The following is a 72,089-nucleotide window of genomic DNA, read 5'->3' as shown; positions in this document are numbered from 1 at the left end:
CTATGCATAATTAGGCAGAGTCAATTTGACTTTATGAAAGAGAAATGGATCAATAGATGTATTGGCTATTTTCACGATGTAACCCTCAAGGTCATTAAATGCGTGTCAGTTGATACAATGTTCTAGGGTTCCCTAATAGAGTAGCGTATTGAATAGACTTGCGTGGCATCAGTGTTGTGAATAAACGTGGTGGAACTGTTGCTGACTCTCAGGCATTATTCTTTCTTGGTTTTGGACTGCTGATCCTCAGCCCGTCGTTATTGCTTGATATTTTCCAAATGGGTGTCTTCCATGAATGTATCTAGGTGCCTGAATATAGTGAGTAACGCAAATGCTGGCATCTGTATTGGTTGTTGCCTGGATCCCGTTGCCTTTTGGGAGTGAAGAGACTGAAAGAAACTGATTTTAAGTTGAATGTACAAAAGAAGAAAATGGTGCAAATGAAAATGCTACTGAGAACATGTGAGTTGAAAAAAGGAGTTACAAGTGGATCTATAGGACGTGGAATCAGTTCAGATGCATGAAGTTGGCGACATCAGCGGAGCAGTCTTATGTTTGCAGGGTAACACATGTACCTGATGCCGAAGGTATGGGGCTTAATATTTCTATAGCTTCTGTCCGGTGCTATTAGTGAAAATCGTTTGGATTTGGATTTGGGTGAAGGGTCTCTTTGATGACAGATGCCGCTTTCTTGTGGCAGTACTCCATGTAAATGTACTCAGTGGTGGAGAGGGTTTTTGCTGTGATTGACTGTGGTGTATCCAGAGTTTCATGATGTCTTTTGCATTTCTATGCATTGACGTCTCCAGCTGCAGATGTTTTTAACTTATAATTAATTCCATTTATTCATGATGGGATAATTTGTCCAATGTCTAAATTACTTCCCAGGTGCCAATTATAAGAAGCATAAAATCTTTATACACTCGAGGTTCCTTCTTAATTCATTAGAAAGGTTTTACACCCTGTTGGGAGTGCAGATTTCCCTGCATCTAATAAATGTAATTTCGTATTTCTCTAAAATTACCCAAGCGTTAGTCAGATGTGCATAGAATAATACAAGTGTCCCTAATGTACCACATCAGCGTGCGGAACATAATACATAACGACAGTGGCTGTATTTTAAACCGCACTGGGACTTCCGTTCTTAGTAGAGGCAATATAAATACATAATGTTCTGACCGTGACAGGTCGCTGTAACAGGACAATGTCTCAGTTTCTGCTTTTCGTTTTCCTCGCCGCTGCGCCAGAAACGCATGGATTCCTCTGCAAGCGTCGATCAAACGACAGTTGGCCGGACTTAGCCAAGGATGGTGATATCATTCTTGGCGGGATATTCACAATACATTTGGATCCGGTTCATGATTTCCATTCATTTACATTTAAACCGAAGAGTCCTGGGTGCAAAAGGTGAGCTTACCTCTTGTAAATCGACTTTTCGTTACCGTACCATGTAAGAGAAATCGTGTTCACCTGTTGAGCCAATCTTTCAAATTGAGAGCTAATTATAAGCTGATAATTTCGTGTAGCCTTGATATTGTCCTTTATTGCTATTTGGAAGCGAGGTGGAATATTATTTTTACCATGGTGTCTCAACGGGAAATGGTTGAATTAAAGTCTTCTTGTGTTTTACAAACAGAAGTGTTATTAATCAGTATTTCCACTGCCACTGTAAGATTAAAGCAACATTATGGTACAGAAAATACAGCTTTGAAGGGAACAGTGTGCCCTATTTTTCTTCGTCGTGCGTTTGTATTGAACAGTGCAATTGCGTCTGGCTTCCAGCTCAGAGATCCTAGTAAAACACGGCTGACGGTGCATCTTCTCTGAGGAGGGTGCTTGATGAGGTATCGCTACGCCTCTCTTAGGAATTGAGTATTCCCCTAAAAGTGTCTGCCCATTAAAACCGAACTACCATGGTCCGCTCTGCACCAGTTAATGGATTTCCACTGTGATGCTGCACACTGGTGTTGTGAAATCTATGATAGATGCTCGGTAATCCATAAGGGCGACATAATTCATTGAGACGAAAGAGCCGGCAGATGCTGAAATCAGCAGTTAATGCCAATAGACAGCTGAAGGAACTCCAAACAACACACACGAAATGCTGGTAGAACACAGCAGGCCAGGCAGCATCTGTAAGGAGAAGCTGAAGGAACTCAGCGAGTCGGGCAGAATCTGTAGATAGAAATAGACAGGTAATGCTTCGACTCCACACGTTCACCAAATCCACAAACGATCTGACCCATTGAGTTTCTCCAGTAGCATGTATATATTTTTTCTTCTGTACCATTAGCACTGTCAGTATTCAAAGCATTAGACAATAGTTTCAGGGCCTGACTTCAATTTTCACGACCACAATTGTACCGATTTTACTCCGGAATGCAAAATTTTAATGTAAATGGAAGACCGATTTTACATGCGATGCTGAGACGTTAAATCAGGTTGTCATAAGTCAATACGACCATACGACATTGAGGCAGAATTAGGCCTTTTGGCCCATCGAGTCTGTCCCGCCAAGCAATCATGGCTGATCCGGTTTTCCTCTTCTCGACACCATTCCCGGCCTTCACCTAATATCCTTTGATACCCTGTCTAATCAAGAAACTATCCAGAGACCTGGTAAGAAATTCCATAAACTCACCACGCTCTGCCAAAAGGAATTTCTTTCCACATACTCGTTTGAAATGGAGGCCACTCTATCCTGGGCTGAGACTACCTTACTATGGGAAACATCCTTTCCACATCTACTCTGTCTCGGCGTTTCAAAATTACAAATGTTTTAAAAAGATCCCCCGTAATCCTTCTAAATTCAGCGTACGATAAATCTTTCGTTCCGGAAATCACCCTTGTAAACCACCTCTGGACCTCCTCCAATACCATCACATCATTACTCAGATGAGAAGCTCAAAATTATTAAAAATGCTCCAGGTGAAACCTCACCGGTGCCTTATAAAGCCGCAGAAGCACGTTGATTCTTTTTTGTACTCTGGACCTCTTGGAAATAATGCTAACTTGCCTCACTCACCACCGACTCAGTTTGCAAATTAACCTTTATGTTGTTCTGCACAAGGACTCCCAAGTCCCATTACTTCTCAGTCTTTTGGGTTTCTCTCATTTTTTAAAATAGTTTGCACATTTATTTCTACTACAAAAGTGCATGACGCTGCATTTTCAACATTGTATTTCATTTTCCACTTTCTTGCACATTCCCCTAATTTATCTGCCCTTCTACAGCCTACCTGTTTCCTCAACCCTGTCTGCTCCTCCATCAAACTTCGTATGATCTGCAGCCATAGAAAGAAAGCCGTCTATTTCATCAGCTAAATCACAATACACAAGGGGTGAATGATAGGTTCGTGGCCTAGGTAGAAGGAGATGAGTTATACAGCTCTCGCTATATGCACCTGCAGGTCAACTCTTTGAGTGAAAATGCAGAAAGTTTGAAGTTAATAACTCATCTCCTACTTTGGGCCACGAACTTATCAATCGCCCCTGCTGTGGATAACTTCTGGAAGTCCAAAACGCCGACCTCTACAAAGAAGGGATTCCTATACTCCACGACCGCTGGACTAAGTGTATAAATGTAGGAAAAATAAATGTGCTAGGTCTTCTAAAATTGACTCCTACCTTAGGCCACGAACTTACTAATCACCCCTCACAAACAGCAGAATAATGAGCAGCCCGACACCGACCCCTACGGAAAACAACTAGTCACTGCAGACAACCAAACAGGATCCTTTTATTCCCAATTTCTGCCTCCTACCAATCCGCCAATGTTCTGATCATCTTAGTAACTTTCCTATAATACTTGGTAAGCTGTCTCATGTTTGGCACCTAGTCAAAGACTTTCCGAAATTCTATTTATACAGCATCCACTACATCCCCTTTATCTATCCTATTTGTAATCTCCTCAAAGAATTCGAACAGGCTCAACAGGCAAAATATTCCCTGAAGGAAATTCTACTAACATTGCCCTATCTTGTCCTGTGTCCGCAAGCACTCCATGAACTCACCCTCAGCAATCGAAACCAGCATTTCCCCAACCACCGAGGACGGGCTTACTGGTTTACAATTTCCTTGTGCTGCCTTCCTCCCTTCATAAAGATTGGAGTAATATTTGCAACTTTCTACTCCTCTGGCACCATGACAGAGTTCAATAATTTTGAAAGGTCTTTGCTAATGCCTCCACAATTTCTTTCAGAACTCTCAACTGCAGTTCATCTGGTCCAAGTGACAGATGTACCCATAGGTCTTGCAGCTTTTTTTGAGACTTCTCGTAATATTAACTGCACACACTTCTCTTCCTTCACACATTACAAGATCTGGCGCACTTGTCGAGTCTTATACTGTAGAGAGTAATGCAAAATACCAGTTTATTTCTCCTGCCGTATCCTTGTCTTCCGTTATTATTACTTTATTTCTACGGCTACATTTTCTGGCTGTCCTATATCCACTCTTATTTCTTTTTTTTTTCACAAACTTATAAAAGCTTTTATAATGCATTTTATACTGTTTGCTAGCTTGCCTTCATATTTCATTTCTCTTTCTAATGATTCTTTTAATTGATCTTTCTAGATCATTAATTTTTGAAGCTTCCCAAATCCAATCCCCTGTCTTCCCGCTGTTTTTTGATTTGTTGTGTGCCCTCTCTTCTGTTTTTGCATTAACTTTGAATTCCTTGCCTGCCACAGTTATACTATATTACCATTTGAGTGGATTTGGAATACAACGTTCCTGCAACTGCCTCATTTTCCCAGAATCTCGCGCCATTGCTTTTCTACTGTCATCTCTGCCAGGAGCTCCTTGCAATTTATTTTGTACAACTACTCTCTCATACCACTGCAAGTTCTTTTACTCCATACTACTATGTCAGACTCTGCTTTTCCTTATGAAATTTCAAGTTGATTTCATTCATACTGTGATTTCTGTCTCCTAAGTACTCTTTAACCTTCAGCTCCCTAATTGTCTCCAGTCCATTAACTGACAGTCGATGCAGTATATTTGATCCCCTAGTGAGTTCAAAGACAAACTGCACTGAAAAGCCATGTTATAGACAGTCAGCAAACTCACTCTCCTGACATCCATTACCAACTTGATTTTCCCAATCGACTTCATGTTAACATCTCCCATGATTAAAATAACATTCTTCTTTTGAAACACGTTTTCTATTTCCTGTTGTAATCTGAGGTCCACATCCAAGCTTCTGTTGGGAGCACTGAATATAACTGCCATCACAGTCATTTTATCCTTGCAGTTTCTTAACTCAAACAGACTGCCAGACAGACAGACAGACAGACAGACAGACAGACAGACAGACATTCTTTATTGATCCCGAAGGGAATTGGGTTTCGTTACAGTCGCACCAACTAAGAATAGTGTAGAAATATAGCAACATAAAACCATAAATAATTAAATAATAGTAAATAAATAATGCAAAGTGTAAATTAGTCCAGGACCAGCCTATTGGCTCAGGGTGTCTGACACTCCGAGGGAGGAGTTGTAAAGTTTGATGGCCACAGGCAGGAATGACTTCCTATGCCGCTCAGTGTTGCATCTCGGTGGAATGAGTCTCTGGCTGAATGTACTCCTGTGCCTAACCAGTACATGTACTCTTGTGTCTAACTAGTGTGGAGCGAATGGGAGACATAGTCCAAGATGGCATGCAATTTGGACAGCATACTTTTTTCAGACACCACAGTCAGAGAGTCCAGTTCCACCTCCACAACACCACTGGCCTTACAAATGAGCTTGTTGATTCTGTTGGAGTCTGCTATCCTCAGCCGGCTGCCCCAGCACACAACAGCAAACATGATAGCACCATCACAGACTCGTAGAACATCCTCAGCATCATCCGGCAGATGTTAAAGGACCTTAGTCTCGTCAGGAAATAGAGACGTCTCTGCCCCTTCTTGTAGACAGCCTCAGTGTTCTTTGACCAGATTCAACCACTAGGATTCAACATATTTCCACGGATTTGATCCATTCTTTACACGCAGAGAAAGATCACTTGCTTGGAGTGACACCAAGTATATGCCACAATCAGGTGAAACTCATAAGAATTTATCCCCGTTTGTTGTTGTCGAAGTATCTGATATTTTCATCTCGTTTCTCTGATACTTGCAATTCTTTAAACATAAGAACGCACATATCATTTCCTTCAAACAGTGTGTTGAGGGAGCATCATGGAAAGCAGTACCAGAATGCAGCATATATCGTGACAGTTTAAAGATAAAATGCAGTGCAAATTGTCAATAAAGTGCCATACTGGGGTCAATCTTATTGCAATTCGGGAGCATTCCATATTATTATTACAGCGGGATAGAAACAATTCTTGTGCATAATTATATGTGCCCTCTTGCTCATTATCTTTTGCGTGTGTATCTTTTGCATTTTAGTTATGTTGGTTAATTTCTGAGGAAATGCAAATATGAGAGGGGGTGTGGTGAGACTTTTCTCCCTAATGTGCCCTCAACTCTCTGAAATTTACTGTGGTATCGAACAACGCAGTTGTCATTCCAAGCTGTAGTGCATCTGAATAGGTAACAAAAAATGGTAATTTCAATAGGAACATCCAAATAGTGCCTCGTTCTAACTAAATTTTATAATATTGTTGTACGTTATACTCTAATTGGCAAACAACCAGTCACAATATTATAAATCAGAGCTCGCAGCTGGTCTCTTCAACCCACCTTGCCTATGCCGACCGTCCTGCCTGTCTACGTTAATCACATAAGCCTCATTAGCACCGTATACACTAACTAACTATCTTCCCGAAAGCATTTCAATCTTTGTAATTTCGTGTGTATAATGTAATTGCAACTTTGTTAATGAAAGGAAGCTTCAGCAGCAAAAAACATTCAGAGTCATTGAAATGGGTTATTCTACGATGTTATTAAGGTGAACAGTTAGCTACTTTCAGGGAGTGACGCTATTTCAGGACTAGAAAAGCGTTCATCTGATTTTTATGTTGTTATTAACACCCTAATTCGGCCCAATCTGTAGTATTTCGTTCATGTCAGGTCGTCCGGTTATTGGAAAGATATGGAGGCTTTGGATATGGTGCAGAAAAGGTTTACCAGGACAATGCCTAGATTAGAGGGCAGTGCTATAAGAATAGGTGGCCCAAACTTGGCTTGTTTCTACAGACAAGCGGATTTTGAGGGAAGGCCTGAAAGACTTTAATAAAATTATGAGAGATATGGTTAGAATAGAAAACCAGTATAATTGTCCCAGATTCAAATGTCTGATACTCGAGGACATAAGTGAGAAGAGCTAAGTTGAAAGGAATGACCGAATAATTTTTTAAGCTGAGATTTGTGTGTCCCAGGAACGCACTGCTAGGGGTGATGGAGGCAAACAATGTATAAAACCTATAAAATTTAATAGGCATTTGAATGTGTAGATAATGGCAGTGGTGTGCATAGGGACATAGAAAGAATTAATTTAATTCCGCTTGTAAACACCAGTATAATTATGACATTTCCAGATGCTGGAAATCCAAGGAACGCAAACTAAATGCTGGAGGAACCCGGCAGGCCAGGTAGCAACAATGGAAAAGAGCAAGCAGTCGACGTTTCAGGCCGAGACCCTTCATCAGGACCTGCCTGAACTACTGAGTTCCTCCAGCATTCTGTATGTGTTACCAGTATCAATGCTTCGGCATAATATTGTTGGCCGATGGTTTTCTTCCTCGACTGAACTGCTCAATGGTCTAACGGCATTTTCATTAAAGTAAAATCACGTTGATATAATTTCAGAAATATCAACGGAAATTACGGAAGATGGCAATGTAAATTGATATTATGAATTATTTTGTGACCACTCCACCGACACTTTAAGTGACTATATGCTGGATCCATATGAGTTCAAGTTAACGCCACCGGAATTTGAAACCTCTGATGGACGCTTCCAGTCATTCTCTGTCAATAAACCGACAGAGTGACCATAGAAACCACATTGGCTATGCTTAATCAGTCCTCGTGAGGTAGAATTAGAACAATCTGCAGAAGCTGAAAATCTTGAGCAGCACAAACTGAATTCTGGAGGAACTCAGCGGGTGAACAGCCTCTATGGAGGGGAATGAAGGTTCGATATTTCAGGTGGAAACAATTCATCATGATTGGAGAGCTGCTCGGCTCCGGCCACACTCCGCTTCTTCAACTATGAGAAATATTCCACGTGTCCTTTCCAGTCCTGATGAAAGGGCTCGGCACAAAGCATGACTATCCATTTCCCTCTCTAGATACTTCCCGACCTATTATGTTCCTCCAGCATTATTTGTGTGTTGCTTTGTCCCAGTTATCCGATAGCTGTGTATTACTAGGATTACGGTCCCTCTCGTGCGCTCTCATGTGGCATGCATTGACTCCTGTTTATTGCGACATGGGGCGTGTTTGGTATCTTGAGTTGGTGAAATAAACAAGAACCAGTGTGCTTCCCGAGCCGAGGTCAGTACTGCGAACATCCTTTATCGACAACAAGAAAACATTTACATTCTAAGTCATTGACGTGATACCTGATTGAATTCGGAATCTAAGCACTTTTATCATCTTATCTTACATTTATTCCACAGTTTTGATTTTGAAAGCTTCCGGCTGGTGCAGACAATGATTTTTGCCATTGAAGAAATAAACCAGAATAAGAATCTCCTCCCGGGAATAACACTCGGGTATCAGATCCACGATGACTGCTCGTCCTCCGCGATCGCCTCGAAAGCAGCGCTCGCACTGATCAATGGAGAAGGGGAATCAATTGAATTTCCTCAGTGTAGAGGTTCTTCCAACGTCGCTGCCATTGTTTGCTGCGATATATCTACAAATTCCATCGTAACCGCAAGAACAATGGGATCCTTTGGGATTCCGCTGGTAATGTGTAGAATATTTTACTTCATTTTTACTCTGGCGGTACTTTATCCTTATTAGTAGGGGCAAAAGCATTTGAACCTCACGTGCCTTAATTTAGGATAGTAACACAATAAAATAGTACTTAGATATATTGAGATTTTATAGTAGTTGATATCATTCATATATAATATTCTAAAGGCCTGATATCCAGCAGAGGTGGACACTTAAGGTGTTATAGACCAGAGATGCAGTGCGGATAAGCTCATATTAACTATTAAATGCTCCCAATAGCTTGTGTCTCAAATAGCCCTTAATAACCAAGTGCAGCTCCTTGCCTTCTAATAGGCCCAGAGGAACCGTTTCTACTAGCAGGAGAGGCGGGAAAGAGCAATTTTCTGTAGCGTTAAAACCAGTTGCTTCCAGTAGGCCAGGCAGCATCTATAGGAGAAGCACTGTCGACGTTCCTGACCGAGATCCTTCGTCGACAGTGCTTCTCCTATAGATGCTGCCTGGCCTGCTGTTTTCCATTAGCATTTTGCGTGTGTTGTTGTTTGAATTTCCAGCATCTGCAGATTTCCTCGTGTTTGCTTCCAGTAGTTCGGGTTCTATAGCTTATCTAGAAAAAGGGAAACCCTGACCTCAGACTTGCCCTGTCTTGCGGATATACCCATTCATGGGGAAAGTTTCAGGATGAATCCCCGAGGCAAATTCCGGAATTGAGCTTCCTGAGACTGTTCAATGCGGATGAGCAACTCCTGTAAAGCTGCTACTGTCAAACACGGTCGTTCTTCGCTGTTCCTTTGAAATTGTCAGCTGCGTTGAGAGGAGGAGCCTGCTGCATGCTTAACAGTTAATTCTCCACATCTTCCTGCCCGGTCTTACGTATCATATGGAGAGCTGGGACGCAATATTCATGGTCGACCTCGACGAACGGAGGGCCAGTTATATGTGCTGTAACAGGTTATGAACCATTCCCAGTAATTAACTGTAAAAAAAAACTAATTTAGCTCTTGTTAAACATCTCGTAATAGAACATAGAACAAACCGCTCAAGATCGGAGCCTGCGGCCCAGTTGTGTTCTCCCATACTAGTTCCTTTTGTATCTGCAATGCACTCATTACTCTGTTCTACATACATTCGTGCGCCTAAGGGTTTCTTAAACGTCCCTCCTATTTGCATACACAATCAACCCTGCCAGCGTAATACAGACACCTCCTCCCTCTGAGTAAAAGTTCTGCTTCGCAGATCTATATTGATCATAACCACGATCACTTTAAATACATACCCACTGTTTTAGACTTTTTAAACATGGAAGAAAGATTCCGGTAATTCACTCAGTCAATGCCTCTCATAAACCTCTGTCAGATCTCTCCATGGACTCAGCCATTCCAGGAAAAAAATATATCAGTAAACTTCTTCTGCACTTCCTTCAAAGTCTCCACACCGTTCCTATAATGCAGCGACCAGAAACGAATGCAAATACTGTGATTTGTCTTATCAGAGTTTTACTACCAGAAAAATAAGTAAATAGTTTATGGTACAATATAAAATTATTTCAGTTATTCTGGTTTTGTATTTTTCACATTCTTCGTGTGGTATATAAAATGTCATTGTTATTGCCGAGGATCTTAAAAAATCACCATGAACCGCAAAAAGTACATCAGTCAGTTTTATTTAAAAACAAAAGCCAGGTATTTATCAATTTATCTCCTTCTCTACAGATTAGTCACTACTCCACCTGCTCCTGTCTCAGCGATAAAAGAGAATACCCCACCTTTTTTAGAACTATCCCCGGCGACCAGTACCAGTCTAAGCTCCTCGCTGAACTGGTGAAAACCTTTGGCTGGACTTGGATTGGAACTATTAGAAGTAACACCGATTACGGTAACTTCGGAATGCAAGGATTTGTGGAACATGTGGAAAAGTTTGGCGTCTGCATTGCCTACTCTGAGTCATTTTACAGGACCGACTCGGCAGAGGAAATCAGTAGAGTTGTCCAGGTGATTAAGCAGGCCTCTACTAAGGTGGTAGTGGCCTTTGTTCACCCTGGTGAAATGCGAATTTTATTGAATGAGATTTGGAGGCAAAATGTAACCGGAATACAATGGATTGGAAGTGAATCCTGGGTGACAAGAAATTTTCTCCCACCTGAAGAAAGAGCAATTTACCTCACCGGGACAATTGGTCCAGCCACGCAAAGGACAGAGATAGATGACCTCAGAGATTATCTTCATAACGTCCATCCTTCCAACTTTCCTGACAATATTTTGGTGATGGAATTTTGGGAAAACTTATTCACCTGCTCCTTTAGGATAGACAGCAGGGCAATTCCGGATAACTCTCGACATCGAGTTCGGCAATGCACTGGAACGGAACAGATGGAAGGGATAGAAAATAGCTATCTTCCTGCGGTAATGGACGGAAGTTCGTACCACGTATATAAAGCGGTCTACTCCATCGCTCACGCACTGCACGACATGTTCACCTGTGTCGAAGGAGGCGGACCCTTTGTGAATAATTCATGCGCGCATGTTACAAATTTCGAGCCTTGGCAGGTAGGCATATACATCATTACCAAAGAAAGCACCAAATAGACATCACCAACAGGCATGATTGCAATTTGCAGCTTATATTGTTCAATTTCCATAAACTGGTAATCAACCACTGACCACTATACTTTAGCAAGTAATTCTATTTGTGGCGATCAAACAGAAGTTCTCAGAAAATGGTTTAGACAACAGGAGATGATTTACGACATTCGGCCCTTCAGGTCTTTTTCGTTATTTCAGCATGGCTGATCGATTTTCCCCTCAACACCGTTTTCCTGTCTTATTCCCACACTTTTCACGCCGTGACTAATCAAGAACCTATCAGCTTCGGCATGAAATGCACCAGATAACTTGCCTCCACAGCCTCCTATAGCAACGAATTCCACAGATTCGCCTCCTTTGCGCTAAAGAAATTCTTTCTGAACTCTATACCAAATGGACGTCGCTCTATATTGAGGCTGTAGCCCTTGATACCAGAATCCGCCACCAAATGAAATATCCTCTTCACATCTACTCTACTAGTCCTTTCTACTTTCAATAGGTTTCAGTAATATTTCCCATTTATTCTACTTAATTCCAGCCAGTACACGCCTAGAACCTTCAACTACTGCAAATATGATAACTCTCACTGCCGGAATCATACTCGTTGAGCTCGTCTGAAAGCTCTGCAGCGAGAGCCCATCCTTTCTTAAACTCCTTATAATACTCCAGGTGTCACCTAACTAGTGCCTTATACCGCCTCAGCATTACATCCTTGCTTCTATATCCTCGTCCTCTGGAAAGGAAATGAATGGTTTAATTCGTTTACCTCACCACCGATTCAAACTGCAAGATAACCTTTCAACAGTCCTGCAAAGGGACTTGCAAATCTCTTTGCACGTACAATTTTTGAATTTTCTCTCCGATTAAAAAAATAATCTGTGGTTTCATTCCTTCTACCAAAGTGCATGTTCACGCACTTAACGACACTATAGTCCGTCTGCCACCTATTTGTCCATTCTCTTAACCTATCTAAGTCCGTCTGCAGCCACTTTTTTTTCCTCAACGCTACCCAGTGCTCCAACTGTCTTCTTATCAACAGCAAACTTGGCCACAATGCCATCAATTTCATAGACCAGATGGTTAACAAACAAGGTAAAAAGAATGGGTTCAAATACGACCCCTATGGACTATCACTAGTCACCGGCAGAGAGTCCCAAAAGGTTCACTTTATTCCTACTCTTTGCCTCGTGCCAATCAGTCAGTGCTCGATCCAATCCTGGAAAACCATAGACTCCTGCTTTGTTTAGCAGCCTCAGGTGAGTTGACATCTCAAAGGTCTTCTGAAAATTGAAGTACAAGTCATCCATCGGTTCCCCTTTGTCTATTATTCTTGTTATTTCTTCATAGAATTCCAACTGATATGTCAAGCATTATTTTTCCTTAAGAAAACTGTGATTACTTTGGCTTAGTTTGTCATGTGACTCCAAATACTCGGAAACAACATCCTTAACAATCGACTTCAAAATTCTCCCAACTTTTGTGCTCAGGGTAACTGACCACATAATTTCCCTGCTTCTGCCCTCCCTCCCTTCTGAAAGACTTGAGTGACATTTACAATTTCCAGTCCTCCCAAACCATGCGGAATCTACTGATTCTTGAAAGATCATTATTCACTATCTGAGATGTACCTGACTCTGGCGCCTATGAGACAACGTGCCATCAGGACTTCCCTACCGCGTCCACCGATTCTCCTAGCTGCTCCTCCAACTATGGAATCATATATCACGAACGCATTCGTCCACTGCCACTTTCCTTTCTGCAACACAGCTCCGGATTCAGTACCAAATAACAGGTCTCAGTGGCTTCCCCGAACAGTACTGAAAACTGTACAGTTGCTATTTAGGGGAACGACCTCGTGGGGTACTCTGTTCTGGCTTCGTATTCCCTTTCCCTTGCCTGACAGTCAACCATTCACCTACCTCCTTCATCCTTGGGTTCAACCTCCCAGTAGCTGATGTCTATCAGTTTCCTAGACTGTCTTATGTATAGACGGCCATCCAGTTTGACCATAAGACCGTAATACATAGGGGGTGAATTAGGCCATTCAGCCCATCATTTCCGCTCCGCCATTGTATCGTGGCTGATCCCAGATCACATTCAACACCATACACGATCCGAGACGTGGCTGACCTGGCTCCTAGATGCAGCATACCATCTAGGTCTCTAACCCACCTCCACAGCCTCTCCTATCTACTCCTCTATCTCTGCAGACACATATCACCGCTACAATCCTTTTCTGCCACCTTTCCTTGTGAGCCACAGCACCAGACTGTGCCAGCAATCCAGTCGCTGTGGCTCCCCCGAACAATATCCAAAATAGTATACATTATTGAGGGGAAATGGCACAGGAGCTCTTTGCAGTGACTGCCTAGTTTCCTTCCCTTTACTGTCAGTCACCCATTCCAGCTGCCTCCTGCAACTTTGGAGTGACCACCTCTCTGTGGTAGATGACGATCATTTCCTCAGTTTCCCTGATGAGCCGAAAGTCATGTGGTTGCAGTTTTAGTTCTTTAACATGATCTCTGAGGGGCTGCAGCTCGGAGAACGTGGTACTAATGTGGTTATCCTGGAGTTTGGAGGTCTTTCGGAATTCCCACACCGCTATCACAGAACAAACGCAGCCCCTGGAGCCATTTTCACTGTCCTGACTATATACGGACAGATGACGAATGAGCAGGAAAAAGCTTACCAGATACATCTGTAGCTCGCGGCGATTATAGGACAAGTCTGTTGAGCCAAATCCAAAAGATTGCCTTCTCTAGTACTGCAACAATCGTCCTTGCACTTGTCCCTGTAATGTTTTATTCGACATTGCTAAGGAGTCCCGCACTCCAATTTGCCGCTGTTACGGCAACGAAGAGCTGATGTGTAAAGCTCTCCTCTTCACCTGGGTGAAGATACCTTTACCTTTCGCATCTGAGGCCTAATTTTCCATGCACATAGCACACTAATCTGCTAATGTATAGAGCTGTAAACTCTGCTAACAACTGTAATTCATGATTCGATCATTAGCAGAGGACATTAGATGAAGGATGAAGGTACTGGTACTGGTACAAATTTCCTGCTTTCCGGAGATTCGAGCCGTTTGGAATTTACTCCTCTGTATTAACTGGTGGTGAGGAGGCATCTCCTAACAGACTAGTTCGAAAAGGGTTGCACTCATTCGGCTTAGTAGTGGCGAGCAATCCCAAAGAACGATTTTAAATAAATACCTTAGATCTACAACCCACACCTTCTTATTCAGTGACTACACCTGGGGATCCACGGCAAATGTATTACTCCTTGAACACCTTCTACCCTTCCAAAATATCTACGTTATACTTCTGACCCACCTCCAATATCAATGCTGAAAATCAAAATGTTGCGGGGAATTACCGGGTCAGGTAAATTGACAGTCGATCCAATTCAAGCCACAACTGAAGTCTGGTCAGCTGAGTTTCACTAGCAGTACTATTTTGCGTCAGCTATTTTATGCCAGATTCGATCTTCGGCAGTCTCAAAAATGCGGCTCTTTTTTTAATGCAAGGCAGCACATTTCAGTCATTTACGTTTACGGCAAGATTGAATGTTAGCATTTAGGTGGACCAAATCCATTCACCGGTTCAACAATAGCCTCCATTGCTTCCTTTCTCCCTAGTTGCTACACTACCTCCGCGCCGTGAATTTCACAGCGAAAGCGGGAGAAACCGTATATTTTGATGAAAATGGTGACCCGGTGCCAAGGTACGAATTCGTGAACTTACAAACGAATTTCAAGGGCAGCGTCGACATTGTAAATGTCGGATATTATGACGGCTCGGCGCCGGCAGGGCACGAACTAACGCTGAATGTCGAGAAAATCAGGTGGAGCACGGCCGGAAATATGGTATGGCTTCTTTTACCATGCCTTTACGCTGGTGAAATGAAACATAGTTGCATGCTTGTGATTTGGGTGATATTATAGAAATAGATATTGTCCATTCAGCTCCGGCTTAATGTAGTGTAAGGTGCAGTTTCGACACTTTAGCCTGTTTTGTTAAGAGCTTAGAAGAATGAGGGATGACCTTATTGAAAGGTTATAGGTCGTAAGGGTATATGTTGAGATCGGTTAAGCGGCTGGAGAGTTTGAAATAATGGGAAACAATCACGAGTTAAAGCTTTCATCAGTTCATGCTGAGGTACGTAGACATCTGCTTCCAAGATGCTCGTGCATCTCCGGGGTTCTCTGCCGGATGTGCGGAGAGGACCAGATCATGAGCAATTTTTAAGATGGAGACAGATAGGTATTCAAGTAGAACAGAAGGAGAAGCTGAACTTGCACGATATTGGAGTTGTAGCCAGACTAGTTCGGCCATAATCAGACTGAATGGTACATCGAAAAATCGAATGGGCTACTCTTCTATCACTGTGCCTTTGTGAGAATCTAAGTTTGATTTCTCTTCCTACAGCAACATTTATTCATCTTAAACTGAAGCTGCTTAACTACAGTATCGCTTTGTAGTGTCATAAAGGTATAGTGTCACAGAACATGACAGCGCAGAAACAAGCTCTTTGGCCCATCTAGTGTGTCCTGAACTCTTATATGTCCTATTCCCATCGACCTGCACAAGGACAAGACCGACAAACCCATGTACTTATCCAAACTTCTTTAATTGTTACAACCAAGCCTGCATCCAACACCTCCACTGGCAGTTGGATCTGCATTCTCACTAATTCCTGACTGAAGAAGTTCCCACTCATGCTTTCCTTGACCATTTCGACTTTTAACCTTAACCTATAACCTCGGGTTCTAGCGTCACCACTCACTGAAAAAAATCCTGCTTCCATTACCCCTGTCTATGCCCTTTATAACCTTGCTATCAAAACTACCCTCACTCTTCTGCGTTTTACGAACTACATTCCTAACCTATTCAAGCTGTCCCAATAACTCAGGTCCTCAGGTCCTGAGGTGCAAATTTTCTCTAATCTCTTTAAAACTTATTTACAATTTCTCTGTATTTAAATTACCAATACTGCACACCATAATCCAAATTAAAACTCAGCAGTGTTTTGTACCAATTCAACATAACATCCCACCTCCTATATTCATACTTTGATTAATGAACGCCAGTGTACCAAACGCTTAATAAACACACCTATTCACTGGTGACTTCACATTCAATGAACTATAGATCTCCAGTTTCATCAACTATTCATAGATCCCTTTGTTCACAAGAACTGCTCAGTGCCCTGCTGCTCACCGTGCAAGTCCTACCCCGGATTGTCCTCCCAATGTGCAGCACCTCACATTTAAGTTCAATCTGCCATTATTCAGCCCATTTGTTCAGCTGTTACATTGCCTACTGTAAGCATTGACAGTGACCCTTGCTGTCCACTACAGACCCTATCTTGCTGTCATAGCTAACCTGTTGATCTATTTTCCCACTTTATCATTCAGACGGTTGATATAAGTGAAAGCTACAACGCACCCTCCGGTCCATGCGGCACAGCAGTCCCTGACATGTCGTCAGTCCTGCAATCATCTACTGCAACTCTACGGCTTCTGCAGTGAAGACAATTTAGTACCTCATCTAGAATGCCAAGCGACAGTAACTTCTTAACCAATCACCCTTGCGGTATCTTAGCAAAGCCCCCACCCGGCAGAGAACATCCATAGCCTTCACCTACTTTCCTGGTAACTCCCTCGAAAATACTCAGTGTTGTTGGTTAGATTGAAACTCCCACGTATAAAGCCAAGTTGATGATACCTATCAATCAAATACTTTAAAATACATTACCCATTATTAACCGTCAATACTTTACCCATTATTAATGACAGTAGCACCTTCCATTATTTTACATTAGTTGTTTTATTCCAGGCCAGATCTTCAGCCGACTCAAACATACAATTTTTCTTTATGTGGTACATATTTTGCAGCGCATCTCAACCATTTTAGTTTATGGCAAATGTGAACGTCTGTATTTACGTGCTCCGATTTGCGTCCCTGTTACAGAATACCATGACACGAAATGCGGTGTGGTCCTTTTCCACATTGACGAAATGTATAATAGTTGCATAAATGTGAGTTTGCTTTGAATATTGGTAACATTAAAAGAAGCGAGCAGGGATAGTCGGCACATTTTGTGCGCTGATGTTCCGAGGAGACGTTGGATTTTGTATAATGATGCACTTGGCAAGATCGAATAAAAATAGCGGCCATTATCTGAGTGGGTGACTGTCAGAGTGGGTAGTTCACCGTGGGTTCTTCGAAGCTTGCCTGAAGAGCGTATTGGAATTCTTTGAATAGATTACAAGTAGGAGAAAGGGAACGCAGTGGATGTTGTAGATTTGGACTCTCAGAAGGCCTTTTATTTCGTAATACAGGGAAGTTACTGGCAATGGTTAGAGCATTGGCTGATTGGTAGGGGCAGTGAATGGGAATAAAAGGATCATTTTCTGGTTGGCTGACAGTGACTAATGGCGTTCAATAGGGGTGCTGTGGAGACCAGTTCCTTTCATGCTACATATCAATGATTTATTTGATGCAATAGATGACTTTGTTGCCAAGTTTGCAGATGATACGAGGATTGGTGATGAGGCGAGTAGGTTTGAGCAAACTGGTAGGCTACTGAGGACTTTGACAAATTCGGAGAATAGGCAAGACGGTAGAAAATGAAATACAGTGTCGGCAAATGCCTTGTCATGCACTTTGTTAGTTGCAATAAATGTGCAGACTACTTTCTAAACGGGGAGAATATCCGAAAGTCTGAGATCTACAGCGACTTGAAACTCCCTGGGAAGAACATCCTAAAGGCTAACCTACAAGATGAGTGGGTGGTGAGAAAGGGAAATGCAATTTTAGCATTCATTTCAAGAGGTAGAGAATACAAGAGCAGGGCATAATGTTGAGGCTTTGTAAAGCACTGGTGAGGCTTCGCCTTGAGTATTCTAAAGTGTTGAGTTCTCAACGAAGAAAATATGTGCTAGTATTGGAGACGGTTTAGAGGAGGTTCACAAAGATGATTCTGGAAGTGAAATGGTTTAATATACGAGCTGCGTCTGATGGCTCAGGGTCTGTACTCACTGGAAGTTAGAAGGATGGGGATGGTGGGTCTCATTGAAACCTTCCAAATGTTTCAAGGCCGAGACAGAATAGATGTGGATGGAGTTTTCCCATCCTTCTTGAGTCTATGACAAGGCGACTCAGTCTCATGATAGAAGAGTGGCCATTTAAAACAGCGTTACAGAGAAATTTCTTTAACTAGTGAGTGGTGAATTTATGGATGGGTTAGCACTGGAAACTGCGCAGGCGATGTTGTTGGGTGTATTTAAGGCGGGAATTGAGACATTCTTGACTGGACACAGCATAAGAGGATACGGGAGAAAGGCGGGGTGAAAACGGATTAGCTTAGATTGAATCGTGGAGCAGAATCGATGAGCCAATGGCCTCATTCTGCTCCTGTGTCTTATGGTCTTAGTTCTATGTTGTTACGATCTTATGGAGATTTTCTATGAATGTTTTGCATCTGTATTTAATCAGAAGATTGATACTGAGTCTATAGAATTGAGGCATAGCGGCAGCAAATTCCTGGACACTATTCAGACAACAGGTCATTATGGTATTTGCTGAGGAAGTTGAGCGTGGATAAACACCAGGATTTGGCAAAGTGTTTTCTGTTCGAGGATAATGCAGAAATTGCAGGGGCCCTCGCAGTGATATACAAAACATGCTTTGCCTCGAGTGATATTCTGGATGATTGGAGGAGAGCTAATGTTGCCTGTTATTTTAAAGCTGCTGAAGCATATCTCATAAAATTCTTGACAGCAGTGGGGAAGTTATTGGATAATATTCTAAGGGACCGGATATATAAGTATTTGGTTAGACGGGGATAGATGAGGGGTAATCATCATGGGATTGTGGGTGAAATGTCGTGTCTCATCAATCTTTTAGGCTTTCCTGCAATTTACCAGGAAAGTTCATGAAGGCAAGGCAGCCCATGCTTTATGCGTGGACTTCAGCAACGCATTGGACAACGTCCCGCAAAGGAATTTCATCAAGAATTTTCAGTCGCTTGGCATTCGAGATGTCATAGGAATTTGATTAGACATTAGTTCAGATACAGAAACAAGAGGGTAATTGTGCATGGATTCCTCTCTGACTGGAGACCTGCAAGTAGTGGTATGCCGCAGAGAATGGTACTGGATCCATATCCAGCGATCTGGATAATGATGTGGTAAACTAGATCTGTAGATCACCGGATGACACCAAGATCAGTGATGCAGTGTACAGCAAGGAAGGCTAACAACCGGATCTGGATCAGCTTGAAAGTGGGCTGAAAATGCAGATGGAATTTAATGCAGACCAGCGTGCTGTATTGCGCTTTGGGAAGAACAAACGAGATATGTCTTACACCATGAGCAATAGAGCACAGAAGAGTATGGTACAACAAAGTAATCTGGAATCTGTTGGGAATATGTTCATATGCAATCATATACCACCCTTCCACGCTTATTTCAGAAGAACCGCGATTTTGTAATCCGGATTTTATCTGTTCTGAATGAGACAAAACACCTTCATTTTAGCATCTACCTTGCGTGTCTTCACATTTTTTATATATAATATTGCCCATAATTAACTTATTTCAAAGTTCATTGGTTATTCAGTTTCTTCTTCCTTCTTAAGCTTAATTCTAAGGCTTTCTGTCAGCTGTTCAGCATGTTTAGCTGCATTATTTACACATCCAATTAATACCATCAGGACATTTTCCGCTTCTGCAGATCCCACGTGCTGTTTGCTCAGATCCCTGTCGTCCTGGAACAAGAAAAGTCACACTGAAAGGGCAGCCGATATGTTGTTTTAACTGTGCAGAGTGCGCCGATGGTGAGATCAGCAACGTCACTGGTAAGTACTGAAATGTGCAGCAAAGTCTCACATTTCCACTGTTCCGAGATCCCGCACATTTTCATATTAAATGCCCATTTTCGCAGATGCCACGGATTGCAACAAGTGTCCATCTGAATACTGGTCCAATCAATCAAAAACGCAATGTGTTCTCAAGAAGGTTGAGTTTCTGTCTTTTGGAGAAGTCCTGGGTTTTGTATTAGTGACCCTTGCTCTCGTTGGAGTGTGTTTTACATTGGCCACTGCTGCAGTTTTCTACCGGTATCGACACACTCCTATGGTCAAAGCGAACAACTCCGAGCTCAGCTTCGTGCTCCTCTTCGGCCTCCTGCTTTGCTTCATTTGCTCGCTCGCCTTCATTGGAGAACCGTCCAGCTGGTCTTGCATGTTGCGCCGCACAGCTTTCGGAGTTGTGTTCGTCCTCTGCATTTCCTGCATCTTAGGCAAAACGATCCTTGTAGTGGTTGCCTTTAAAGCAACTCTACCCAACAGCAGCGTGATGAATTGGTTCGGACCGGCGCAGCAACGCTTGGGCGTATTCGTCCTCACCTTTTTGCAAGGTATAGTTTGCGTTGTCTGGTTAAGTGTGTCACCTCCGTACCCTCTGAAAAACATGAGACATTACAGAGACATCATTATTCTGGAATGTAACGTGGGCTCATTGATCGCCTTTTACTTTGTGTCGGCCTATATAGCTCTGTTGTCCATTGTGTGTTTAGTGCTTGCTTTCCTTGCCAGAAAACTCCCGGACAGTTTTAATGATGCCAAATTCATCACTTTCAGCATGCTGATCTTTTGCGCTGTTTGGATAACTTTTATTCCAGCTTATGTGAGCTCTCCAGGAAAGTACACCGTGGCTGTAGAAATGTTCGCTATCTGGGCATCAAGCTTCGGTCTGCTCGTCTGTATTTTTGCACCGAAATGTTACATTATCTTACTGAAACCGGAGAGTAATACAAAGAAAAATATAATGACGAAAGAGACTTCATTATAACTACAAAAGTCCCTCTGCATCAGTATCCCAACTGTGTGTTTAATCCTCCTCCATTAAACGTAGTTTTGAATCTTATTTATGTGTCATCCGGTTAATTTTGTGAAGATTGAAAACGGGTGTTTAAAATGTATTTGCATCTGCTATGAACAGATTAGATTGGATTTTGAGAATGCTTAACAGAGAGCATGACCAAGTAATGTGATGTCTGATGTCTATTTATAGTTACTTCATGATTAATTTTGACTGGTTGAAACTTCTCCTCTGCCAGTACTAATCCAAACTTTACACAAAAACCGTACTTGCACTCAGTCAGATTGGAAATTGGATAAGTTTAGTCATTGCAACGATTCAGACTAACTTAATTCTTCAAGTAAATTAAGAGGTTCGTCATCGGGTATTTGTTAATAGGGTGCTGTTGTTTGAACAATCGTAATAAGATCACCGTCAGGTCCTCCTGAAATATTTCATGTGCTGCAGTGGTGATATTAGCCTGATAACTGACAGGTAATAAGACCCTGGTGGTCTTAGAAACTAAGTGTTTTGAACCAGGAGTCAGTGTACACTCTTTTTACACCTTCCAAAATGATATAGATTCACATACGTTTCTGCGGAGAGTAAATATGATGCAAATATTTAGTCGTCAATGGAACGAAAACACAGAAAACTACCAACCTGCTTGTTTGACTTGAATAGTTGGGAAAATAATCGGAAAATATCAAAAGGTTTGTGGTATCAAAATAAAATAATGACATCTTTGGGTTGAGTCAACGTGCATTTATGAATAGGAATCATTTTTGACTAACATATGCTTGTAGATACTTGTTGTATGGCGCGGAAAATGGCGGGAAATTTGCCATAAGTTTAGAATAGTGACAATTTGTGCCTCTGTTTAGTAATTGATTGGTTGTGTTATGACCAAAGAATCTTGTTGCAATCAAGTGATATGATTTTGTTCCCTGCATTAAAAATATTAATTGAAACACGTTAGCTACATTCATTTGTCATGTAACATTCGCGCAGTTGCCTGTAAGTTATTTGTACTCCCTCCCCATGACCGCGTTGCTTTCCTGCAGGTGCTCCGGTTTCATCCCACAGTCCAAAGACGAACCGGTTGGCAGAATAATTCGTCATTATAAATTGTCCCGTAATTACACTCAAACTAAATCGGGGGATTGCTGGTCGCGGTGTTTCGAAGGGCCGGAAGGACCTATTCAAAGCTGTATCTCAATAAATAATATATAACTAGTTACCTGTCACGTCACGGATACTTGTTGTATTTTGCATCTTGCACTTGTTAGATTTTACATAAAGAGAAGATTTTCCACTGATAAAGAGAACTCCTTCTTTGCAGCAATATTGTGAGCAATGATTGGGGTCATTAAAAGCGGAGATGTACGCTCAGTAGACATTTTGTCGGGTTCAGCTTTAGGAAGACCTGCGGTCTTCTGCTGCTGTAACCCATCCATTTCTTCGTTCGACGAGGTTTTGTGCACCACCGATACACTTATGCTCACTACTGCTGGTAGGTGGCTATTTGAATTACTGTTGCTTTCCTGTCATCTTGAACTAGTCTAGCCATTCTTCGCTGACATCTTTCATATGTGAAATCCCTTAATATAGTGGCCACTGGCTGTCCTTACATTATTTGCTGCCAGGAGTTTAAAAAAAAGTTTTGCTTGAGAAATGTTAATTGGATCGATTAAGTGGATGTTCCTCTTGACCTGAGGTCTGGAATTGGGCAAGTTATATCAGTTCCATTCGCGGCTGCCAGGTTGTGGTGCGGTTCTGAAAATTGTTCAATGCCATTTAGCTCGTATTAACAGACGCTTACATCAGCTTTCTCAAGCACTGTAGTTGTTTTAACATAAAATGCCACTGCGCACTATTGTACAAAAGCTTGGTGGACATGATTAGAATTGTTGGTAATGTTGGCTTTGATTATGAATTCGGAATTAATGTGTCCTACTTAGGTTGGCATGCTGTGACAAATGTTTACAACAGGAATCAGTGATTACAAATAGTTGGGGCTCAATCTGCACCAATGGTTCAACTAAGGGAATGGAATGCTTCCAAATACGTTGGAGTCATCCAACATGAAATTGGATTATCTGACTCATCGTGACCAAGACAATTGCTCCCATGTGAACTAGTCCCACTTTTCTGTGCTTGGTGCACAGAACTACTAACCGTTTTTCCTTTTCACGTACCGGCTATGTACCTTGATAGCACCAAACTGAAGAATGTGAATAATAAATATGAAGGCTCATTTAAAGCATCTGTGTACGGGTAAAGAACTGTTGATATGAAAACGCTGTGTCAAGACTGCTCCACCAAATGTCAGCCCAGTGTGTCAATAGATCCGGTTATTCACTTCCCCTCCTTAAATATTAGGTCCCCTCCGATTTACAAAGAATGTTCTTTTTCATCTATAACGTTGGTTGATAACACCCAATATCTCATTGTCACTAAAGGGCGGAACGCTAGGGATTTTCAGTATTATCGGTTGTCAGGTTTAACGAAGTATTTTCTTTATTATCTTTCTCAGGGGCGCGATTTTCAGGAATAAGGCCATAGACCATAAGACGTATGAGCAGAATTAGACCATTCAGCTCACAGAATCTGATTGGCCATTCCATCACAGCTGATCCAAAATCGCACTCAAACCCATACACCTGCCTTTTCGCCATAAACTTTGATGCCGTGACCGATGAGGAAACCATCTATTTCCGCCTTAAATATACGCACAGTCTTGACCTCACTGCAGTTTGTGGCAGGGTATTCCATAGGTCCACTATTCCCTGCTTTAAAAAAAAACCCTTTATCTCTATTCTAAAAATCGCCCCTCAATCTTGAAGCTGTGCCCTTTTGTTCCGTATACCCTTACCATACGAAACATGCTCGCCACATCCACCCAATCTAGTCCGTTCAACATTCGATAGCTTTCAGTGGAATCCCCAGACATTCTTCTATATCCCAGTGAGTAAAATCACAAAGCTGTAAAACGTTCCTCATATGTTAGCCTTTTCATTCCTGGAATCATCTTTGTGAACCTTTCCGGGATATGGGACCCAAAACTATTGACAATGCTCCAAGTGCTGCCCGACTAGTGGCTTATAAGGGCTCAGCATTATCTCCATGCTTTAATATTCTACATTTTGAAATAAATGCCAACATTACATTTGTTTTCTTTACATAGACCCAATATGTAAATTAATCTTCTGGGTGCCTTGCACAAGGATTCACAAGTCAATCCTGCACCCCTGATATTTGAACCTTATCCCCAATTCGATAATAGTTCGCATTGTTGTTGTTTTAACCAAAATGCATTATCATACATTTCGCAGCACCGTATTCGACCTGCCAAATTTTGCCCATTTTTCCAATTTCTCTCAGTTCTGCTGCAGTCATTTTACTTCCTCAGTGCTACCTACCCATTCATCTGTCCTTGAATCATCCACAAATGTTGCCAGAAAGCCATCAAATGCATTATCGAAATCATTGCCAAACATTGTTCGAAATAGCGGTCCTTGGCAGCCAATCGTAAAAAGCCCCCTTTAATCCAACTCGCTGCCTCCTGCCTGACGGCCATTCTTCTCTCCATGCCAGTATCTTTCCTATAACACCAACGGATTATCTCTTGTTAACCAGCCTCCTGCATGGCATCTTAGCAAATGCCTTCTGAAAATCCAAGTAAATTACATCCAAATCCTCTGCTTTATCTTCCCTGCTTGTTACTTCCTCAAACAATTCTCACAGATTTGTCAGACAAGATTTCCCTTCACAGAAACCATGCGGATGTTGGCTTATTTTATCATTAGTCTTCAAGTGCCCCAGAATCTCGGCCTTAATAATAGAATATAGAAATATAGAAAGCCAAAAATGTTGTGCCGAGCATGTACTTACTTTAGAAATTACCTAGAGTTGCCCATAGTCTTCTGTGTTTCTAAACTCCAAGTACCTATCCAGGAGTCTGTTAAAAGACCCTATCGTATCCGCCTCCATCACCGTCGCCAGCAGTCCATCCCATGCACACAGCACTCTCTGCATAAATAGCTTACCCCTGACATCTCCTATGTACCTATTTCCAAGCACCTTAAAACTGTAACCTCTCGCGTTTGCCATTAAAAATAGGCTCGTATTAACAGTCGCTTAAATCGGCTTTCGAAAGCACAGTAATTGTACCAATAGGCACCATCTCCTTCCCCACAACTGAGGTTGCGCTAACTGACTTATAATTTCCTTACTTTTGGCTTTCTCCCTTCTTAAAGAGTGGCTGACATTTTCAATACCCCAGTCATCCTGGATATTGGCGGCGCGACACACGGCAGCAGTGGTCTGTCGGATCTAGAGCTGCTTTAATTTAGTTTTATTAATCTAAAATTAAAATTTAATTTTAAGGCACAATTAGGGTTTAGGGCAATGGATAACAGAGCGACTGTCTACCATCGCCAGTTACTGCTACAATGCAGAGATCGCACAGAAACAAACCTTCATGAAAATCTGCTGGGTACATTGCGCGACCTCGGCTTGCTGAGGGAATTGGGCCTGCAGTCCTCGGAGTCGCTTGATGCCAGTGGCCGGAGTTTGGGACGTCGTGAGCGGGCAGGAGTCCGTGGCAGGAAAAAAGTAAGCCCTAGCCGGCCGGCCTTCCTGTCGATTCTACTCTCCAATGTCCGCTTGCTGAGGAACTCAAGCTTGCAGTCCTCGGAGTCGCCACATGCCGGTGGCCGGAGGTGGGGACAGCGTGAGAGGAAGCGGAAACGAGACGAGTGGGCAGGAGTCCGTGCAATGAAAAAAGCAAGCCCCAGCCGGTCGGCCCTCCCGTCAATTGACTACATCTGTAGCAACGAAATACTCGGCGAGAGTACAGAAACGGACGGAATCCCGAGCGCCGCCATTCAACTGTAGTTTTTGCATTGTTCATGTAGCATCATTGTCCTGAAAAAACGTTGTCTCCTTTTTACTGTGTACTGTACCAGCAGTTATGGTCGAAACGACAATAAAAAGCAACTTGAACTTGAACTTGTTCATGCTACAATCAAGTAATTCTTGAAAGACCGTGAGCAATGCATCCGTCATCTCTTCAGCAGTCCTCCTCAGGACTCTGGGATATAGTCCATTTGATCCAGTTGACTTATCCACCTTAAGTCCTTTAGGTTTGCCTGGCAATTTTTCTTTTTTAATAGTAATGGAATTCACACCTGCTCGCAGACACTTACGGACCCCTAGAACATGGCTAGTGTCTTCAGTGAAAAGAGATGCAACATGCCTATTAGGTTCTTCTGCCATTTCTTTGACCCCCATTACTACCTCACCAACATATTTTTCCAGTGCTCCAATGTCAACTCTGAACTCCATTTTACCCTTTATATAACTGTAACTGAAAAAAAACCTTCTGTTATCTTGCCCTATATTATTAGTTAATTTGCCCTCACATTTCATCTGTTTCCTTCTTATCTGATTTTAGTTTCAATAATCATCCAACTTCCACCCAACTTTGTTACCTTCTATGTTCCTTCCTTGGCTTTTACGCAGACCTTAACTTCCCTTCATGGTTGCCTACATCTGTCATTTGACAACGTCTTCTTCTATGGGATATATCTATCCTGCGTCTTGTGAACCATACCCGGAAATCTCAGCGATCTCTTCTCTGATATCATATCCGCCCGTGTCCACCGCTAATCCATCTGGTCAAGCTCTTCTCTCATGCCTCTATAATTCCCTTTATTCCATTCCTATACCGATACATGTGACGTATGCTTCTCCCTCCCACGATGCAGTATGAATTCATTCATACTGCTTCCTAGGGGTTTCTTTACATTAAGCTCCTTAATAAGATAGAAACATAGAAAACTTAGAGCACAATACAGGCACTTTGGCCCACAAACTTGTGCCGATCATGTCCCGACCTTAGGGGATCTGGGTTAATATACAGCACCCAATCTAAGACAGCCTTCCCGTGAGTAGGTTCACGTAGAAGTTGCTCTAAAAACCCTAATGCGATGCTAACCTGATATTCCCAATCTCATTGCATATTAAAATGCCCATAAAAATCGTGTTATTGCCCTTGTTACCTGTCTTTCCCAGGTCCCTTTGCAATCTCAACCCCACATCTCGGCTAATATTTGGAGGCCTGTATATGATTTTCATAATGGATCATTTATCCTTGCACAATCTCTGGCATTATTCCAGAATATATTCCACATTCAGGATAGCTCACCAACACAGTATGCTGAGGAGAACTGGACTATGCACATCTGTACTGACGTCATTTACAGATGCACAGCGAATTGCATTCTTAGAAGCTTCATCACTGCATGGCATGGAAACTGCACTGCGCTGGACAGAAAGCCACTACAAAGGGTAGTTAAAGCTGCCATTGCATTACCAGCATCAGCCGAGCAGTCACGAAGAACATCCCATAGTGTGCGCAAGTGTTCAGAACCTATATATAGTTGGGGTGCCTGAGACATTTGTACGATACTATACTTGTTAAGGTAGTGTGGGAAGTGAGTTTATAAGTCTGGCAGGAGCAAGGGATGTATGTCGACGGCAGAAAACCATGAGAGGGATGAAGAACTCGTGGTAGTGAAAGATTGCTCAGTGCAGGGGGTGGCGGGGGTGCAGACGGACCCATCCCAAAATCCATGGTAAGGTCATTTGTTTCCAGACAATTGGTTTTTCTCATCATTACCGTATGTCGTTCTGGTACCTCCCGCTCCCTCCCTTGTTCCTTCGCTTTTTCCAGCCATGATTCACTTCACTCTGCACCTGTACTGTGGATGGAAACCGGAGCACGCGGGGAAACCCATGCATTCCAAGAGGAGGACGGAAAAAGATTCCTTACTGACGGCGCTGGAATTGAGCTCCAATCTCCAACGTCCCAATTGGTAATAACTTCGTGCTATCTGCTACACTACCCTGGCGTCTACTCCAAAGCTTTTCGATTCGTAAGTTTGCATAAAACATTATGTGCAATTTTTAACTAAGCTATCTTTGCCGAACTGTTTATTCTTATTTGTAAGTTCAAAGCTCACAGTCACAATCACTGTATCTTTCTGACAATTGCTATGTACGTCAGGCACGACCTGCTCTTGACAAAGCCATGCTGACTATTCCTAATCATATTATACCTCTCCAAATATTCATAATTCCTGCCTCTCAGGATCTTCTCCAACAACTTACCAACCCCTGAATTAAGACTCACAGGTCTATAATTTCCTGGTCTATCTCTACTCGTTTTCTTCAATAAATGAACAACATTGGCAACCATCCTATCCTCTGGAACCTCTCCCGTCCCTATGGATGATGCAAAGATCATCGCCAGAGGCTCAGCAAACTCCTCCCTCGCCTCCCACAGTATCCTGACGTGCATCTCATCCGGGCCCGGCTACTTATCCAACTTGATTCTTTCCTAAACCTCCATTACATCCTCTTTCTTAATATCTACATGCTCAAGATTTTTTTAATCTGCTGCAAGTCGTCACTATTATCACCAAGAGCCTTTTCCATAGTATCATTAAATACCTCTGCTATTTCCTCCGGCCCCATACACACTTTCCCATGGTCACATTTGATAGGTCCTATTCTTTCACGTCTTATCCTGCTGTTCTTCACATACTTGTAGAATGCCTTAGGGTTTTCCTTAATCCTATCCACCAAGGCCTTCTCAGGGCCCCTTCTGGCTCTTCTAATTTCCTTCTTAAGCTACATCCTGTTCGCCTTAAAATATTCTAGATCTCTAACATTACCTATCTCCCTTAAACTTTTGTAAGCTTTTCTTTTCTTCTTGATCAGATTTATTACAGCCTTTGTACACCACGGTTCCTGCACCCAGCCATAACTTCCCAGTCTCATTGGAACGTACCTACGCAGAACTTCACACAAATATTCCCTGAACATTTGCCACATTTCTTCCGTACTTTTGCTTGAGAACGTCTGTTTCCAATTTAAGCTTCCAATTTCCTGCCTGATACCATCATAATTCCACGTACTCCAATTAAACGTTTTTTTAACCTCTCTGATCCTAACTCTCTCCAATACTATGATAAAAGAGATAGAAGAATTATCACTATCTCCAAAATGCTCTCCCAGTGGGAGATCTGACACTTGACCAGGTTCATTTCTCAATGCCATATCGAGTACAGCCTCTCCTCTTGTAGGCTTATCTACATATTGTGTCAACAAACCTTCCTGAACACACCTGACAAACTCCACCCCATCTAAACCCCTTGCTCCAGGGAGATGTCAATCTATATTTGGGAAATTAAAATCTCCCATCATGACAACTCTGTTATTATTGCACCTTTCCAGGATCTGGTTCCCTATATGCTCCTCGATATCCCTGTTACTATTGGGCGGCCTATAAAAAACACCCAGTAAAGTTATTGACTCCTTTCTGTTCCTAATCAACACCCACAGAGACTCGTAGACAATCCCTCCATGGTGTCCACCTTTTCTGCAGCCGTGACACTATCTCTAACGAACAGTGCCACGCCCCCACCTTTGCTGCCTCCCTCCCTGTCCTTTCTGAAACATCTAAAACCCGGCACTTGAAGTAATCACTCCTGCCCTTGAGCCCTCCAAGTCTCTGTAATGGCCATCACGTCATATCCACCCTCTAAGCACATCTGCATTGTTCACAACACTCCTTGCGTTAAAACCGATGCATTTAAATTGCAGCAAGAGGCGGAGAGGGAAGAGGTAAAAGAAGCTCGGAAAGAAGCTTTTTTTTAGCTGATCGCGGCAAAGAGGCTAGATTGCGCAGGCAAGTGACGTAGCGCGACGAAGGTTTAAAAAGAAAGACCGCCATATACAGAGGCCATCGTCGGAGTGGACTGAGGCAGAGTGGGTCGGCTCTGGCTCATTCAGGCTTCAGCGAGAATAGGCAGAGGTGAGGTTTGAACGGGGCACAATTGCGCAAGCGCGTGAAAGTCGGACTGTGAGGCAGCGGGAGAATTTAAATAGCGAGCAGAGGCTGAGTATGAGCTTCACTCCAGGTGAGGTAAGGCCGGGTAATCTCCTTTAATTAATCGAATTAGATTAGGAGTAGGTAATGGAGGCAGCAGTAAGTTTAGTTGAGTCCTCCGTTTGCAGAATGTGGGAAGAAAGGGCGAGCACAGCTGTCCCTGATGACTACACCTGCGAAAGGTGCATCCAGCTGCAGCTCCTGACAAACCGTGTTAGGGAACTGGAGCTGGAGCTGGATGAACTTCGGATCATTCGGGAGGCAGAAATAGACAGGAGTTTCAAGGAGATAGTCACCCCTAGGAGTCAGGAGACGGGTAGTTGGGTGACTGTCAGGAGAGGGAAGGGGAATAGACAGGAAGAGCAGAGAACCCCTGTGGCCGTTCCCATCAACAATAAGTATACCGTTATGGATACTGTTGGTGGGGATGACCTACCAGGGACAAGTTGCAGTGGTTGCGTCTCTGGCACCAAGACTGGACACTCAGCTCAGAAGGGAAGGAGGGAAAAGAGGAGAGCAGTAGTGATAGGGGTTTCGATAGTTAGCCGGACAGATAGGAGGTTCTGTGGAAGAGATCGAGAATCCCGGATGTTCAGTTGTCTCCCTGGTGCCAGAGTCCACAATATCTCGGATTGAATTCTCAGTATTCCCAAGAGGGAGAGTGAGCAGCCGGATGTCGTGGTCCATGTGGGGACCAGTGACATGGGTAGGAAGAGTGAAGAGGTCCTGAAAGGTGAGTTTAGGGAGCTTGGTGCCAAGTTAAAGGACAGGAACTCCATGACAGCAATCTCAGGATTGCTACCAGTGCCACGTGCAGGTGAGTTTAGGGAGTTTGGTGCCAAGTTAAAGGACAGGAACTCCATGATAGCAATCTCAAGATTGCTACCAGTGCCACGTGCAGGCGAGTTTAGAAATAGTAAGATAGTGCAGATCAACACGTGGCTGAAGACATGGTACAGGACGGAAGGCTTCAGATTTATAGATAATTGGGCAGTTTTCCAGGGATGGTGGGACCTGCTCCGGCGAGACGGTTTATATCTGAACTGGAGGGGACAAGTATTCTTGCAGGTAAGTTTGCTAGAGAAGCTGCAGTGGATTTAAACTATATATGAGGTGGGAGGGCAACCAGAGTGTATGAACAGATGTATGGAAGAAGGAAGAAAAAGAAGAGTTAAGTTGTTTGCACTGTTAGTGATAAATAGACAGTAAGAGGTGGAGAATTTCTTAACTGCATTTATTTTAATGCTAGGAGTATTGTAAGAAAGGTGGATGAGCTTAGAGCATGGATTGATACCTGGAAATATGATGTTGTAGCTATTAGTGAAACATGTCTGCAGGAGGGGTGTGAATGGCAACTATATATTCCTGGATTTCTTTGCTTCAGGTGTGATAGAATAGGAGGATCAAGAGGGGGAGGTGTTGCGTTGCTTGTCAGAGAAAATATTACAGCGGTGCTCTGGCAGGATAGATTAGAGGGCTCGTCTAGGATGGCTATTTGGGTGCAATTAAGGAATGGGAAAGGTGTAGTAAAACATATAGGGGTGTATTATAGACCACCTAATGGTGAGCGAGAATTGGAAGAGCAAATTTGCAAAGATATAGAAGATCTTTGTAGTAAGCACAGGGTTGTGATTGTAGGAGATTTTAATTTTCCACACATAGACTGGGAAGCCCATACTGTAAAAGGGATGAATGGTTTGGAGTTTGTAAAATGTGTGCAGAATACTTTTTTGCAACAATACATAGAGGTACGAACTAGAGAAGGGGCAGTGTTAGATCTTCTGTTAGGGAATGAATTAGGTCAGGTGATGGAGGTATGTGTTGGGGAGCACTTCGGGTCCAATGATCACAATGCCATTAATTCCGATATAATTATGGAGAAGGGTAGGACTGGACCCAGGGTTGAGATTTTTGATTGGAGAAAGGCTAACTTTGAGGCGATGGGAAAAGATTTAGAAGGAGTGGATTGGGACAGCTTGGTTTATGGGAAGGATGTGATAGAAAAATGGCAGTCATTTAAAGGTGAAATTTTGAGGGTACAGAATTTTTATGTTCCTGTTAGGTTGAAAGGAAAGGTTAAAAGTTTGAGAGAGCCATGTTTTTCAAAGGATATTGGAAACTTGCTTAGGAAAAAGCGAGATATCTACAATAAATATAGGCAGAATGGAGTAAATGGGGTGCTCGAGGAATATAAAGAATGTAAGAAGAATCTTAAGAAAGAAATTAGAAAAGCTAAAAGAAGATACGAGGTTGCTTTGGCAAGTAAGATGAAAATAAATCCAAAGGGATTCTACAGTTATATTAATAGCAAAGGGATAGTGAGAGATAAAATTGGTCCCTTAAGGAATCAGAGTGGACATCTATGTGTGGAGCCGAAAGAGATGGGAGAGATTTTGAACAATTTCTTTTCTTTGGTATTCACTGAAGAGAAGGATATTGAATTGTAAAAGGTAAGGCAAACAAGTAGGGAAGTTATGGAAACAATGACGATTAAAGAGGAAGAAGTACCGGCGCTGTTGACGAATATAAAAGTGGATAAATCTCCGAATCCTGACAGGATATTTCCTAGGACCTTGAGGGAGGTTAGTGTAGAAATAGCAGGGGTTCTGACAGAAATATTTCAAATGTCATTAGAAACGGGCATGGTGCCGGAGGATTGGCGTATTGCTCACGTGGTTCCATTGTTTAAAAAGTGTTCCAAGAGTAAACCTAGTAATTATAGGCCTGTCAGTTTGAAGTCAGTGGTGGATAAATTAATGGAAAGTATTCTTAGAGATGGTATATATAATTATCTGGATAGACAGGGTCTGGTTAGGAACAGTCAACACGGATTTGTGTGTGGAAGGTCATGTTTGACAAATCTTATTGAATTTTTGAAGAGATTACGAGGAAAATTGACATTGGTAAAGCAATGGATGTTGTCTATATGGACTTCAGTAAGGCCTTTGACAAGGTTCCGCATGGAAGGTTAGTTAGGTAGTTAGTTAGTTCAATCACTAGGTATTAATATTGAAGTAGTAAAATGGATTCAAAAGTGGATGGATCGAAGATGCCAGAGAGTAGTGGTTTATAACTGTTTGTCAGGTTGGAGGCTGGTGACTAGTGGTGTGCCTCGGGGATGTGTACTGGGTCCAATGTTGTTTGTCATGTACATTAATGAACTGGATAATGGGGTGGTAAGTTGGATTAGTAAGTATGCAGATGATTCTAAGGTAGGTGGTGTTGTGGATAATGGTGTTGTGGATAAAGTTGGCGGGTGATTTAGACCAATTAGTAGAGTCGGCTGAGCGATGGCAGATGGCGTTTAAAGCTGATAAGTGTGAGGCGCTACATTTTGGTAGGAATAATCCAAATAGGACATACATGGTATGTGGTAGGGCATTGAAGAATGCAGTAGAACAGAGTGATCTAGGAATAAAGGTGCATAGTTCCCTGAAGGTGGAATCTTATGTGGATAGGGTGGTGAAGAAAGCTTTTGGTATGTTAGCCTTTCTAAATCAGAACATTGAGTATAGGAGTTGGGATGTAATATTAAAAATGTACAAGGCATTGGTAAGGCCAAAGTTGGAGTATTGTGTACAGTTCTGGTCACAGAATTATAGGAAAGATGTCAACAAAATAGAGAGAGTACAGAGGAGATTTACTAGAATGTTTCCTGGGTTTCAGCACCTAAGTTACAGGGAAAGATTGAACAAGTTAGGTTTTATTCTTTGGAGCGTAGAATGTTGAGGAAGGCTTGAGAGAGGTATTTAAAATTATGAGGGGGATAGATAGAGTTGACGTGGATAGGCTTTTTCCATTGAGAGTAGAGGAACTTCAAACAAGAGGACATGAGTTGAGATTTAGGGGGCAAAGGTTTAAGGGTAAGATGAGAGGGAATAACTTTACTCAGAGAGTGGTAGTTGTGTGGAATGAGCTTCCAGTAGAAGAAGTAGAGGCAGGTTCGGTATTGTCATTTAAAGCAAAATTGGATAGGTATATGAACAGGAAAGGAATGGAGGGTTATGGGCTGAGTGCGGGTCAGTGGGATTTGGTGAGAGTACGTGTTCGGTACGGACTAGAAGGGCTGAGATGGCCTGTTTCCGTGCTGTAATTGGTATATCATTATATGCTTATATCTCAAAGTTTCGGTCTGAGCGCGTCCCTTCTCTATCACCTACCTATCTACCTTCACACGCTGATTTATTCGCTTGCACTTAAACACAAGAAAATATAGACCTACTCCAATCAGTCTCATCTGAGATTGCGTGAACTTGTCATTCCAGAATAATTCTATTGAATTCTTCCTGCGCTTTCTCTGTAATAAATATAACTTATTTTTTGGGGAAAGTCGCTATTACAGAGCACAATACTCGTTTGAGCTCCCAGTAATTGCAGTCAGATATCATTATTCTTGTAAAGATATCTTCCTTATGAATTGAAATGCAGCACATGACTTATCTTACATTAGATTCCACCTGGCACCTTCTTACCTCCTCTGGGACACTATTAATGTGCTTCTCCGTACAAACAAGCCAACCTACATTCTTGTCTCCATTAGATTTGGAAGTATAGAATTCGCTTCCTCGCAGCCACCTCACTGATATAGAGCAAGAACAACTGCAGTCGAAACTCTGACCCCAGCCGCAAACGGAATGTTGCAATTGAATGATTTTTGTTGAGCATCTGACTAAACATATTGATGAAGGGAGAGCAGTAGATGTAGTATATATGGATTTCAGCAAGGCATTTGATAAGGTACCCCATGCAAAGTTTATTCAGAAAGTAAGATTACATGGGATCCATGGGGACATTGTTTTGTGGATCGAGAACTGGCTTGCCCACCGAAGGCAAAGCGTGGTTGTAGACGTGTCATATTCTGCATGGAGGTCGAACACCAGTAAAGTGCCTCAGGGATCTTTCTGGAATCCTTACTTCTCGTGATTTTTATAAATGACCTGGCTGAGGAAGTGGAAGTATGGGTTAGTAGGTTTGCTCATGACACTAAGGTTGGAGGTGTTGTGGATAGTGTGGAGGGTTGTCAGAGGTTACAGCGGGACATTGATAGGATGCAAAACTGAGCTGAAACGTGACAGATGGAGTTCAAATCAGATAAGTATGAAGTGGTTCATTTTGGTAGGTTAAATATGATGGCAGAATATAGTATTCATGGGAAGACTCTTGGCAGTGTGGAGGATCAGAGGGGTCTTGGGGTCCGAGTCCATAGGACGCTCAAAGCTACGCAGGTTCTCTCTGTGGTTAAGAAGGCGTACGGTGTATTGGCCTTCATCAATCGTGGAATTGAATTTAGGCGCCGAGAGGTAATGTTGCAGCAATATAGGGCCCTGGTCAGACTCCACTTGGAATACTGTGCTCAGTTTTGTTCGCCTCAGTACAGGAAGGATGTGGAAGCCATAGAAAGGGTGCAGAAGAGAGTTACAAGGATGTTACCTGGATTGTGGAGCATGTCTTACGAGCATAGGTTGTGTGAACTCGCCTTTTCTTCTTGGAGCGACTGAGGATGAGAGGTGACCTGATAGAAGTGTGTAGGCTGTTGAGAGGCGTTGATCCTGTGGATAGTCAGAGGCTTTCTCCCGGGGCGTGAAATGGTTGCCACAAGAGGACTCGGATTTAAGTTGCTGGGGAAGAAGGTACAGAGAAGATGTCAGAGGTAATTTTTTTACACCGAGAGTGGTGAGTGCAAGGAATGGGCTGCCGGCAACGGTGGTGGTGCCGGATACGATAGGGTCTTTCAATAAACTTTTGGATATAACATGGAGCTTAGAAATGTAGAGGGCTATAGGTATGCGTAGTAATTTCTAGGGTAGGGACATGTTTGGCACAACCTTGTCGGCCGAAGGACCTGTATTGTGCTGTAGGTTTCCTATGTTTCTAAATCTAATGGAAGCTTACAAAATAAGAGTGTAGGCATATGAATATTTCACCTGACACAGAACCATTTAGAACAAAGATGGGGAGAAATTTCTTCACAAATTGGGTGAAGAATCTTCGGAATTCTTTACGATTCAAAGTAGAGTTGGCTGAAATTCTATATAATAATGAAATCAAAGAATTGGGGACACTGTATGAAATCGTACAATATATTGGAATGAGACATGTTACCACAAATGACAAAGATCGATTCTTAGGCCACATTTCTATGCCTTCACATTAGTGCTGCACTACTTTATTCTATGTGGAAGTTTGGGATGTTGAGCAAATATTTTATGTCTGCTTCTGCAAAATAAAATGCAAAAAATAATAAAGAGCAAGGAAAGAAAACGCCAATAGGCAGTGAGTTAATTAAAATTCTTGCTGTCACTGAAGAAAAATATTAGGCAAAGGTGCGGGCTGAAATCTTATGAAACACTTTGCCTGTTTGTATTTTCTTAGGATGTTAAAAAAAAGTCATCAATTACATTGTTCGTAGACTTCCACGATCCTGAAACAGTATGAGGAAATTAGGGAACAGTCAATCTGACGCAATTCACAATGAAAGTGAGATAGGAAATAGAGAACGGGGGTTCAGTCTCTCAAATACTAGTTGTTGAGCTAATGTTGGAATATGGTTCATTGAAATGTGAACACAGAGGTCTTATTCATAACCAGGCATGAAAGAGGAATGACTTTACAAACACATTTGGATATTTTCAGGAAGTAATCAAGAAATGTTAATAAATGGGAGTACACCGGTATAAGGGGTTAGGAATTCCAAAGGACATTCAATAAATATAGCATGAAAGGCTATTTCAAGTTTGTGGATAATATGAATGTATCTAAGTAGTAAGTGGTTCAAGAGGAAAGAAACTCAAAAGTTTTAAATCTGTCTTACATGCCATCCATGCAAACCAATTATTTGCAACGTGCACCGAGGCATTACAAGGATAAGAATACATAAAGTGTTACAGTTACAGAGAAAGTGCACTGCAGGTAGACAATAAAGTGTAATGCTTTGACAGAGAACATTGTGGCGTCATAAATTCTGCTTATTGCTGGAGGTAGCCATGCAACACTCTTATAACATTGGAATAGCTGCTGTCCTGGAATCCTGTTGTATGTGCTTTCAAGCTTTTTTAAATTCTACCCGTTGAGAGTGGCCAAGTGAGAATGTCCAGTATTTCCTGAGTGCTTTAATGAGGCACCTAGGCAATGTCCCTGGAGAGGGAACGTGTATCCGTGATATGCTCAGCTGTGTCCACGACTGTCTGCCTTTAATTGACAGACCAGCTGTCAAAGCAACGTGTAAAGCATTTGGATAGGATACATTTTATGGTGAAGTAATTAAAATTGTCGGGGGGTCTAAGGGCCGAATTATAGGAAAGATGTCAACAAAATGGAGAGAGTACAGAGGAGATTTACTAGAATGTTACCTTGATTTCAGCACCTGAGTTACAGAGAAAGGTTGAACAAGTTAGGTCTTTATTCTTTGGAGAGTAGAAGGTTGAGGGGGTCTTGATAGAGGTATTTAAAATTATGAGGGGGATAGATAGAGTTGACGTGGATAGGCTTTTTCCATTGACAGTCGGGGAGATTCAAACAAGAGGACTTGAGTTGAGAGTTAAGGGGCAAAAGTTTAGGGGTAACACGAGGGGGAACTTCTTAACTCAGAGAGCGATAGCTCTGTGGAACGAGCTTCCAATAGAAGTGGTAGAGGCAGGTTCGATTTTGTCATTTAAAAAAAAAATTGGTTTGGTATATGGACAGGAAAGGAATGGAGGGCTGAGTGCAGGTAGGTGGGACTCGCTGAGAACAAGCGTTTGGCACGGACTAGAAGGGCCGAGATGGCCTGTTTCCGTGCTGTAATTGTTATATGGATGTGTAAGGGCGGGAATGACATTTTTTGTCTCATGTGGAAGTAGGGGTTCGGTGAGGTTTCTTGAAAGTGGCTTCTACATGGCAGGGCCAGGATTTGTTGCAGCTATTACTTAACTTAGAATTTGTTTCAGTTATTCACGATGGAACCAGGTGACTAATGACTGAATCATATATCAGGTGTCAATTATTACAATGAACAGACCTTCGTACATTCTGGGTTCCTTCTTATTTCTTTGGAAAACCTTTATACCCCGCTGGGACTGCAAATGTCCATCTATTAGACGTAAAATCTATTCTCTCTGAGTTTCCCCAGCTGTTATCCAGATGCAGCTCCATCAATGCATGCGCCCCTCGTGTACGATGTCATCATCGGTGTCCGAATCAATTACATCAATTACATCTTTGGAAAGCGCTTTGGGATATATTCTGAACTTGATGAAGGCAATATAAATCCACGTTCTTCCCTCTGATTGTAATAAGTCGCTGCAAAAGAGAAATGTCTCCATTTCTGTTTCTGTTGTTGTTTCTCGCTTCACCAAAAATGCATGGAATCCTCTGCAAACGTAGAGCAAAAGTCAGCCTGCCTGTTTTGTCCAAGGACGGAGATATCATCCTCGGCGGAATATTCACAATACATTTGGATCTGATTCAGGACTTCCATTCATTCATCTCTACCCCGAAAAGCATCGTGTGCAAAAGGTGAGTTTCCGTCTTGTTGACTGGCAGTTCTTCGCTATTACCGTTGAGTAGAACTTTCAAATGTGAGAGCTAATTATCTTCTGAAAATATTGCTTTCTGTTATCATTGACCTTTAGTGTTACTGTTTCAGCATGGTGAGTAGTCACTTTAGATTTATTATGAACGTGATATAGTTGAAATAACGTTCATCAAAAGTCATGGTAGGTATTATCTCAGAGGTTATAGTAAAAGGTGTTACGTATTTTGTCTGCTGCTGGGTCGCCTTGGCTAGGGAATGTACTAAACTAGGTGCCAAAATGCCTCATTAGAAACTCTGTCATCAAATGAAAGGGAACATTCAGTTGTGTGCTTTATGCAAGGTATCTACAATGGTCGGTCTGCACCAGATACTTGTTGTCCACTGTGATGCTGCACATTGCACTGTTGGTGAGATATGTCTATGTCTTGGTATTCTATGAGAGAGAGAGACTCAGCTACTAATGCAGCATCAAAGAAAGGGAATGGACAGTCAACGTCTCATATCGAGACCCGGAGATACTTCATTGAACGCACAGCCTACCAGATCCGCTGATTTCTGTCAACGGGTCGTAATCTCTATTTTAACAAAAGCGGTATCAGACATTTATCTCTGCCCCGAAAGGCATCATATACCAAAGGTGAGTTTCGAGGAGATATTTCATTTGCCCTTCGTTGAAATCTAAAGCGGTCTTTGTTTAGTACTTAATAAGTCATGGAGATTTGTAGCACAAAATCCGGCCTTTTGGTGCAACGAGTCCATGTTGAAACCATTTAAACTATCTCCTCTCATAGACCTGCACTGGTACCTGGCTTTCCATTCCCCTACTAACCAAGTACCTGCCCAAATTTCTCTTAATCGCTGAAATCGACTCGCATGCATCACGTACTGGCAATGTATTCCACACGGTTATGGTGCTCTAGGTGAAGCACGATTCCCTCATGGTCCCTTTAAACTTCTCACTTTTCAGCTTGAACCAATAGCCTCTGGTTGTGATCCCACGCAACCTCAGAGGAAAACCCTGCTCGCATTTACCATATCTATATCCCTCTGAAATTTGTATTCCTCTGTCAAATCTCCTCTAAATCTTCTACGTTCTGTTATTCAATAATTCCTTTACCTCAAGTTTCCAGACCGGACAACATCCATGTACATTTTCTCAGCACTCTTTCAACCTAGATTCCTTCGTTCCTGTAGTTAGGTCACCAAACTGCACACAATACTCCAAATTAGGCTTCAACACCGACTTAGACAATTTCAACATAACATCGCAAATGTCAGGCAGAACATAAGCAGGGGAATATATAGTCGAGGTTTCGGGCCCATGCTCTCAATCAGGACCGAAAATAAAGGAGCAGAAGCTAGAATACGAAGGTAAGGGTGAGGGGAAGGAGCACAAGCCCTCAGAGTATAGGTGAAATCAGGTGAGAAAGAAGGAGGTTGGAGAAGGTAAGAAGCTGGGCGAATGTCTCTTTGGGTGGAAGCCCTTTAACGAGACAGCGAGAAGTGTAAACATGCAGGGAATGCTGGTGTCCATAATATGCTGATCTGCGTCCGCAACATTCTACATTATCTTGCTGCCTCGGGTACAACAGCTGCCCTATCTATCCATTAGGCATCCAGTGCATCCGAAGAGGTTACGTTCTATGGTGCAGTGATGAAAAATTGTTGAGAGTCAAAGGCAAATTGTTCATTTGCGTCAGTTTCTAAACGCAGTTGACATTAATATTTCATCTTCCTCTTTAAGTGGAAAACACACAACCTGTTTCATTTTGCCATTATGGAAAGGTTAAACACATTAACCCTCAGCAATAATAATCCATCTGACACAGAGAGTATCTATATTTACTCCCGTGTAACTTTCTTTGTCGCCTAACATGCCCATGAATTTCACCGTTGAAAACCTGTGTTCACACCTGCTAAGTTTCCTTGACACTCCATGAGCAGTCAAAGAGCCGAAAAAAGTAATATCCAGGAAAGGGAGTCTACGATTATCAGAAGTTCCTTGTGGTTCGGATTTTGTCTCCACGTGTCCATCATGGAGTCCTATACATCCGCGATGGTTGGTCACCAGAGCAGTGAACGCCTGAGCTTTTTTCGTTCTTTTTCAATATTTTCAATAATTTATTAATTTCTTACATAATAAAATACAGGGTACTGTAAAATATGTAATATATATTATATTATATTATATATATAATTGAAATCACAGATGACGGGTAATTACCCCATATCCATATAGAATAAATTTAAACTTAAAATTGAAAAAAAAATTATTATGCAAAAAATCTAAACAGACTACCAGACGGAAAAAAAGTTGTTTCGATAAAAAAAATCCTTAACATATAGTAAAACGTATTATTAACCAACATCTGTGCTTAATAGCAAATCAAAGATTTTGAAAGCAATTCAAAAAGGTCCCACAAAGTTAAACAATCCTGTCTAGGTTCAGAAATTGAACAGCAAATCTTCTCTAAATTTAAGAAAGATGTAACCATCATGTAACCAATGAGTATGAGTAGGCGGAGTGGCATCCTTCCACTTAAGCAACAATGCCCTCCTGGCTATAAGAGAAATAAAGGCCAAAATATGCAAATCGTGGGTCTCCAAAATAATATCACTTCCTCCAACAATACCAGATAAGGCAGTCAAAGGATTAGGTTTAAAATTTACTTTAAATGGCACCGAAAAAGTTTGAAATACTTCCTTCCAATATTTTTTCAAGACTCGGACAAATAAAAAACATTTGGATTAGTGAAGCTTCTACATCATTACATCTATCACAGTGGGGAGATATGTCCGAATAAAAACGAGACAGCTTATCTTTAGACATATAGGCTCTATGAACTACTTTAAATTGTAGAAGAGAATGACGGGCACATAACGATGAGGTAATAACCAATTTTTAAAAAATTCATTCCAAGTATCCTCATTTATTGAAATCTGTAATACTTGTTCCCAAAGATTTTTCATTTTATCTAAAGGAATATTTCTCATTCCCAACAACATACCATAAATATTAGTATAGATGCATTATAGAAGGGTTTCAAATACGCCTGAGCTTCTAAATCATATATATATATTTATTCTTCTCCTTATCATCCTATGATGTTTCAATCTTTTTGGCTTGAAGTCATTTAATTGGCCTGGGTCAGATTCCAGTTGATGCAGCCGAAAGCTATAGAAAGTATTATTTTCCAGCGTTCGGCTTCAACATCTTACCTCATGAGACTTAATTTGTTTAGTTCAACTTTGACAGGTTCAAACCAGTCAAATCGTGTCACTCAGACTCTGGGCACGGATGACGAGAATACTTCTGAAAATCTCTCATTGTACACAATAAACATTTTCTGATCTTTGTCTCAGGTTAAGCAGATTATTAACAGCAATTCTTTGTCTCCACTTTGAATTATTCTGACTAAGTTATCGCAGAGTAAAAATGAGTTTATCAAACGGTTCACAAATTGAGACTGCAAGAACAATCTAAAAATGTCCGCCATCACGTCTGCTCACTCAGAGTAGTTTTTTTTTTCTCGCTGGCCAACACAAGTCTCTCGTACCAGTTGGCATACATTTAAGGAAGCCAAAGGAAAATTGCAAAGTAGATATGCGGGTCGGTTATATTATACGGAGAGTGGTAAATGGCTAGAATGCACTTAGGGTTTGTGGTCAGAGCATATACGTTATCTCTGCTTAAGCTCTCTGATGTAGGCTCATGAATGCGTAGAGAAAGGAGGGATAAGGTCATTGTGCAGGAGTGATTAGTTTAGTTAGGCATTTAATGTGCTCAACTGTTCCATGTGCTCTGTGTATCAAAAATTATTTAATATCAGCGAGCTCTGATGCAGTTCAGAATGATGATGAATCCCTTTGCAGGGTTATGGAAAGATACATCGAGGTTTTATACCACACCATAGATGATGCCTGACCTGGTATGTCGCTACAGCATTTGTATGTGTACACTGGATTTCCAGCATCTATAGATTTTCTTGTGTTTGTTTTAAGATTTCTTTTTTAGCCCGCACATCTCCACTTTAAATCACTATATTCATAAGATTGCTAGTCGGCTTTCCCGGAATATAACACCTTTCACGCACTGTTCCTTTCCAGTTCTGACGAAAGGTCTCAGCCCAAAACGACAACTGTTCATTTCCCTCTGCAGAAACATGCTGTCACCCCGGCGTTTTGGTGTGTTTTGCTTTGCCCTCCTTGTGAAGTGGACCTTCTGCTGTGAAAAACAATGGTCCCCTTCGAGCCCTCTCCTGTAGGGTACGTTTAAACCTGTTAACTGTGAAATCAACCATATTTTGTATCTTGAGCTGATAGGTGCTGGAATTGACATCAATCAGTGTGGGTCCGGTGTCGAGGTTATCGACAAGAAAATTGTTACAGTGTTTAATCCTTCAAGATTCAAGATTGTTTAATGTCACTTCCGGTTGGATCGGGGATATGAAGACTTTTATCATCTCGGCTTAAATTTATCCCTCAGTTTTGGGTTTGGAAGCTTCCGACAGGCGCAGACGATGATTTTTGCCATTGAAGAAATAAACCGTAATGAGAATCTCCTCCCGGGGATCACACTCGGTTATCAGATCCACGATGACTGCTCGTCCTCCGCGATCGCGTCGAAAGCTGCACTGTCTTTAATCAACGGAAGAGAAGAATTGATTGAATACCCTGAATGTAGAGGTTCCTCCAATGTCGCTGCCATTGTTGGCTGTGGTCCGTCTACAAACTCTATCGTAACGGCAAGGGCAATTGGATCGTTTGGGCTTCCTCTGGTAACGTGTCAAGTATTGAATTGCATTTTTACTGTGGGTGTACCATACCCTTAATAGCATCGACACAAACATACGGTCCCATGTCAAGACTACGTTGAAATAGGGACGTGTTAGCTTAAGATACAAACACAATAAAGACAAATATGTTATTACATATAAGATTCTATCGTAGTTGGAATTAGCTATAAATTGGTTATGCGCCTTTCAACGTGATAAACTGTAAAAAAATATTGAATTGTCCTCTGTAAAATTTCACTGCACTAGACCAAATAAAATTGAACGTAGAAAAGTGCAGCTCAGGAATATTCCCTCTGGATTATGTCTTGTGCAAAATTTAATTAACTATTGGTCAAATGGCTAACTGAAGTGGTCCCTTTTGTCTACATAATGACCATGCCCCTCCGTTCTTTGCAAATTCATGTACGCAACCAAGGGCCACTAATTAGTTCTATCGTATTTCCTCATTTGCCACCCCAGGTGGTGCATTTCAGGCACTGAACATTGTCTGTGAGCAACATGCAATGATCAGTAAATGTGCTTTGATCTTTCCGATCCCTCTCCTTGACTACAAGCACTATGGTATGAGACATCTCAACACGAGGAGAAAATCGCAGACGGTATATCTGTAACTTGCATTTATTCATAACTTACATTAACTTATATTATACTCCTTCTCTACAGGTTAGTTACTACTCCACCTGCTCCTGTCTCAGCAATAAGAAAGAAGACCCCACCTTTTTTAGAACTATTCCCAGCGATCAGAATCAATCCAGAATTCTCGCTGAGCTGGTGAGAACATTTGGCTGGGCTTGGATCGGTACCATTAGAAGTAACAACGATTACGGTATTTTCGGAATGCAAGGATTTGTGGAACATGTGGAAAGGTTTGGGGTTTGCATTGCCTACTCTGAGTCATTTTACAGGACGGACCCGCCAGAGAAAATCAGCAAAGTTGTCCAGGTGATTAAACAAGCCTCCACTAAAGTCGTGGTGGCCTTTGCTCAGGGTACTGATATGCGAATTTTGTTCAACGAAATATGGCGTCAAAATGTAACTGGTATACAGTGGATTGGAAGTGAAGCGTGGATGACAGGAAATCTTCTCCCCCTGAAGCAAGCGAAATGTATCTCGCTGGGACAATCGGTTTGTCAACGCGAAGGACAGAGATAGATGATCTCAGAGATTACCTGCATAATGTCCATCCTTCTAACTTCCCTGACAATACTTTGGTGGAGGAGTTTTGGGAAAGTCTTTTCACATGTTCCTTTACCACAGACAATACGACAAGTCCGGGGTATTCCCCAGGTGAAGTTCAACAATGCACAGGGAAGGAACAAATGGAAGGGATAGACAATACCTATCTCCCGACGATAATGGAAAGGAGTTCATACCATGTGTACAAAGCTGTCTACTCTATCGCTCAAGCACTCCACGATCTGTTAACCTGTGTGGAAGGCCACGGGCCATTTATGAATAACACATGTGCACATATTTCAAATTTCGAGCCGTGGCAAGTAGGCCTGTACTTCCTTTACTAAACCAAGCGGCTAATTGACAACATGGACATGTGTGACTTTTGTTTCAAACTTATATAATGTCCCATTTTCATGTGCAGGAGAATATAGCCGACTATACTTTAGTAACTAGTTATCTTGCTGTGATCAAAACTTTATTGTCAGAAGATGGGTTCAAATGCTAAACACGTCAATCCGTTATTAAGTGGGGAATGGGGCCACTAATGTATAGAGATGCAATCTCCACCAATACCAGAGTGAGTCATGATTCGATCATTTGCTGAGCGCATTGGCTGAAAGATGACTGTTGGAAAGAACTCCACTTTCCGCGTGGACTGTGTTCCTCTCTGTCAGGTGACGGTGATAGGGCAGCATCTCGACTGTATATCGAAGGGAGTTCGATGGGAAAGAAGTACACCGACTGTACTTCTTCGGTTTTGTAGTGGCGTTAAATGAGTTGAAATCTCTAGCCTGTACCGTCAACCTAGGACTTGGTATTCAGTAGTAATAATCAAGGAACCGAGGCAACCATATTACTTGTTGTCCTATCCACTCCCCGGGCACTCCCACCACATAAATAAGTGAAACACAAGAGATTTGCTTGTTAGTCATCCAGAATAACGCACTCCGATTGCTGGGGAAAGTTAGCAGTTCAGGCAGCACATATGAAAAGGAATATATTGTCAACGGTTTGTTCCGAGTCGCTACAGCGGGTGCTAATGAGCTGCCCCAAATATCAATGTCGAGAAACATACCAGATGCTCGAGGATTTCAGCGAGTCAGGGAAAATCTGACGAGGGAAGTATCCAGTCTATCCCTTTCCTTCATAAATCTTTTATTCCAGATCCGGGCATCTACGGTCTCCAATATATGATACTTGATTTGGGAATGATCCCAAGTACATTTCAGTCATTTACGTACAGAATTATGGGGCCATACAGCACTACAGAAAATAACATAAGAATATAAGAAATAGGAGCAGGAATAGACTATGTGGCCCTCGAGCCTGCTCCGCCATCCAATAAGATCATGGCTGATCTGACCATCGACTCATCCCCACCTACCTGCCTTTCCCCATAACCTTTAATTTCCCTACTATGCAAAAATCTATCCAATCTTGCCTTAAAAGTATTTACTGCGGTATCCTCCACTGCACCATTGGGAAGAGAATTCCACAGATTTGTCACTCTTTGGGAAAAGCAGTCCCTCCGCATCTCTGTCCTAAATTACTCCCCGAAACTTGAGGTTATATCCCCTAATTCTAGTCTCACCTACCAGTGGAAACAACTTTCCTGCCTCTATCATATCTATCCCTTTCATATTTTATATGTTTCTATAAGATCTCCTCTCATCCTTCATAATACCAGCGAGTATAGTCCCAGGCGACTCAATCTCTCCATTTAGTCTATCCCCCTCATCTCTGGAATCAGACGTGAATCTCCTCTTCACCGCCTCCAAGGTCAGTATAACCCTTCCTCAAGTAAGGAGACCAGAATTCCACGCAATACTGTAGATGCGGCCTCACCAGTACCATGTACAGTTGCCGCATTACCTCCCTGCGCTTACACTCAATCCCTCTAGCAATGAAGGCTAATTATCAATTTACCTTCTTGATAGCCTGCTGCACCTGCAAACCAACAGTTTGCAATTCATACAGAAGCACTCCCAAGTCCCTCTGCACTGCAGCATGCTTCAATCCTTGACCATTTAAATCATAATATGATCTTCCGTTTTTCGTTCCAAAGCGGATGAGCTCGAATTTACCAATATTGTACTCCATCTACCAGACCTTTTCCCACTCATTTAACCTATCTATATCTCTCGGCAGATTCTCTGTATCCTCTGCAGAATGTCTTTTTCAACTCAGTTTAGTGTTATCAGTAAACGTAGATACACTACACTCGGTTCTCTCTTCCAGATCGTTAATATATATGGTAAACAGTTGAGGGCCCAGAACTGCTCCCTGAGGCATACCGCTCACCATTCATAACAAACCAGAGTGGCACCCATGTATCCCAGCTCTCTGCTGGGATTAACCAATTATTTAACCAATTAGTTAACCAATTATCCATCCATATTAATACATTACCCCCAACTCTAAGCATCCTTATCTTATGGATAAGTCTTTTTATGTGGCACTTTATCAAACGCCTTCTGGAAATCCAGGTAAATGATGTTCATCTGTTCCCCTCTATCCACTACACTTGTTATATGCCCAAATAACTGCAGTAAGTCTGTTAAACCGGACCTGTCTTTGCTGAATCCATGCTTGATGGGTCCATTTCTTTCCAGATGTCTCGCTACTTATTATTTAAAAATAGCTTCAAGCATATTCCCAGCTACAGATGTTCATCTAATTGGCCTATAGTTACCTGCCTTTTGCCTACCTTATGTTTTGAACGGCAGTGTGGCATTCGCTTTCTTCCAATCCATCGGGACCTGCCCAGAATCCAGAAAATTTTGGTAAATTATCATCAAAGTCTCGACTATAACCTTTGTCATTTCATTCAGTACCCTGTGATGCATTCCACCAGGACCAAGGGACTTGTCTATCTTTCGGCCCACAACATACTCAGCACCACCTCATCAATGATAGCTATTGGTCCTTGAGACATCTCCCATCGCATCTATATAATCTCTCTTCGGCATGTTAGAAGTACTTTCCACTGTCAAAACCGACACAAAATAGTCATTCAAAGCTTTGGCCATTGCCGCATTATCCAATATCAATTTCCCCTTCTCGTCCTACGTTCACTTTCGCCACCCTTTTCCTCTTTATATAATTATGAAAACTTCTACTATCCATTTTATAGTTTGTGCTAATTTATTTTCATAATCTACCTTCAATTTCTTTATTGCTGGCTTAGTGGTTGCTGTTTAAAGTTTTCCCAATCTTCAAGTTTCCCACTGCTCTTGCGACTTTGTACGCAAAAGGTTTTAGTTTGAGGCCTTCCTTTATTTCCTTAGTTATTCTTGGCTGGCTCTCGGCATCCTTACTCTCCTTGCATGGAAATGGAATATACTTCTGTTCAGCAGCGTAAAAAACCTATTTAAAAGACTTCCACTGGACCTCAACCTTCCCACCATATAGTCTCTGTTCCCAGTCTACATTTTCTAACTTGTTCCTAATGCTGTTGTATCCTCCCTTGTTTAGGCATAATGCTCTGCTTTTAAATCGAGCTATTGCACCCTTCATTTGTATGAGAAACTCGATAATACTGTGATCACTCTTTTCAAGAGGATCCCTAAAGAGAAAATTGCAAATTTTACCCGTCTGATTGCACAGGATCAGATCCAAGATAAGCTGTACCCTTCTGGTTCAGTATCATGCTGTTCAAGAAAACTACCACGTGTGCACCCTACGAAGTCCTCCTCAAGATAGCTTCGACCAACTTGAATCACACAATCTATGTGCAAGTTAAAGTCCCCCATGATAACTGCTGTTCCATTCTACCATGCATCAGCTATTTCTTGGTTTATTGTAACTGTAAATGTAAAGTTCCTATTCGGTGGACTCTTGGCAGCTCCAACCAGTAATCTTTTTTTTCCCTTACTATTTTTAATTCCTACCCAGATAGACACAACATTCTGCTTCTTAGATTTTATATTGTCTCTCTCTGTCGCCCTGATCCTATACTTAATTAAGAGCGCTTTCCCACCTCCATTACCTTCTTGCCTATCCTTCTGCATGCCATAATATCCTTAGATATCTAATTCACAATCCTCTCCACCTTGCAATCACGTTTATGTAATGGCAAATCAAACCACTTTGTACTGATTTATGCCACAAATTCACTGACCTTGTTATGAATGCTATGTACATTCAAATAGTGCCCTTACATTCATTGTGCCTTTAAAATCGAATAATGTTTGCCTCTAGTACACTTTTCTGCATGCACCCCGCCCTTCTTTGGCTGTTTCTTAACTTTTGTTTTTACTTTATCTTTATCCACAATTTTGTCTTTACTTCACCCATGCTTGTCGAGCCCACCCTCCGGTATTTAGTTTAAAGCTTTTTGCACAACTCTAGTTAAGCAATTCGCCAGGATTAAGGACCCATCACGGTTTAGGTGGAGCAGGCCCTTCGCTTCATCTGTCAGATCGTCAGACCATAACAGACGGGAGTAGAATTAGACCACCGGGCCCATCGAGTCTGCTCCACCATTCAATCATAGAACATTCTTTTTTCCACTGTTCAAGCCCATTCCCCGGGCTTCTCCCCGTAAGCTTTGACGTCCAAACAACATCCCGTAAATTTCTACGATAAATAAACCCCACGACCGAGCCTCTACAGACGGCTTGGGTAGAAAACTCCTCAAATTCACTACCCACTGGCTTAAGAAATTTTTCCGTGTCTGTGATTTAAATGAACATTCTCTATCCTGAAGCTGTGCCCTCTTGTCCTAGACTCTCCCACCATGGGAAATATGCTTTCTATATTTACTCTGGCCAGGGATTCAATGGAAGTCCCCCTCATCCTTCTAAATTCTACCCAGTGCAGACGTAAAGCCATCAGAAGTTTCTCGTATGACAATGCTTACCCGGAATCACGCTCGTGAACCTCCTCTGAACCCTTTCCAATGCCAACACATCTTTTCTTAGATGAGGAGCCTAAAACTCAACTAATTACTCAACTTCTGCCCTCACCAGTGTCTTCTAACTTCTCAGTATCACATCTCCGCTGTTGTATTCAAGACCTCTTGAAATGAATGCTAACATTGTATTTGCGTTGCTCAACACCGACGCACTCTGCAAGTTAACCTTTAGGATGTTCTACAAAAGAAATCCCAAGTCCCTATGCATCTCAGATTCTTGAATGTTCTCTTCGTTTAGAAAGTAGGTTGTGCATTTATTTCTACTACCAAGGTGGATGACCATGCACTTTCCATCATTCTATTTCATTTGCCACTTTCTTGGCATTTCTCCTAATCTGTCGAAGCCTTTCTGCAGCCTGCCTGTTTCCTCAACACTACTCGCCCCCTCACTAATGTTCGTATCAACTGTAAATTTGGCAACAAAGACATCTATTACATCATCGAAGTCATTGATATACAGCATAAAAAGAGGCGGTCCCAGGACTGACCCCTGCAGAACACCATTCTCCACTGGCAGCGAACCAGACAAGCATCCTTTTATCCCCACTCGCTGCTTCTCACCAATCAGCCAGTGTTCTAACCATGTCAGCAACTTTCCAGTAATACCATGGGCTTCTTACTTGGTAAGCAGCCTGGATGTGTGGCATCTGGTTCGCGACTTTTGGAAAGTCCAAATATGCAAAATCGACATATACATCCCTTTTATTTATCTTGTTGTATTCTGCTCAAAGAATTCCAACAGGTTTCCTAGGGATTATTTCCCTTACGGAAACCATGCTGACTTTCTCTTATCTTGTTCTGGGCTACCAGAATCTCCAAAACCTCATCCTTAAGAATTGACTCGAACATCTTCCCAACCACTGAGGTCAAGTTATTTGGTCCATAATTTCCTTTCTGATACTTTTCTCCCTTAAAGTGGAGTGACATTTGCAATTTACCAGTCCTGTGGCACCATGCCAGAGTACATTGATTTTTCAAAAGTCATTGCTAATGCCTCCACAATCTCTAACGCTATATCCTTCAGAAACCTAGGGTGCAGTTCTTTTGGTCGGGGTGACCTAAGCGCTCTTAGGTCTTTCAGCTTTTTGAGCACTTTCTGCTTTATCCACTTTATCCCTTGCACTCCGTACATTGAGATATAACTCTTTGAGTGATGTCTTTGCTCAAACTGCGCCAATTCCCTTCCTTCCTACACTCCTACTTCTGGAACACTGCTTGTGTTTTCCACAGTAAAGATTGTTGCAAAAGACCCATTTAGTTCATCTGTCGTCTCCTTGTCCACGTTATTATTTCTCGATTTCTCCAGCTTCATTTTCTCGCGGTCCTATGTCATATTTCATTTCTCTTTTATTTTTACTATCCACTTTGATATTGCCTTCTAGCTTGCTTTTATATTTCATTTTCCCTTCAAATGGTTCTTTTAGTTGTTCTTGGTAGGTTTGAAAAGCTTCCCAATCCTCACTTTTCCCGCTAATTTTTGCTTTGTTGTCTGCCTTCTTTTTTGTTTTTATAATAGCTTTGACTTCCCTTGTCAGCCACGGTTACACTCTTTGCCATTTTAGTATTTCTCCGTTTTTTTTGGAATATCACTGTCCTGAACCTTCTTCATTTCTCCAAGAAACTCACGCCATTGCTGCTCCGCTTTCATCCCTGACAGCAGTTCCTTCCAATTTACTTTGGGAAACTCCTATCATGTCACTGTTAACTCATGTACCTCACTGAAATACTGCTACGTCAGACTTTACTTTCTCTTCATCAAATTTCAAGTGGAAATCGATCATATTGTGATCATTGGCTCCTAAGGGCTCTTTTTCCTTAAGCTCCCTAATCGCCTCAAGTTCATTACATAACACCCAGTCTAGTATAGCTGATCCCCTATTAGGCTCAACAACAAACTGCTCTGAAAAGCCATCTCGTAGACATTCAACAAACGCACTCTCCTGAAATCCATTACTGACCTGATTTTCCGAATCGACCTGCATGTTAAAGTCTGCCACGACTATCATAACATTACATTTTTGACACACCTGTTCTATTTCCTGATGTAATATGTAGTCCACATCCCAGCTACTACTGGGAGGCCTGTATATAACTGCTATCAGGATAATTTTAACTCAGCCAATGAGGATTGAATATTTTCCGATTCTCTGTCACATCTTTCTACAAATTTAATGCCATTCTTTACCTGCAAAGCCCCGCCATCCCCTCTGTCTACCTTCCTATCACTCTGATACCACGTAAAACCTTGGACATTTAGTTCGCAACTGCAACCATTCTTTTGCCACGATTCATGGATAGCCATAGCATCACACCTGACTATCTGTAAATGTGCAACAAGATAATCCACTTTATCCCTTGTACTCCGTACATTGAGATATAAGTCTTTGGGTGATATCTTTGCTACCCTTTTTAATTTTGCATCCCTAACGAACTGATACTCACCATGCTGGTTGCAATTTTGCCCTATCAACTGTCTGCCCTTCCAGACTGTCTGACTGCACACTATTTTGTTGTTTTACTATCCGTCCTATCCTGACTCCCTTCATTCCGGTTCCCACCATGCTGCCAAATTTGTTTTAACCTTCCCCAACAACTCTAACAAACCTGCCCGCGAGAATATTGATCTCCCTCGGGTTCAGGTGTAACACATCCTTTTTGTCTAGGTCTTATAGGCAGAAGAGATCCCAGTGATCCAAGAACCGGAAACCCTGCCTCGACTCTAGTTTCTCAGCCACGCATTTATCTGCCAAATCAACCTGTTTCAACCTTCACTAGTACGTGCACTGATAGCAAGCCAGAAATTACTATCCTGGAGGTCCTGCTTCTCAGATTTCTGCCTCGCTATCTAAATTCTTCACTCAGGAACTTATTGATTTTCCTTCTTATGTCATTGTACTTATATGTACCAAGACATCTGGCTGCTTTTCCTTCCTCTCTCAAATGACGTGGACGCGATCGGTGAGATCCTCCCTTGTAACATACCATCCGGGTGTCCCGTTCACGTCCACAGAATATTCTGTCTGTTCCCAAGACTACTGAACCCCGAGTCACCATCGTTCCCCTCTTCTCCTTCTTTACCTTCTGCACCACGGACCCCATGAGTGCTGAACTGTTATTCTGCCTCGTCTCATCGATAGGCACTGAGTTATCTTCCCATCGAAGAACTTACCGGGACTTCTCTGAAGCGGTGCATTCGAAACCGGAACCAACGTAATCCGTGGGCAGCTCGTTCCACACTCGCACTGCCGTCAGAGTGAAAACGTTTCCCCTCAGGCTCGCCTTTAACATTTTCGCCTTTTGCTCTTCACCGAGGACCTCTAGTTCAGTCTTGCTCAACCTCAGTTGGAAATAGCCTGTTTGCATTTACCCTATCTATACTCCTCGTAATTTTGCTTAATCTATCATACTCCTAACATTAAATTCCACACACTTTAATATCTCCATTCTATCGTATCAGTTCATTTGTTCCTGTCTGTATTTACTGTTCTTGACATCTGTATTCTTCTTCACCACTCTACCTTCTAACCACAAGACCAGAAGGCGCAGCAGAGAATTAGGCCTTTCAGCCCATCGAGTCCGCTCCGCTATTTCATTGTAGCTGATGCCGGAACCCATTCAACCTTATACACCTGCCCTCTCTCCATAACCGTTGATGCCCCGACCAATCAGGATTCTATCAATTTCTACTTTAATATATCCAATAGCATGGACTCCATCGCAGTCTTTGGCAGAATATTCCACAGATTCACCACTCTTTGGCTAAAACTGTGCTAAAAGGGCGCCTCTTAATTTTTCCCGTTTACCTCTCTTTATGGATGCGTCCAGCAGAGGTAACATTTTCTCCACATCCAGTTTATCTAGTTTCTTCAACATTTGGTAGGTTTGAATGAAATCCACCGCCCCCCCCCCCCACCCCACCACCTCCCGGCATTCTTCTAAATACCAGTATAGGCCCAAAGCTGCTAAACGTTCTTCATATGCTCACTCTTTGATTCCCGGAATCATCTACGTGAACCTCCTCTGGACTCTCTCCAATGACAACACATTCTTTCTGAGATAAGGGTCCCAAAGTACTCCATGTGCGGCCTGATTAGCGTCATAAACTTCAGCATTATCTCTTTGTTTTTATATTCTATTCCCCTTCAAATAAATGATAAAATTGCATTTGCTTTTTTTGACCAGAGGCTCAATCTGTGAATTCAATCTCAGGGAGTCTTGCCCGAGGAATCCTAAGTCCTTTTGCATGTCTGATGTTTCAATTTCCTTACATTTATATAATAGTCTGCACTATTGTTGCTTTTGCCAAAATACATTATCATACATTACACAACACTGCCACATATTTGCTCACCCTTCCAATTTTCCTGCGCGCTGTTGCAATCGCATTGCTTCCACAACACTACCTACCCCTCCAACTATCTTCGTGTCAGCCAAAACCTTTGACACAAAACCAGCAATTACACTATATAAGTCATTGACAAACTGTATGAAAAGCAATGGACCCAAAATGATCCCTGATGAACTCGACCAGTCACTAGCAGACAACCAGAAAGGGCTCCCTTTATTCACACTCTCTGCCTCATGCCTCTCAGCTAGTCATCGATACCAGTATGTTTCCTGTAACACCATAGGATTTTGTCCTATTAACCAGCCTCATGTGGAGAACTTTATGCTTCCTGAATGCTTCCTGAAAATTGAAGTAAGCAAAATCCACTGCCTCTCCTTTGTTCACCCTGATTGTTACTTCCTCCAAGAATTTGGACAGATTTGTCAGGCAAGATTTCCCTTCACTGAATATACGCTAACCTTGACTTATTTTATCACTTGTCTCCAGGTACCCCGACACATGGTCCTTAATAATGGACTCCAACTCTTTCACAACCACTGGCGTAAGGTTAACTGGCCTATAATTTCATCGATTTTGTCTTCCTCCCTTCTTAAAGAGTGGAGTGACATTTGTGATTTTCCAGTCCTTCAGGACCATGCCAGAATCAAGTGATTCTTGAAAGGTCGTGTCCAATACATCTGTTACCTCTTCAGCAATCCGATTTTGAGATTCTAGGATGTAGCACACTCGGTTCACCTTAAAATCCGCCTTAAAATCTTTCAGTTTCCCTGCCACTTTTTCCTTTGTAATACCGACCAGACTCTAACTGCGTAATAAGTTAATCCACCTTATCCTGAATGCTACTTGTATTTAAATACAGCACTTTTAGTCCTGCACTTTAGGCCCTTATGAATATTGCCTCTGTGGTAGAACTTGACTCTTTGCTCTGTCTGCAGTTGTACCCAAACATTACGTTCATATCACATATTCCATCATCTACTTGTAGTCCTTCAAGCTTATCCTCAGCCTATCATGCTGGTGCCCATCCCCCTGCCATATTAGTTTAAACAACTCCCAATAGCTATTGCAAACCTCCCCACAAGGATATTAGTGTCATTGTCCGGTCCGTGGACTCCAGACTCCGGGTCTTTCGGGTCTTCCAGCGTTCCTTTGTCTCATTTGGGCTTAATCATAGGTACCTGATTCTCACCTGCTTTCCAGCAGACCTAGGGCCAAGCGCGTGAATAACAGACAAGTTCAAGACATCTTCCAACTTAAGTGCACATGGGACTGTTTAGGAGTAATGGGCCCTTTTATCTTTATTTTCTTTCATCCATTCAAAAACTGCTTCCTTAAATTAACATTTTTAGATGTACTTCTTTATAAATTATATGCAATGTCCGATCTGTTGTTTCTTGCCACTGGCGGTAACTGACACAGCATTTGGATTGGTTTGGATGGGCGAGACATCCCAACCTCACGGATTTGGCAGGACCAAAATGTACACAATGTGTACGAAACTGGAGAAAGGTGGGTCTATCACCGCGAAATCTAGTTGCTGTTGGCGAGGGACTAATGAGCCGATTTTCCAGAAATGTCCAGGAAAGGGTAGTTTGATTTATTTGATTCCGTCAGTCTTGTTGATATCATATATGGAGGTAGATAACCAGGAATAGACATAATACTTATAAATTTGGCACCAGCAACATCTTATACAACTTCAACATAACATACCAACTTCTGTTCACGTAACATTAATTTATGAAAACCAAGATTAACGGTGAATTTGAACCACTGCGTGCAGGTACACTGACTCCACACCCCAGTTACAGAATAGTTCTCTTGCATTGTTCCTCCCTAGTTGATGCACTACCTCCGTACCGTGAATTTCACAGCGAAGACAGGAGAAAACGTGTATTTCGATGAAAATGGAGACCCTCTACCAAGATACGAATTCGTGAACTTACAAAAGAATTTGAACGGTGTTGTTGACATTACAAACATTGGGTATTATGATGGCTCGGCTCCGCCAGGGCACGTTTTTAACAATGAATATCGAAGATATCATGTGGAGCACGCCTGAAAATACGGTATGGCCCTTCTACCATGTATTTAATTCCGCGTAATGGGCATCAGTTGAATGCCTGGGATGTAGGTGATTTTGTAGATAAAGGTGTTTGTTGCCGATAATGCTAAATTAATGACACGTAACGTGCAGTTTCGGCAGTCCAGGTCTGTGCTTAAGAGTTTAGAAGAACGAGAGATTGCCTTATTCAGACATCTGATTGCCTCAGGGTAGACGTTGAGATGTTTGAGTAGTGGGAGTGTCTCAAACAAGGGGGCGCAGTCATGAAGTAAGACGCTGATCATTTTAAACTAAGTTTCATAGATATTTCTAGTCTAAGATGATGATGGATCTCAGAGATTCTCTTCCCCTAAGATTGGTGCAGGCCAGATAATTAGATACGTTTTTGATGGATTCAAAAAGATATTCGAAACGCATTGAGTGTGAAGAGGAACTAGCATAGAAGAGGAATTGCGTCCCGCTATGATCGGCCATGATCAGACCAAATAGTGAGATAGGCTCAAAGGACCAAGTAGCCTGTTCTTATATCAGTATGTCTGACTCTACCTGCTATTTCTCTTCACACACTAACGTTTACTAAACTTGAAAACAGTGTTGCTTAGTGTCAGCTTGGCTTTGAAGGTCATGTATGAACACTTGCACAGAAATAAAACGTAGCTTACAGTCTTCGTTTCTAATATGGTCGCATTTCCAGGGGCATTCATTGAGGTACGACGTTTAACGCTCCGTATTCAATTACCACCGACAAACTATTCGTGATTTCTAACTTCAGAATCCATCTTGTCTGCTATGAGGCCCCTGCTTCTCCAGTCCCGAAAAGTAGCCAATTTAGCCTCACCCGTATGTTGGCGCAGATCCCTCACAGATAATATTGCCCAGAATTAGCATAGTTTAATGTTCCAGGAGATTTAATTTTCTCTTACTTCTCAAGTTGAATTTTGAGGAATTATTTTATCAGATATTCAGCTTGCTTAATGGGAATATTTATACATCCAATGGATACTATCAGGATGTTTTCTCTTGCTTCAGATCCCACATGCAGTTTGCTCAGAACCCTGTCTTCCTGGAACAAGGAAAATTAGCCGGAAAGGGCAGCCGATGTGTTGTTTTGACTGTGCAGAGTGCGCCGACGGGGAGATCAGCAACGTCACTGGTAAGTGCAGAATGTAGAGCGGTATTCTTCATTTCAAATAGAACGGCAGTAGAGGCTGCGAGCAGATTCAAACACTTGGGAGTGCACGTCATGCACAAGATCTCATGTTCCCAGAATACATTCTAAAAAATCATGAAAGTACACTAACGCCCTTACTTTCCAGAGGAGGCTGAGGTGTGTTGGACTATGCACGTCCAGAGTCAGGTCGTTTTACAGATGCACATCCTAGTATGCCGCGTGACTCCATAGTGCAGCACTGCACTGCGGCAGAAACGAAGGCTGTCCAGCGTGCAGTCAAATCTGCCCATTGCGTCACCGGCACTAGCCTACCGGCAATCGAAGATATACATGTATACCCGAAAAAAAGCATAGAGTGAAGGATCCCACAACCCCTGCTCATGTCCAGTTTCTCCTACTGCCATCAGTGATAGGTTGCGAAATCTTCGCGCCAGGACCATCATCGTTATTATGTGCCATGTCCGCGTCAGCACCACCAAACAGAAACAGTTACTTTCCCCAAACAGTAAGGCTAATCAACACCTGCACCCAATGCACCACCCCTCCATACTTCCAGACCTCCTACCTTAAGACTTCCTGTCAGAGTCACCATCTGAGCTGGCATTCCTTTGCCTTGCTTCACAGTTAGGGCATGCAATCAATATGTATGAGAAAATATACGTATTAATATATGTTTGTTGTTTTATTAATTGTATTCTCTATTTTGTTGTTGTTGTTGTTCTGCGTCCGGTCCGGGGTAGAGATAATTTCCTTCTCCTCTATACTTGTGCACTAGAAATGATATTAAACAATCTTGAATCTTGAACAGCTCTGTGGTGAAAGGAACATTCGGATCAAATAATTATTTTTCCAGATTCGACGGATTGCATCAAATGTCCAGCGGAATACTGGTCCAATCAGGCAAAAACCCAGTGTGTTATCAAGAAGGTTGAGTTTCTTTCCTTTCGAGAAGTTCTCGGATTTGTATTAGTGGTGCTTTCTCTAGTGGGAGTGTGTTTTACATTGGCAACCGCTGTGATTTTCCATCAGTATCGAGAAACTCCTATGGTCAAAGCGAACAACTCTGAACTTAGTTTCCTGTTGCTCTTCGCCCTCCTGCTTTACTTCATTTGCTCGCTCGCCTTCATTGGAGAACCGTCCGGCTGGTCTTGTATGTTGCGCCGCAAAGCTTTCGGAGTTGTGTTCGTTCTGTGCATTTCCTGCATCTTGGGCAAAACAATCCTTGTAGTGGTTGCCTTTAAAGCAACTCTACCCAACAGCAGCGTGATGAATTGGTTCGGACCGGCGCAGCAACGCTTGGGTGTCTTCGTCCTCACCTTTTTGCAAGGTTTGGTTTGCGTTGTCTGGCTAAGTGTGTCACCCCCCTACCCCCTCAGAAACATGAGTTATTACAGAGACATCATTATTCTGGAATGTGACGTGGGCTCATTGATCGCCTTTTACTTGGTGTCTGCCTATATTGCTCTGTTGTCCATTGTGTTTAGTGCTTGCATTCCTTGCTCGGAAACTCCCGGAGAGTTTCAATGATGCCAAGTACATCACCTTCAGCATGCTGATATTTTGTGCTGTTTGGATAACCTTTATTCCAGCTTATGTGAGCTCTCCAGGAAAGTACACCGTGGCAGCAGAAGTTTTTGCAATCTGGGCATTGAGCTTCGGTCTGCTCATCTGTACTTTCGCACCGAAATGCTACATTATATTACTGAAACCGGAAAGTAATACAAAGAAACATATGATGGCAAAAGGGGCTTCCTTGTAACTATCAGCACCCCTTTGAATCATTATCACGTCAGTGCGTATATTCCGCCATCAGGAGTTGCAGTTTGACATCTGTTTTTTTGATTTCTCGGCAGTTTATTTTAGTGAGAACTTAAATCAGATATTATAAAGGTGTTTAAAATATTCAGTAATGTTTTGAATTGGATTTTCCGACATATAGTGTGATCAAGAGGCAACGTGATGTCCGATTTACTGTACATTTATTGTTATTGATGGTTAAACAATTGCGTCAGACATTCTCTTCCGCCAGGACTAATCTGCACTTTACAAAAGTCATGAACCATCTATCAGTCTAGCTTGACGTTGGGGATTACTAAAAATTACAACGTCCTAATTCAATGTCATTGTTCAAATTAATGGCTTGTGGTGTTGAAAGATTTAAAGATGTCGTAGACCTTAAATATACCTTAAATATATTTAAATATATTAAATATATTGGAAGGTTAATATCGAAGGAGTGCACTTTGAACAAGTGTTTCAATAACATCACAATCAGAACCTAGTGTAGTGCTTGCCGTACTGCAATGATATACCTGGTAGCCTCAGTACCAGAGTATTAAACGCAATACCTTTGGTCAGTGGGTAATTTGCTTCCATGCTTCCATGGGTTCCTGTGGTGAGGAAACGTGATTCTAATAATTAATCAACGAGCCAAGGTATACGCAGATATCTACCCATCTGCTGGTTTGACGGAGAGATTTGGGAAAATGTCGAACTATTTCATAAATTCTATGAGATTCCGAGAATACTTTTTAAAAATTGGTTTCGTGGATATATGAAGAATGATCATGTTTAGCAATTCTTATAGTTGTTGTAGTGTAACGAGAAACGGTGGGATATTTGTAATTGGTTCAGAGTAGAAGCATTTTATAGTCTACATAGTAATCGATACTTTGTGATATGAGTAAACAATATTGTTAAAGGCTGCTAGTGTGGTAACGTTTCATTGAAGGTCGTGTGCTATAGACATTTGTCATGTGGAAGGTACCAGCCGCTGATGGAGACTTGTTAGGTATTACGGATTTAAGGAGATTTTTCACTATTCATAATTCGACCGCGAGGCATAGCGCTGGTTAAGGCCATATACAGATAAGGTGTGTTTTAAATTGTAATTGCCACCGTTTAAGAACTGTAGAAGGAGGGCGATGGCACTGTTCTGTTGGAAAAAAATGTTATTATCACAGATGAGCAGACTTCCCTATTGACCTATGGTCAAGTGCTGCGTCCGAGCTATTGGTAATTCCGACTTTCTAAGCAAGTTCCTTTTGTCCCTGTTTCACCCATATCCTATTTTTCCCTTCCACGTACCTCTCCAAGCACCTTCATGACAAAAGCTGTGGAATCTGAGTAATAAACGTAGATAAACATTTAAGGACTCAAGGCATCTGCGGGGTGGGGCGCAGGGGAGCGAGGAACTATCGATGAATTCGAGTTATACCCTTGCATTAGTCCGCAGTGAATGTTATTGCAAATTTCTAAGGATTTTAAATAATCTCACGACAGTAATTCTGTAGATCCCTTTATGTTCTCTTACATCCAAAGTGCCCTCCAAGTGACGTGGAATATTTTTATAAATCCATAGTTACCCTGGTTACTCTCTTTTTTACGTGCCTCTGGAAGCTAGGTCTGTTTTTATTATAAGACCAAAAGACGTAGGACCAAAATTAGGCCACTTAGTCCGTCGAGTCTGCTCCCCCATTCAAACATCTGATCCGTTTCAATAGCTACACAACCTTTGATACCTACTCAACCCCATTCCCAGGCCTTCTCCAAGTAACTTTTGATGCCGTGTCCAAACAAGAAGCTATCAGTCTCTGCGTTAAATACTATGACGTGGCCTCCACAGCTGCACGTGGTAAAAAGTTCCAAAAGTTCACCACCTCTGACGAAAGAAATTTCTCCGCATCGGAGCCAGAAACGATAGGGTCTTTTAAGAGAGTCCTGAATGGCTACCTGGGGCTTAGAAGAATAGAGGACTATGGGTAAAGCCTAGGTAGTTCTAAGGTAAGGAAATGTTCGGCCCAGCTTTGTGGGCCGAAGGGCCTGTATTCTGCTGTATGTTTCTATGTCTCATATGTTTCTCTGTTACTATCTGTGTTTGAAATGGACGCCCCTCTATACTTAGGCCGTACGCTCTCGTCCTAGGCTGCCCCACCATGAGAAACATCCATTCTACATCTACCCACTCTAGGCCTTTCAACATTCGAACGGTTTCAATGAAATTCTTCCTCAATCTTCTAACTTCCAACCAGCACAAAGCCAAAGCCATCAGAGGTTCCTCGTATGATAAACCTTTCATTCCCGAGATCATCCTTGTTAACCTCCTCTTGACGCACTTCAATGCTAGCACATCTTCTCTCAGATGAGCAGCGCAAAATTGTTCAGAACACTCAAGGTGTGCCACACCTGTGTCCAATACAGCTTCAGCATCACATCCCTTCTCTTGTATTCAAGACCTCTTGAAATATTGCATTTGCCATCAACTCAACCAGCAAGTTAATATTTAGCGTGTTCTGCATAAGAACCCGGAAGTCCCTTTGCATCTCAGATTTTTGGGTTTTGTTCCCGTTTCGAAAACAATTCGCACATGTATTTCTACTGCCAAAGTGCAAGTCACTTTCCAGAATTGCATTTAATTAGCCACTCTCTTGCCCATTCTCCTAATCTGTCTAATTCCTTCTGCATCTAATCTGTTTCCTCAATATGACCTGCCCTTCCACCAATCTTCGTATCAACTGCAAACCTGGGAACAAAGCTAACTATTCCATCATCCCAATCATTGATATACAACATAAAAAGAAGAGGTCCTACCGACCTCTGCAATAGACCACAAGTCACCGGCAGCCAATCAAAAAATGTTCTAACCACTTTAGTAACAATCCTGTGATACCATTGGTTCTTAACTTGCTTAGCAGCCTGATGTGCGGCACCTTGACAAAGGCCTTCTGAAGACCCAATTGCACAAGATCCACTGCATCCCATTTATCTATCCTACCTGTACTCTCCTCAAAGAATTCCAATATGTTCGACGTCAGGCAAAATGTTCCCTTGGGGAATCCATGCCGACTTTCTCTTACCTTGTCCTTTGTCAACAAGACCTCCAAATCCTCATGCATAAAAATTGACTCCAACATCTTCCCAACCACTGAGGTTAGGCTAACTGGTGTATAATATCCTTCTCTGCTATCGTCCTTCTTTCTTAAAGGGTGGAGTGACATTGGACTCCAAACCAGAGTCCAATTATTTTTGAAAGATCTTTATTAATGCCTCCACAAACCCTAAAACTGCCTCTTTCAGAACCCTAGTGTGAAGTTCATCTGGTCCGAGTGACTTAACATTGGGTCTTTCAGCTTTTTGAGCTCTTTCTCCCTTGTAGTAGTAACTGTTTTCACTTCTCTTCCTTCGCAGACTACATCTAGCATACTGTTAGGTTCTTCCAGAGAAATATACAACATAAAAACATAGAAATCTACAGCACACAATGTAGTACCGACCATGTAATCTACTCTAGAAACTGCCCAGAATTCCCATACAGCAAAGCCTCTATTTTTTTGCTCCATGTACTTTTCTAGGAGTCTCCTAAAAGACCCTATTGTATCCGCCTCTTCCACCTTCGCAGGCAGTGTATTCCACGTAGCCCCATTCTCTGTGTGAAAAACATACCTCCGTCATCCCCCTTGTACTTGCTTCCAAGCACCTTAAAACTATGCGCCCTCGTGTTAGCCATTTCAGCCCTGGGAAAAGGCCTCTGGCTATCCACAGGATAAATGCCTCTCATCATCTTATACACCTCTATCAGGTCACCCCTCAATTCTCCGTCGCTCCAAAGAGAAAAGACCAAGTTCACTCAAACTATTCTCATAAGGCATGCTCTCCCATCTAGTCAACACCCTTGTAAATCTGTCACAACCACGGATTCAGCAGCGCAGCAGATACGCTTGTGAATATGTCGGGACTTGGATACAGCAACGTTTCGCTGCCTGCATTCCACCTTGCCTGAGAAATTTGACTGCCCATTCAACTGACACAGAAGACTTTCGGTATTTGTTTTAGTTTTAGTTTTTCTTTAAAGCCGCAATGGAGGCTTCATTTTATATTTGAGAGTTTTAGTTAACGGCTCGATTTGGCCTAGCGTTTAGTATTATCTTTTCACTTTAACACTGTCCGCATTAAAGTCTGTGCATTATCGACCTGCTTCTGTGGCTCTGCTCCCAACGCTAATTGGATGTCTTGTACAGTGAAGACAGATGCAGAATACTCTTTAGTTTCCTACGTTAGTTTTGAGTTCCCTTGCCAGCAGCGGCTGAACTATTTTGCTATTTAAGTATTTCTTCGCTTTTGCAATATAAATGTTTTGCATATTTCTCATTTTTTCCCAGAATCTCACGTCATTTCTGCTCTGCTGACATCCCGGACAGTAGCTCCTTCCTTACAGGTTATGTTGGCCAACTTCTCTCTCATAGCACTATAATTTCCCTTACTCCACTGAAATTCTGCTACGTCAGGTTTTACTTTCTCGCTATCACTTTTCCAATTGAGCTCAATAATATTGTGATCTCTGGTTTCGAAGGGCTCTTTTACCATCAGCTCCCTAATCGTCTCTGTTTCATTACCTGTGCTGTGCTCTGCTCCCACCGCTGATTAGGCCTCCGGAATTAGTTGAATCAGAAACTATCTTTAACAATGTTTTCCTTGCATCATTCTTAATTACCTCAGACTGGATGTAAATGTAATCCCTGATAAACGGCTGCTTTAATAGTGTGCATCTACTGCGAAGTCGTAATAATCTCTACATTCGGCACTGAGTCTCTCAGCCTGCTGTAGACTGGCTCCCAGATATGCTTTTCTAAGAAAGTCTCCCCAAAACATTATATGAACGTTTAAACTATTATTACAATTGCTATTATTTCTTCCTTTATTAAGAGCCAATCCACATCACCAAAATTAATTTCAGTCATTTATTAGTGCGTTCATCCAAACGTCTACATTATTATTTTAATTATTATTTTAAGATTTGTATTTAACTGAAAAAAGACTATTAAAAGACTATTTATAAGACCCTTTGCTAATTGTCCTTGTACTGTTCGACAGTTGCACTCTAACCTTCTGAAGATGGTCCGTGCTTTGTTGAGAAGGGAGCTCCACGACTACACCAAAGAGTGTTATAAGGCCTATAATTTTCCAGAGAATAATGCCTTGCGACTTGAAGAAGTTCCGGTGGTATTAATGGTTGTGAATTTAAGATTTAAGACAAGGGATCGAGGGACGACTGCGCAAACGCGTGGACGTCAGCGAGTTAGACCAGCGCGAGGAGTTTAATAGGAGACAGCTTTACAGAGTGGGCGGTGGTAGAGGTCGACAGAATAGGAGGGTTTTGGCTCAACGGGACTTCGGCGATAACGGGTCTAGGCGAGGTGGGTTACCTGTGAAGAATAGCAACAGGAAGTAGACTAGAATACTAGAATACTACATACATTACAGGCCCTTCAGCCGTCAATGTTCTGCCGACTCAAATATTCCTTGTAAAAAAAATACTAAACGCACACTACCCCATTAGCCTCTATTCTTCTTTCAGCCATGTGCCTGTCCAAGAGGCTCTTAAATACGCCTAATGTTTTAGCCTCCAGCACAATCCCTGGCAAGTTATTTCAGGCACCCATAAACCTTCTGTGTAAAAACAACTTGCCACTGACGTCTCCCATAAACTTCACTCCCTTAACTTTGTACATATGCCCCCTGGTATTTGCTATTCGTGCCCAGGGAAACAGGTACTGGCTATCCACCCTATCTATGCCTCTTGTAATCTTGTAGACCTCTATCAAGTCCCCTCTCATACCCCTACGCTCCAAAGAGAAAAGTCCCAGCTCTGCTAACCTTGCCTCATAAGACTTGTTTTCCAGTCCAGGCACCATCCTGGTAAATCTCTTCTGCACCCTCTCCATAGCTTCCACATCCCTCTTATAATGTGACCAGAACTGAACACAACACTCTAAGTGTGGTCTCACCAGAGATTTGTAGAGTTGCAACATGACTTCTCTACTCTTGAACTCAGTCCCCTTATTAATGAAGCCTAGCATCCCATAGGCCTTCTTAACTATCCTATCAACCTGGGCAGCGACCCTGAGAGATATATGAATTTGACCCCAAGACACTCTTAAGTAACAGACAATTAACCCTGTACTTAGTCTTCTGGATTGTCCTTCCAAAACGCATCACCTCACACTTATCCGGATTGAACTCCATCTGCAGCTTTTCTGCCCAACTCTGCATCCAATCTATATCTTCTTGTAAACTTCAACAACCTACTTTTCCATCCACAACTCCTCCAATCTTCGTGTCATCACAAACTTATTCACCCATCCTTCCGCCTCTTCATGCAGGTCATTTATAAAAATCACAAAGAGCAGAGGTCCCAGGACAGATCCTTGCGGCACTCCACTAGTCACCGACCTCCTGGCAGAATACTTTCCTTCCACTTCTACCCTCTGCTTTCTTCCTGTAAGCCATTTTTTTAATCCAAACAGCCAAGGTTCCACTGATCCCACGCCTCATGACTTTCTGGATTAGTCTCTCGTGGGGAACCTTGTCATATGCCTTGCTAAAATCCATGCACACCACATCTACCGCCCAACCCTCATCAATTTCTTTTGTTACCTTTTCAGAAAAATTCAATAAATCTCGTGAGGCATGACCTTCCCTTCAAAAGCCATGTTGACAATCCTTGAGTAGACTGTACCTATCCAAATGCTCATAGATCCTATCCTTAAGAATCCTTTCCAATAGTTTGCAGACCACCGACGTAAGACTCATCGGTCTATAGTTCCCAGGATTCTCCCTATTACCTTTTTTAAACAAGGGAACTACATTTGCCATTCTTCAATCCTCCGGCACCTCCCCTGAAGCCAAAGAGGATTCAAAGATCATATATCCAACGATCTCTTCTGTCAGTTTCCACAGCAACCAGGAGTATATCACGTCCGGCGATGGGGACTTGATATTTTTAAGAAGATCCAACACTTCTTCTTCCTTAATCTCCACATTGTCCAGCACACAGGCCTGTTCTATTTCGACTTCACCCTGATCAAGTTGTGAATACTGAAGCAGAGTGTTCTTTTAGAACCTCCACAACCTCCTCCGCCTCCAGGAACATGTTGTCTTCTTTATCCTTTAGCGGCCCCACCTTCATTCTTGTCATCCTTCTGTTCTTCACGTGCGCATAGAATGTCTTGGGGTTCTCCTTAATCCTACATGCCAAGTCCTTCACATGCCCTCTTCCAGTTCTCCTCAGTCCTTTATGACATATATAACCATATAACAATTACAGCACGGAAACAAGCCACCTCGACCCTTCTAGCCCATGCCGAATGCTTCTCTCACCTAGTCCCACCTACCTGCACTCAGCCCATAACCCTCCATTCCTTTACTGTCCTATCAAATTTTTTAAATGACAAAATCGGACCTGCCTCTACCACTTCTCCTGGAATCTCGTTCCACACAGCTACCACTCTCTGAGTAAAGAGGTTCCCACTCGTGTTATCCCTAAACTTTTGTCCCTTAAGTCTCAACTTAAGAAAGTTTCATTTCTTAAGCTCCTTCCTAACTACCCTATATTCCTCAGGAGCCGCTCCTGCTTCCTGCTACTTATATCTAACATATGCTTCCTTCTTCCACTTGACGAGTTGCCTCACGTGTTTTGTCATCCATGGTTCCCTTTTCCTACCATTTTTTCCTTGTCTCAGCAGGACAAACCTATCTGAACCCAGCACAAGTGGTCCCTAAACTTCTCCCACAAAGGTGCTTTCACCTTTGAACATCTGTTTCGAATTTATTCTCGCTAGTTCCTGCCTCATCCCTTCATAGTTAACCCTTCTCCAGTTTAGCGTTTTCCCATTTTGTCTGGTTTTTGTCCTTTTCCTTAGCTATGCTGAAGCTAAGGGAGTTGTGGTCATTACCACCAAAATGCTCCCCCAGCAAGCGGTCTGCCATCTCTGTGAGGCCGGCGGTCTGTACTGGGTGTCAGATGTTGGAAGTCCGGGGCACTCCCGGCCTTCAGGAAGGCCACATCTGCGCCAGGTACGCCCAATTTCCAGCTCCTTAGGGACCGCGTTAGAGAACTGGAGCTGCAACTCAATGAATTTCGTCTGGTCAGGGAAAATAAAGAGGAGATAGAGAGGAGCTATAGGTAAGTAGTCACACCGGGCCTCGAGAGATAGATAAGTGGGCACAGACAAGAGAGGGAAGGGCAGGACTGAGTTATTACCGAATACCCCTGTGGCTGTCCACCTTAACAATAAGTACTCCTGTTTGAGTACTGTTGCTGGGAACAGCCTATCGGAGGGAAGCAACAGTGGCCTCTGGCACAGAGTCTGGCCCTGTGGCTTAAAAGGGTAAGGAAAGGAAGTGAATGGCAGCAGTGATCGGGGACTCTATAGTTAGGAGTCAAATAGGCGAATCTGTGGACGCAGGAAAGAAACCCGGATAATAGATTGTTCCCAGGTGCCAGGGTCCGGGATGTTACTGATAGCGTCCACGAAACCTTGAAGTGGGAAGGAGAACAGCCAGAGGTCGTGGTACTTATTGGTACCAACGACAGGCAGGAAAAGGGAGGATGTCCTGAAAAAAGACTACAGGGAGTTAGGAAAGAAGTTGAAAAGCAGGACCGCAAAGGTAGTAATCTCGGGACTACTGCCTGTGCCACGAGACAGTGATAATAGGAATAGAATGAGGTGGAGGATAAATAAGTGGTTGAGGGATTGGAGCAGGGTCAGGAATTCAGATTTCTGGAATATTGGGACCTCTTCTGTGGCAGGTATTACCTGTATAAAAAGGATGGGTTGCACTTGAACCTTGAATCAATATCCTGGCGAGAAAGTTTGCTAAGGCTCTTGGGAGAGTTTAAATTAGAATTGTCGGTTCATGCTAAAAAATGTATTGCACAGTTATGGAAAATTACTCATAGACCAAGCACTAGTCAATGGATAAGGCAGATGTTATCGAGTCTCCCATTGGAAAGGATAACCTATATATTAAGGTCTAAACAGCAGAAATTTGAGAATATAAGGAGACCCTTCATTAACTATGTCAAGGATTTGGACTTAACAGAAGATTAAAAGAGTATTACTTTCTGTAGACAATGTAGCTTCCAAAATTTGTAGAAAATTTGTATAATCTATTTAATCATTTTTGAATTGTATTATAAATACCTGTTAAATTTTACACATTTTTATATATAGATTACCACTTGTTGAAATAGGAGAGGCATAGTTTGTGTTATTTTTTCTGTGTGCTGTCTTGTTTGTTGTGTTAATACAACAACTTCTGTGTTTTCTGAATAATATAAGAAAGTATAGGAAGATAAAAGCTGTATTTCATGGTATTAAAAAGCAAATAAACATATTGTGGCAAAAAAGAATTGTCGGTGGATGGGAATAGAACTAAAATGATGGAGAAAAGGGAGAATGGCTCACAAATAGAGGAAGTTTGAAGACAGTGCGAAAGAAAGGATAGGCAGGTGATAGCGATGGGACGCCCTCAGTCCGATGGTCTGAGATCTGTCTATTTTAATACGAAGACTATCATGAATAAAGCGGATGAACTTAGAGCGTGGATTAGCACTTGGAGCAATGATGTTCTGGCCATTACAGAGACTTGGATGTTGCAGGGGCAGGAATGGCTACTTCAAGTGCCAGGCTTTAGATGTTTCAGAAAGGTTAGGGAAGGAGGAAAAAGAGGTGGGGGCGTGGCACTGTTGACCAGGGATTGTGTCACGGCTGCAGTAAAGGGAAAAGTCATGGAGGGATTATCTACGGAGTCTCTGTGGGTGGGGATTAGGTATTGGAAGGGGTCAATAACTCTACTGGGTGTTTTTATAGACCACCCAATACTAACAGGGACATCGAGGAGCAGATAGGGAAACAGATTCTGGAAAGGAGTAATAATAACAGGATTGTTGTAGTGGGAGATTTTAATTTCCCGAATATTGATTGGCATCTCTCCAGAATGCGGTGTTTGGATGGGGTGAAGTTTGTTAGGTGTGTTCAGAAAGGATTCCTGACACAATATGTAGATATGCCTACAAGAGGAGAGTCTGTATTTGATCTGGTATTGGCAAATGAACCTGGTCAGGTGTCAGGACTCTCAGTGGAAGAGCATTTTGGAGATAGTGATCACAATTCTCTTCCTTTACCATATAATTGGAGAGAGATAGGAACAGACAATGTAGGAAAACGTTTAATTGGAGTAAGGGGAACTATGAAGCTAGCAGGCAGGAAGGTGGAAGCATAAATTTGAAACAAATGTTCTCAGGGAAATGTACGGAAGAAATGTGGCAAATGTTCAGGGGTATTTGCGTGGAGCTCTGAATAGGTACATTCCAAAGAGACATGGAAAGGAAGGTAGTGTACAAGATCCGTGTTGCACAAAGGTTGTTACAAATCTAATCAAAAAACTAGGCAAGGATATTAATCTAGAATATTATAAGGCCAGCAGGAAGGAGCTTAAGAATGAAATTAGGAGAGTCAGAAGGGGCCATGAGAAGGCTTTGGCTGGCAGATTTAAGGAAAACCCCAAGGCATTCTACGAGTATGTGAAGAACAAGAGGATAAAAGTCGAGAGAATAGGACCAATCAAGTGTGACAATGGAAAGGTGTGCATGGAAACGGAGGAAATAGCGGAGGTGCTTCAGTATTCACTATGGAAAAGGATCTTGGCGATGGTAGCGATGAATTGCAGTGGAATGTAAATCTTGTGAAGGTAGATATTAAGAAAGAGGATGTGGTGGAGCTTTTGGAAAGCATCAAGTTGCATAAGTCGCCGGGACCGGACGAGATGTACACCAGGCTACTGTGGGAAGGGAGGGACGATATTGCTGAGCCAGTGATCTTTGCATCATCGATGAGGACGGGAGAGTTTCCGGAGAATTGGAGGGCTGCAGATGTTGTTCCCTTATTCACGAAGGGAGCAGGGATAGCCCAGGAAATTACAAGCCATTGAGTCTTACTTCAGTGGTTGGTAAGTTGATGGAGATTATCCTGAGAGGCAGGATTTATGAACATTTGGAGAGTTATGATATGGATTACGAATAGTCAGCATGGCTTTGTCAAAGGCAGGTCGTGCCTTACAAGCCTCACTGAATTTTTTGAGGATGTGACTAAGTACATGTGCATTTGATAAGGTACCCCATGCAAGGCTTATTGAGAAAGTAATGAGGCATGGGATCCAAGGGAGCTTTGCTTTGTGAATCCAGGACTGGATTGTCAGCAGAAGGACAAGAGTGGTTGCAGACGAGTCATATTCTGCATGGAGGCCGGTGACCAGTGGTATACCTCACAGATCTGTTCTGGGACGCCTACTCTTTGTGAATGTTATATATGACCTGGATGAGAAGATGGAGGTATGGGTTAGTAAATTTGCTGATGACACAAAAGGTCGGTGTGTTATAGATTGTGTGGAGGTCTGTCAGAGGTTACAGCGGGACACTGATAGGATGCAAAACTGGTCTGGGAATTGGCAGATGGAGTTCAACCCAGATAAGTGTGAGGTGGTGAAATATGATGGCAGAATATAGTATTAATGGTAAGAATCTTGGCAGTGTGGAGGGTCAGAGGGATCTTGGGGTCCGAGTCCATAGGACACTCAAAGCTGCTACGCAGGTTCACTCTGCGGTTAAGGAGGCATATGGTGCATTGGCCTTCATCAATCGTGGGATTGAGTTTAAGAGCTGAGGGGTAATGTTGCAGCTATATAGGACCCTAATCAGACCGAACTTGAGGTGCTGTGTTCAGTTCTGGTCGCCTTACTATAGGAAGACCTTGGAAACCATAGAAAGTGTGAAGAGGGGACTTACAAGGATTTTGCCTGGATTGGAGAGCATGCCTTATGAAACCAGGTTGAGTGACTTGATAGAGGTGTACAAGATGATGAGAGGCATTGATGAGAGGCCAGAGGCTTTTGCACAGGGCTAAAATGGTTAACACGAGAGGGCATAGTTTTAAGGTGCTGGAAGTAGCTTCAGAGGAGGTGTCAGGGGTATTTTATTTTACGCAGAGAGTGGTGAGTTCGTGGAATAGGCTGCCGGCGGCGGTGGTCGAGGCGGAAACGATAGGGTCTTTTAAGAGATTCCTGGACGGCTACATAGAGCTTAGAAAAATAGAGGGCTATGGGTAAAGCCTAGTTAGTTCAAAGTTAGGGACATGTTCGGCCGAAGTGTCTGTATTGTGCTGTAGATTTTCTATGTTTCTGTGTTTTTGTCTTGTGTGATTCAGGATGCAATACAGAATTTAGATATCAGATGCTGGAGCCTGGATTGATTCTTGTCTGCATTCTGTCGGCTTTTTGAGGGCAGAGACGCACTGTAACAGATTTTAATTTCAATTTCAGTCTCCCTATTGATGAGAAAAGTAAACTTACTTATTTTCTTTAGTTACTATTAAACATATAATTAATTTCAGTCGTTCATGATGGGACCGGGGGCTAACGACTGAATTACATTTCAATTGTCAACTATTAGCTGTCCGAAACGTTCATACTCTTGAGGTTTCTTCTAGTTGCTTTGGAGAATATTTACTCTCTCCTGGGAGTACAGATTTGCCTGCTTATTCTCTGTGAAATTCCTCACCTTTTAGCCAGATGTACCTACATCAATACATGAGCCCCGCGAGTAACATGTCATCATCAGAGACTTGATACATTACAACTGTTGTCGCAGCTGTAAAGCGCTTTGAGACGTCTTCACATCTTCATTGAGACAATATAAATGCATGTTCTTCCCTCTGATCGTAACAGGTCTCTCCAACTAAGCAATGTCTCCGTATCTGCTTTTGCTGATGCTCGCTGCTTCACCAGAAACGCATGGAATCCTCTGCAGGCGTCAAGCAAAAGTCAATTTGCCTGACCTGTTCAAGAATGGAGATATCATCATCGGTGGAATATTTCCAATGCACTTGGATCTGATTCACGACTTCCATTCATTTACCTTTTCCCCGAAAAACACTGTGTGCAAAAAGTGAGTTTACCTCCTGGAGCCTGGCAATTCTTTACCACTCAGTCTGGTAGAAATCGCTCTTACCCAG

The 72,089-nt window shown here is 42.3% G+C and overlaps 1 protein-coding gene and 1 pseudogene across 1 annotated transcript; both read left to right on the top strand.

The window, feature by feature from the left end:
- The first annotated feature begins 8,591 nt into the window (after positions 1–8,591).
- Positions 8,592–21,289, top strand: LOC132402928 (extracellular calcium-sensing receptor-like). Its single transcript, XM_059986044.1, has 5 exons — positions 8,592–8,864; positions 10,565–11,398; positions 15,072–15,299; positions 20,172–20,295; positions 20,382–21,289. Exons 1-5 carry the CDS (start codon positions 8,607–8,609, stop codon positions 21,287–21,289), a joined length of 2,352 nt encoding a protein of 783 aa, XP_059842027.1. The 5' UTR covers positions 8,592–8,606.
- Positions 21,290–38,592: 17,303 nt separating this feature from the next.
- On the top strand, positions 38,593–58,999 carry LOC132402921 (extracellular calcium-sensing receptor-like; annotated as a pseudogene).
- The last annotated feature ends 13,090 nt before the right edge of the window (positions 59,000–72,089 follow it).

This window comes from Hypanus sabinus, chromosome 2 (genome assembly GCF_030144855.1).
Source record: "Hypanus sabinus isolate sHypSab1 chromosome 2, sHypSab1.hap1, whole genome shotgun sequence".
In the NCBI taxonomy this organism is placed as follows: domain Eukaryota; kingdom Metazoa; phylum Chordata; class Chondrichthyes; order Myliobatiformes; family Dasyatidae; genus Hypanus; species Hypanus sabinus.
This window is presented reverse-complemented; position numbering and strand designations above follow the sequence as displayed.

Excerpts from the sequence above, each read along its gene's own strand:
- LOC132402928 (XM_059986044.1), top strand. The coding sequence starts at position 8,607 with ATGATTTTTGCCATTGAAGAAATAAACCAGAATAAGAATCTCCTCCCG. Across the intron at positions 8,865-10,564 it reads GATCCTTTGGGATTCCGCTG|ATTAGTCACTACTCCACCTG; the intron begins GTAATGTGTAGA and ends CCTTCTCTACAG. Across the intron at positions 11,399-15,071 it reads CAAATTTCGAGCCTTGGCAG|TTGCTACACTACCTCCGCGC; the intron begins GTAGGCATATAC and ends CTTTCTCCCTAG.